Source organism: Haliotis asinina, chromosome 4 (assembly GCF_037392515.1).
Source record: "Haliotis asinina isolate JCU_RB_2024 chromosome 4, JCU_Hal_asi_v2, whole genome shotgun sequence".
Classification (NCBI taxonomy): domain Eukaryota; kingdom Metazoa; phylum Mollusca; class Gastropoda; order Lepetellida; family Haliotidae; genus Haliotis; species Haliotis asinina.
The window spans coordinates 9,773,292-9,845,380 of NC_090283.1; the positions used below are offsets into that span (position 1 = coordinate 9,773,292).

The 72,089-nt window shown below is 39.1% G+C and overlaps 3 protein-coding genes across 3 annotated transcripts; 2 read left to right on the forward strand and 1 right to left on the reverse strand.

Annotated features, from left to right (window-relative positions):
- Nucleotides 1–16,856: 16,856 nt before the first annotated feature.
- Nucleotides 16,857–21,321, forward strand: LOC137282232 (uncharacterized protein 5). The gene is made up of 4 exons (XM_067813966.1): nucleotides 16,857–17,089; nucleotides 18,016–18,218; nucleotides 19,910–20,168; nucleotides 20,944–21,321. Coding segments are annotated over exons 1-4 (570 nt in total). The 5' UTR covers nucleotides 16,857–16,983; the 3' UTR covers nucleotides 20,946–21,321.
- A 6,241-nt stretch (nucleotides 21,322–27,562) lies between these two features.
- LOC137280751 (uncharacterized) lies at nucleotides 27,563–40,323 on the forward strand. The gene is made up of 8 exons (XM_067811970.1): nucleotides 27,563–27,617; nucleotides 29,610–29,734; nucleotides 32,143–32,479; nucleotides 33,619–34,092; nucleotides 37,820–37,933; nucleotides 38,022–38,085; nucleotides 38,443–38,573; nucleotides 39,740–40,323. The coding sequence occupies exons 1-8, from the start codon at nucleotides 27,563–27,565 to the stop codon at nucleotides 40,321–40,323; spliced, it is 1,884 nt and encodes a 627-aa protein (XP_067668071.1).
- A 14,002-nt stretch (nucleotides 40,324–54,325) lies between these two features.
- On the reverse strand, nucleotides 54,326–57,471 carry LOC137280752 (serine/threonine-protein phosphatase 6 regulatory ankyrin repeat subunit A-like). The gene has a single exon (XM_067811971.1). It carries the CDS (start codon nucleotides 57,422–57,424, stop codon nucleotides 54,326–54,328), a length of 3,099 nt encoding a protein of 1,032 aa, XP_067668072.1. The 5' UTR covers nucleotides 57,425–57,471.
- Between the last annotated feature and the right edge of the window lie 14,618 nt (nucleotides 57,472–72,089).

Consider the following 72,089-nt stretch of genomic DNA (forward strand, 5'->3'; position numbering starts at 1 on the left):
ATGCCCACTCGTTCACAATGTCTCTGATGTCTTAACAAATGACATTTCTGTTTGAAACAATTTCTGCAAATTTCACATTGGAAGACAGGACATGTAGTTTGCTCAGACATTTTGTTATTTGTTGTTATTCACCTACTATAAAATTTGAATACGATTCACTATTGCATGTTTTTTTCTGCGCCAACTTCTTTGTTTATCTGACATAATTAAAGTTATGATAAAACGTTTCGAACAATGTTTTAAAAAATGATGCACAAAAAAGGCCGAAGACTAAGTATTCTGATTGTTACTCACTTCTCTGTTGCTTGTACGTTCGCTTGAAGAAGTCGAGTCTTGACTGTCTCTAGTCTTTGACGGACTGTTGAAGTGTGTTTCCGGTCGTGCATAACCTTATCCTTTTTATACCGTGTAAGTGCGCTATGATGCTTGCTATTTCTCATGTCTTGTATCGGAAGAGGGATGCGACTGGGGTCGCCACGTTTTGAAAAAGTGTCACGATTACTTCGCTTCTGTTTTTCAACAGTACAACGTGGTTGCTCGGTACATGCAGGGACGTTGATACAACGTGTTTTGGAAATGATAGAGGGGTGTGTCGCTCATATATACTGCTCACCATCACTCATGATGTTGTCTTGACTGATATTCTTGTATATGCGCGGATTCACATGGACACTCACGCGCGCGCGCACACACACACACACACACACACACACACAGACACACACACACACACACACACACACACACACAAGCCATCGAACCACATGCGCGCACACAGAGTGAGAAGTCGACACTGCTAGACTATGGGTGAAAGTCCAACAAAGAATAAGAACAAGACTTTTCAAAGTAATTATTCGTTTTATTAAATTAAAAATTCCTTTTCATTCCTGACGACCAAACCTCACCCCGCGTTCAGTGTGGTACGTGTCTTATTACAAGGACGTTGTTTGCTGGTGTTGTGGGGAAAGCGTAGGGGACCCGTGCCTGACACTGTGTCACTGCATCAAGAGGATCCCTTGATACCTTCTGACAGCAACAGGAAATGTAGACTAACGCTTAGTTTCTGAATACATATCATTTTGATAGTAACACACAAACACATTCAAATTCAAAAGGAGCATCAGGGAGACCAGAGCTTATAGGGCTTGAGCGCTGCAGCTAGGGCTATGGTGTTTGGGAAATAATATGGTTCGGGGGCTGTGAGACAGACTACAAGGGATCTTATCATCTCGGATGGTACGGATCAAGACAGCCACATCGATTGCGAATACACTCAGCACAATCATACATTCAGCACAATCAGCGACAACGTGGTTGTGCAGACTCGTACCACTTCTGAAATAATAAAATTTGTAAGAAGAACTCATGTGTGTAACGGTTTTTAACAGAATTAATGTTAAGTAACTTTACGGTAGGAGTACTACATCATTACATGAGAAGGGGCGTGATTGGACGAGTGGTAGTGACGTCGCACTGTATGTATATCAGTGTGTTCTAAATCGGATTTGCAAATAATTTGAAAAAAAACCCTTCTTGCTATAATTAGACTTTACACACACAATTATATGAACTGTTTAAGACAAAAAATGTGACTTACTCAAGACAGTAATCTATATAAATTTATTAGACACCGCATTGTGAGAAGCTGGTTTTGGTGAACATATGAGTAAATTCATTCATAACTAACGAAGCCGGAGGAACGTTTCAGATCACTATCACCAGCTCGCCGCTTTAACCGGAATGAACCCGGTTGTCGAGCGAACAATATGATTAAAGTCAGGCCATAGCTACAGGTTTAACCTAACCTATCACCCGTCGTATACCTTCACCGCTTTTCATTCAAGATGATATGCTTACTAGAATGAACTCGCCTCACGCATATATTCAAGACTAACTAAACAAACTCAGTGAGCGGGTAAGCACGTGTTCCCGTTGGTGAGAAACATTGTGCAAGCACCGCCATTCATGTGTCCATTTAGATTGCCTCGCAGAATATCTACCACCCATCATGATACTAACAGCGCAGTGATAATAACGTATTTTAAAACTTGTACTTCTCACATCTTAGTAATAATTTATCCAACACTATGATGTAGGTAAGAACACTTTTTGTGAATTTCAGGTTCTCATAAAATTCGTAGTCGCCTACAATAGGATACAAGGTCATTATCAGTACACCTATCAACATGTATCAGTTTGTGAATACCGTCTTTAATCAAGGCGATCGCACGAACAGAATTATAAACCACTTATCAATCAGATAAAGTAATCACATGACAGTTAATACGTGATTGTGGTAACATAGATGATGATCAAAGTTACAAAGTACCTGCGCGTTAGGTTCTGCAACTTTTCAACAGAACACTAATCACATGGTTTAACATGTAATGTTTGCATCAAAATCTCTCCCACTTTGCTAGTGAATTCACTCTCACGTTTGTGTAAAGTCGAGGTACGTTCTAACGATTCTATCTAACGATCTATCACTTGTTACAGCATGATTATCATAACGAATTTCATTAAGAGTGGAAACATTGAGGATACACATCACATAACAGACATTTTAGATTCGGTAAAGTGTTACAAAGTAATTGAATCAGAAGCGTTAGTACTCTTTATAATTTTAAGTTCGTACTCTGTTCTTTGAGCATTAAATGAAACGCGAACAGGCATTACGTGAAATATTCCAACTAAAGCTGTTGCGAGCGGACGTAATGAAGTTGATGAAGTATGTACAGTCTACTTACAACAGTCCCAGAAGTAGGACTGAAATGATATATTCGTCTCTCTACAAGTGTTTTCATCATTTCACACTCACCGCTGAAGTTGAACAGAACCATGGATGTGTGCGGACGGTTCAATGATGTGCTCGCAGACTGTGTTGAAGCAGAGCGTTACACTGAGGAGTATGGCTATAAGTTTAGTGACAGATTGAAGTCGTTCAACAACTGGCCTGTTCAAATGAAACAGTCGCCAAAAGCCATGGCTGAAGCAGGATTTATTTACACAGGACAGTCTGATAAAGTCTACTGCTTCAAATGTAGGCTTCGTGTACATCAATGGATACCCGATGATGATCCCATGACTGAACACTTCAGACTGTCTCCACACTGTAACTATATACACATGGTGTCTGAACCCATGGATACCAAGAAAGGTTAGACGTGAGCAACTTTGAATAAATATTAATCACCGTAGTTTTTCAAACTGACAACCTTCCATATAACAACCAATTCACGTCACTTCAGCCATAGTACAGTCAGCCCTCGGTCAGAATGTATGCAGTGAAAGAAAGGAATTGTCTGATCAACATTATCGAAAAACACAGAAAGAATGATGCAACATTGAAAGAAACAGCTTCTCGAATGTTGTTTACAGTGTCAGTGTGGGGAGACGATTACGCTGCTTTACAAACAGAACATCACTATGAGTCATGGACTGAAGTCATTAAAGACTTCTTGTGGAATAACAGACTGTGTCCCAACATATTAGATGAAGACATATGGATAGATGGAAGGGTAGACTACGAATGTTTCTGTAGTGAAAACGAGCGAGTGGTTGCTAATAATATTTTTCGAAAGGCTATGTCTTTACAAGATTACGAAGACTCAAATCACAGTACCACTGTGTCTGTTAAGGGTGAAGATTTGTTGGAAAGTTGGCAAAGAGATCCTCCTCATGATTGTAGTCAGTGCAAAGACGATGACAACAAAGAAGATGCGATTTTGGGTTTCTAGATAAATAACACTAACCAAAGATGTGTGTCTTCATTTGAGAGTGGAACAGCTACCCTACAGCATCAACATGAGTGGTCTGCTCCAAAAACATTCAGCTTTTCTTATGATGTTGGAACAAGCTAGTGTCAGGCAAAGAAAGGCTTTGTTAATACATGCCTCACGTGAACAGCTTATGTCAGTGATTACTCTTATATTTAACATTTTGAGAGGAATCATACCCTTACCACACAGTGATAAAATGCGTCTCTCACGCTACAAGAAGTGCATTCGATCTTTAGCCAGCAAGACAGTTAGTAGTCGCGAGAAACGTGAGCTGATTCTGACACATCATTCGGTTCTACCCATTTGCATAAAATCCTTTCAAGTATACCTCTCATCGATTCACAATGAGCAAGCCTATGGTTCTTCTGACAAGAGAGACCTACCAGAGGTTGATGAACAATCAAGAAGAACAGATTCTTCCTCAGACAGCGAATCAGATACTGAATCAGAATCCTCTGACGAGACAAGATCTGAAGATGATGAATCATAATAAGGGTTCTAGTGATGAAACGGTTGCATCTGTCATGGAACATAACATGGACTTTATGCTTCGTGTCCCCGAGCAGATCATTCGAGGGGTTTCGTCTACAAAGACCATTGGGAAGTTAATGAGCTTGTGGATATTTGTGAAAGAAAATATTCTGAATGGTCAAATAGGACTAACAGGAGATCTAAGACTTGTGTTACCTAATGGTGAGGTATTACATGGTTCAAATATAGTGGACTTGCTCCGCTTTCTCATCATGAAAGCAGGTGCTGAGAGTCACCGACCAGTGGGATATAGAGAGTTTTATAAACTTTTGAGACATTTACACGTTCCTAAACATCTCATGAAAAGCAGGCAAAATAAAGACAAAAAGAAGAAGACTGTAAATACTTTATATATAAAACGCAAAGCGTCTCATGGTGTGCCTGGTGTGACAAACGTAAGGAAAACAATCGAACCATTTTAATGTACATCCATTCTTCTATACATATTATGTACAAGGAAATAAAAAAATGGATTACTAAATGACTAGTTGGTCTTGTTGTTTATCGTAAATGCATGTTGAGTTTGGTCAGCATCAGCAGTTTCTCTTTTCCTGTGTTGGAAAGCAAACCAGCGTTCAAACTGTTAATGTTGTCATACCAGTCGGTGTATCTATCATGGAAGTTTAGTCTGAGTTGTGTACGTTGATGACGTGCACTTTCTAACATGTTTTGATGAGATATTCCACTCAGAGCTTCTTCAAAATAGCGCTCCACCTTTTCATCACTATTCAGCATCACACACTGGTGATTGATTTGAAACGGATGACCAATTTCACATCCATAGCAATCGTCTTCACACAATTTGGTGATTTTTGTCTGGAGTTCATTCAGGTAGAGCGTTTTGAGAATAGACTCGAACATTTGACGATGGTGTCTCAAGTCACATGCACGCTCAAGAGACCGCCTTGTGGTGTTAATTTCACGCACTTCCACAGGATATACAGTGTTAGCAGGGATCACACCCTGTTCCATGAGCCGCTGCAGAACCCTCTGTGCTGCTTGATAAGCAGCCATTCGTGTTCTTCTTAAGGTTTGTCCTTCACGCAGCGTTTCACCATTGGCACCGATCAGTCTGTACACATATCTCTGAACATTCATTTTGACGCTGAAAATAAATTAATGATTAGATAAATAGTTAGATAAAAGGAGCAATATATATATAATTAGATAAATTATATATAATGAATGAGTAAAGGAAGCAATATATGGTGAATGAGTAAAGGACTCCATACATGGCAAATGCGTAAAGGAAGCACATACCTGTTGAGCACTGTTTTCTTGTGGAAAGATGTCTTCACATACATAGTGAATGTATACAATTTTTTTTAGATTGGTGAATATCCATATGGAACGCTGTGAACAGCATCATCTAACAGATACCTCTTGTCGTCAACTGGTGTCAATGCCACTTTGTTTTGTCTCTCAGTGTACAAAGTGTTATTGTATGATCGAATCAAGTGAAAGGAACAACTGAACCTCTTCTGTTCAAATAATGATTGTTTATACATATCATGTCTGAGAAATTTCTTGATGACAGATTTCTTAATGCCTTTAGCTGTCTTTTTTTCGATGACGTTTTTAGATTTTTGCATCAGAAAAGAGTACATTTTGCTTTTTAGTCCCACAAACTCTAATATGATGCTCCCGCCTGCTTCATCCTTCATTTTACCAGTTACCTTGCGATTTTCATCCGAGTATAACCCTTTTGGATCATCAGGTGCATAGTTGGAAGTGTCAAACAAATGTTGATTGTATTTCATGAACACATAAGGATCCAAAAGGGGTTCATGTGAAGGTGCATGTACATGCATAAACAAACTGTCCGTGTCCGTCATCAAAAGGTCAAGTCTTTCTGGCCCATACTGCATTTGCATGACATCATAATAGAAAGTGTAAATTTCATATTTGGCTAAATCCAAGATGGTGAAGCCAACAGCAATGGGTTGATCTAAATGTACAGATAATTTCTCCAACTCTACTGCAGTCACGTCTTCTGAAAAACTTTTGACCTGTTTGAAGTTACTTTTAGCTGCACATTTTCGAAGTTTAGATCTCTGTGTTACCAACTGAACTGTTTTATGCTTTCGTTTATTCATGCAGAACCGTCCAAACACACAGTTGTTCATGAGTTTATAACGATCTTTATCACAGTCATCCTTGGCATTTTTGCGGTTACTCAAATTAAGATCGATGTAAGGTTTCAACCATGCTCCTTGTCTAAATTTTAACACTCTGTGTATTTTTGTACATATCAATCCATGTCTCAGGTACAGCTGTAACGTTTTGAAGTGAACCACGTAGTGGGAACGATCTTTTAGAGTAGTGAACAGTTTTTTACCGGATGATTTCTTTGAACCTTTACGCAACGATTTTTTGAGTGGGTTGAAATGAGTTAACAGTTTCTGGTGAGCAGGTGAAAACTCATCATAGGGAATGTCATCATGTGTAGGAGCCATGGGAAAAGCAGCATGAGCTTTGTGTAAGTGTTTGGGATACAACAAATCGACTTCAAGGATGTAACCTGTATCTCCTTCTGTATCGACAGTTGTCCAGTCAATGCTGTCATACTCTTCAGAACTGATGAAGCGATAGTTTCCAATGGGGAGCGGTTGTAGCATGACTGTTGCATATAGAGAGTTAACATCAAAGTAGAGAAGAAAGGAGGTGTCTTTCAGTGGATCAAAACCCGATAGGTGATAATTGTTAGCAACTGCATATTTCTTACTAATCATAGACACCCCACCACGAATGGAATTTTCAATGAAATTGTAAGTGTCGACATCAGTGAACAGATCAAGTTTGGCATCTGTGATTTTCATAGCAGCATCCAGACAAAAACCTGGCATGGAGTAATAATGACAAATGTCAAGACCATAGTCAGTCAAACACCCTGTTCTGAAGGTCTCTATGATGTCGGTTAATAGCAGCACATCAACACTCACATACAACCGGACAAAGTCGCTCATGGTTTCACAGTCAAACTCCTTCCATAATTCATGAACAAATGTATAGTCTTCCTGACTAATATTTTCATCAGACAAAGAACTGAAAAAGGATGCTTGAGAAGGTAAACAGGTCTCATTCAGTTTTCCCCAGTCATCCATGTATTCATAAGGAAAGGGAACTTTCCTTGTTAACATGTTTCCATGATGGGGGAAGTGTTCTTTCAAATAGACAAATGAATCCACGCCTTTGTTCAGTTGGTTTTGTGTCAGTGCATCTAAGGAACTTTGCAGAAATTTGTAACTATCCAAAAAGACCAAATTGTTATCCACTGTAAACGATAGAAACTGTTCTGAGTTGTGAGGGATGACTGTAATGTCTCTGTCACCAAAGTGTTGTGCTACTTCCAGTATCAAGTGAGAATCATAACGTTCAGAGTTATGAAGCATGACAACCACTTTCTTGCGTAACTGAAAATTCAGGTTACATCGATTATGCAAAACTTGTCGAAAACGTCCTGTCAGGTGATCGTGGTCTAACACTCGATCAGTACCTAACAGTTCACTACACAAACCACAATGAGTAGCATTGGCGATGGTTATCTTATCTTGGACAGTGAGCTGCATGGGTTTGATAGAATCCAACAATGTCTGGATGCTGTCATATTCCCTTAAAATACTTTCAATAAAATGCTCAGCTGCCTGTTCTCCTACATAGGTTTGTACAGGTTTCGAATACCGTTCCTCCGTGCACACCACTTTGTAAGCATAAGCACAAGGTACATGTTTATTCAGTCGTGAACTACCCGGGTTGCTTTCTGGAATGAGCAAGGACTCAAAATCAGCCACGATAACAAACTTGGCTCGTTCTGTTTTGCTTTGAGAACGTAATCTAAACTGATACACCGCATCCTCTGGACTAGGCATAACGACTCTTTGTGCTTTGTCATAACAGTAGTCTTTATGCTTATCCAGACATTGTTGTGATGTATAACACCAAAGACATTTGCGACAGATGAACTGAGTGCGGTTATTACGTTGCTTGTTTCTGACTAACCCACTTAAACTGGTAATGAGACAGTAATGTGTATTTGGTTTAACGTCTACGTCCATGCGTTCATGTTCTTCTAACCCTAGGATGCCTTCAAAATCATCCGACTCACTTTCTTGTGAAAGCAACAACAAATCAATCTTCCCGTTTTCATCTGCATCCAGCCTATTACTGATGTACATGGGATACAAAGTATTATCTTCAAACCCATACACGTTGATACTCAACTCATTGGCTTCTTCAAATCGAGGAATTTGTTTTAAAGTCATGGGAAAGGTGAATCCTTCTAAATTCAAACGGTTTAAATAAGGACGATAATTTCCCTCGCGTTCTTTGTTATGAGAAGCCGGAAACAGTTTTGCTAAATTGCTGTAAGCAAAACAAAGATTATCGCCATTTTTTATGTTGATAATACTTTTGGATTTCTTGACAAGAGTTTGTGGTAGTGGAATATAACTACCACCTTTGAAAGGTTCAAACTTTACCACAGTGAGTTTCAAAAGTACAACGGCGGAGATATTCAAACCAGAATGAACCCCCTCATAATCATCCAGCGTCTGAAGCATCTTGTGTACGGCTTCAAGATACTGTTCATTTAAGTCACTACCCTCTGTAGCTATAGTCATGACACTTCTGAAATAAGCCTCATGGTAACTTGTGCTCTCATCTTCCCGACTAGGTTTGGCCATTCTAAAATGGAGACACAACCCCCATTTTACGGCTTTTTTCTCACGAATTTCATCGGATTCCTCAATTGTATCAATAACCTGACTTTGTTCATTAATCATGAAATTCAGTGGGTCCGTGCTATTCCGTCCGTCAAAGTCATAGTCTCTAACATCTCCCTGTAGGGAGTGGCTTGAACATGGACGTGAGGCGATATTGGTGGCGGGAGGGGCGTTAGGTGGGGGAGGAGGAGGGACAGATAGCGTAGCCGTTTTAGCCCTTTGTCTACGTTTACCTCTGCCACCACCCGACATGTCATGGTCAGTTTTATGTGTGTGCATTCTTAATGCTTTAGAGGTTGGGAAAGATTGATGATACGTTTGACAAATATGTTCATCAGGAGCAGATGTTTTACAGTTACATGAATGTCGTTGATAACCGAATTTGCTGTTAAACCTTTCAAAGCAATGTGGACATTGACAACAATAAACAACATTTTCGGAACAACTTTTGACATGACGTTTTAAATTGTCTTCCCGATTAAACGATCGATGGCAATGGTTGCAGGTAAACAATATGCCCACTCGTTCACAATGTCTCTGATGTCTTAACAAATGACATTTCTGTTTGAAACAATGTCTGCAAATTTCACATTGGAAGACAGGACATGTAGTTTGCTCAGACATTTTGTTATTTGTTGTTATTCACCTACTATAAAATTTGAATACGATTCACTATTGCATGTTTTTTTCTGCGCCAACTTCTTTGTTTATCTGACATAATTAAAGTTATGATAAAACGTTTCGAACAATGTTTTAAAAAATGATGCACAAAAAAGGCCGAAGACTAAGTATTCTGATTGTTACTCACTTCTCTGTTGCTTGTACGTTCGCTTGAAGAAGTCGAGTCTTGACTGTCTCTAGTCTTTGACGGACTGTTGAAGTGTGTTTCCGGTCGTGCATAACCTTATCCTTTTTATACCGTGTAAGTGCGCTATGATGCTTGCTATTTCTCATGTCTTGTATCGGAAGAGGGATGCGACTGGGGTCGCCACGTTTTGAAAAAGTGTCACGATTACTTCGCTTCTGTTTTTCAACAGTACAACGTGGTTGCTCGGTACATGCAGGGACGTTGATACAACGTGTTTTGGAAATGATAGAGGGGTGTGTCGCTCATATATACTGCTCACCATCACTCATGATGTTGTCTTGACTGATATTCTTGTATATGCGCGGATTCACATGGACACTCACGCGCGCGCGCACACACACACACACACACACACACAGACACACACACACACACACACACACACAAGCCATCGAACCACATGCGCGCACACAGAGTGAGAAGTCGACACTGCTAGACTATGGGTGAAAGTCCAACAAAGAATAAGAACAAGACTTTTCAAAGTAATTATTCGTTTTATTAAATTAAAAATTCCTTTTCATTCCTGACGACCAAACCTCACCCCGCGTTCAGTGTGGTACGTGTCTTATTACAAGGACGTTGTTTGCTGGTGTTGTGGGGAAAGCGTAGGGGACCCGTGCCTGACACTGTGTCACTGCATCAAGAGGATCCCTTGATACCTTCTGACAGCAACAGGAAATGTAGACTAACACTTAGTTTCTGAATACATATCATTTTGATAGTAACACACAAACACATTCAAATTCAAAAGGAGCATCAGGGAGACCAGAGCTTATAGGGCTTGAGCGCTGCAGCTAGGGCTATGGTGTTTGGGAAATAATATGGTTCGGGGGCTGTGAGACAGACTACAAGGGATCTTATCATCTCGGATGGTACGGATCAAGACAGCCACATCGATTGCGAATACACTCAGCACAATCATACATTCAGCACAATCAGCGACAACGTGGTTGTGCAGACTCGTACCACTTCTGAAATAATAAAATTTGTAAGAAGAACTCATGTGTGTAACGGTTTTTAACAGAATTAATGTTAAGTAACTTTACGGTAGGAGTACTACATCATTACATGAGAAGGGGCGTGATTGGACGAGTGGTAGTGACGTCGCACTGTATGTATATCAGTGTGTTCTAAATCGGATTTGCAAATAATTTGAAAAAAAACCCTTCTTGCTATAATTAGACTTTACACACACAATTATATGAACTGTTTAAGACAAAAAATGTGACTTACTCAAGACAGTAATCTATATAAATTTATTAGACACCGCATTGTGAGAAGCTGGTTTTGGTGAACATATGAGTAAATTCATTCATAACTAACGAAGCCGGAGGAACGTTTCAGATCACTATCACCAGCTCGCCGCTTTAACCGGAATGAACCCGGTTGTCGAGCGAACAATATGATTAAAGTCAGGCCATAGCTACAGGTTTAACCTAACCTATCACCCGTCGTATACCTTCACCGCTTTTCATTCAAGATGATATGCTTACTAGAATGAACTCGCCTCACGCATATATTCAAGACTAACTAAACAAACTCAGTGAGCGGGTAAGCACGTGTTCCCGTTGGTGAGAAACATTGTGCAAGCACCGCCATTCATGTGTCCATTTAGATTGCCTCGCAGAATATCTACCACCCATCATGATACTAACAGCGCAGTGATAATAACGTATTTTAAAACTTGTACTTCTCACATCTTAGTAATAATTTATCCAACACTATGATGTAGGTAAGAACACTTTTTGTGAATTTCAGGTTCTCATAAAATTCGTAGTCGCCTACAATAGGATACAAGGTCATTATCAGTACACCTATCAACATGTATCAGTTTGTGAATACCGTCTTTAATCAAGGCGATCGCACGAACAGAATTATAAACCACTTATCAATCAGATAAAGTAATCACATGACAGTTAATACGTGATTGTGGTAACATAGATGATGATCAAAGTTACAAAGTACCTGCGCGTTAGGTTCTGCAACTTTTCAACAGAACACTAATCACATGGTTTAACATGTAATGTTTGCATCAAAATCTCTCCCACTTTGCTAGTGAATTCACTCTCACGTTTGTGTAAAGTCGAGGTACGTTCTAACGATTCTATCTAACGATCTATCACTTGTTACAGCATGATTATCATAACGAATTTCATTAAGAGTGGAAACATTGAGGATACACATCACATAACAGACATTTTAGATTCGGTAAAGTGTTACAAAGTAATTGAATCAGAAGCGTTAGTACTCTTTATAATTTTAAGTTCGTACTCTGTTCTTTGAGCATTAAATGAAACGCGAACAGGCATTACGTGAAATATTCCAACTAAAGCTGTTGCGAGCGGACGTAAGACGTAAACGAATTAGCAGACTCTTAAATGTGGAAAACGAGCTGTCTGCTGCTAACAATTTTCTTTTCATCACTAATTCTACTGAATTTGAAAACATAGCAGGGAGGGTCTTGCACATCTCAGTTAAATAAACAGTAATTTAAAGCAAACCCATGTTGACCTACAGATCAAACCATCTTGACCTACAAATCAAACCTACTTGTCAGCACTTTTTTACACAATGGGCAATGGCGGAAAAAGTGGTGCATGAGCATGACACAGCGTTTCTCTTGCTGCTGATTAAGTTTCATTACAACGCATGAAATGGGATCGCGATGGGTTAGGGTTTGTATGTGACTTGATTAAAAAACGCTAGATCATAAAGACACTGCCGAGACGTCGCCAAGATAACCAGTCACATGACACCTTTCATGGTTGTTCTATATTACAGAGTACACCGTGCACTGGGTATCAACCGGTCATTCCACCCTGTCGTGACAGTTCTGTATAAACAACTTATTTGAATAGACAGCATTCCAATCGTTTTGTAACAAATAACCATCAACTATAGCGTGAAACATCCATTGATAATTTCTCCTTAAACATCATTAACTTCTTTTCACCATGGTGATATTATGTATCACTAGGCTTAATGAAATTGATATGATTAGATAATGACTGTCACGTGTAGCTATTTTTGGGATGAAATGTGGGCCAAATGAGGGATGAGGGATGAGGGATGAGGGATAAATGAGGGATGGGGGATTTACGGTCACTGGTTTCATTGTCTTTGCTAATTGGAGCACGAAATGAGGGATGAGGGATGAGGGATGTGGGTCATGGGCTATTGTTTTAGCTAATTACCGCATTGTTTTACCATTGTTTTGACATAGTTTCTATTGTCTGTGCTGTAGAATGAAATTTATATCTACTGCCATCGCATGGGCGGATACTGCTGTGCGACGTCAGAGTGAGTGATCAGACGTTTGTTTAACGTCACATCGGCCATGTCTCAACCGAATCGTGACAAAAAACAAATTATGTAAAAAAATGAAAAAAGATTAGGAGTGAAACCTGTAGATGATGGACTGTGAAATAGTAAGTATCACAGATATGAACATGAAACTAGCATGTAAAACTTATTTTGATATTTTAATTAAAGAAGACAATACCATATAGTACACGGGCTATACGGCGTCAGACTCAAATTCCGTGATCGGCAGGTGCTGCCGATAGGGCATAAATAGGTGATTCTTTCCCATACCTTTCACAGCTACACACGTTAAGGAATCTAAGGACAGGTAGCTCTGGCTTTTCTTTCTCGAATCATTATATTTCCTGCTTTCTTTACTCCCAGTGACGGTAGGGTAGTTTAGTGGTTAAAGCGTTCGCTCGTCACACCGCCGACGGGGGATTCAATCTCCATATAGGTACCATGTGTGAAGTCCATTTCTTATGTCCCCTGCTGTGATATTGCTGGAATATTGCTAAAGACGGCACAAAACTACTGTCGGCTCCAGTTGTCTTTTCCAAAATCCAATTGAAAACAAATATCAGTTCCTGGAATGTTATTCCCCATAACTGTATGTTCACTGTGAAGATACTGAAGACTGAAGTTTGAAGATTGACTGAAATAACAAAATAAGGGATGATACCTATCAGTCCACAGCGAACATACACAAAATGGTTGTCATTCAATCACTGCAAGTTATCTTCATAAACAAAACATGGAAACTCAAAATTACCAAATTAACATAAAGCTACCCAAATAAACAGATATGAAAATATGCCATTAACGTGAGTACATACCATTTTGTTTGACTTCCTAAATTCATTCAATCTAGTGTGTGAGACACTCTATCTACACAGCTGCCTCACCCAAGTGCCTCTCAGTCACCCAAGTGCTTTTCAGTCACCAATCCAGTTACCCGACTTGCTTTATCTTGGATTACACCTTATAACCTGAAAAATCTATCTGACAATTTTACACTGTCATAGCCAAATATTCTCATTCTTACTTTTAAACTCACATATACAGAATTTCATGTATATATTAACTCAAACATTAAGAATTTGATATTCGATACTCAAAAACTTACACATTTTGCATACAAACTTGATGAACATATTTTCTGCACTTAATACTCAATCTGTCTCTCCTGCTACCTCTATACATTCTTGACGATTTACATGATTAACAGAATTAAGCTGTTACCTAAACACTGAAACAAAACTCACTCACTCACTCTTTTTTACTCTCGGTAGAATCTGTGTTTACTTATAATGGAGACTGGTCTCCTAGCGTCGACACTATATATACAAAGAGCTGTGGTTTCAACTTGTGGTGATCGCTTCCTCACGCCTAAAACCGAGGTTCGCCTCCCTGCACGATTTCAATATGTGAAGTCCAGTCTTGGCTTGAGTATGGTGTACATGGAACTGAGGATTCCTTCTAAAATTACATGCCTTCCCGGCGAGGGCAGACGACATCTCGATGAGATGCGTGATATGCATTAAGAAGTTGGTAGGGTAATACAAGACACTTAATATGAATGTGCAGCTTTTTTTATTATTTACAGGCGGCGTTTCTGGGCTAATACTCGCCCCTTCATCATGTGAATGGCATCTCTATTCAAGACATAAAATAAATCGGATACTGAAATAGAAACTGAACGGACATGCATTGTTAAGCAGACACGGTGGAAAGTGGTAAACAACCCGCGTCAGTTTAAGACAGTCCTTTTCCTGTGTGGATGAAATAACAGATACGTTACGCTACAGTGTCGTTTGGATAGTAAATATGTCACACGCACTTCAGGCCAAAGAGCACAACACACACGTGACACAAATGAACAAGATGGATTTGCGCAGTTCTGGTTCAAGAATGCGTTTAGTTTCAGCACTGAAGGTAAGGGTTAACACGATCTCAGACAATGTCTATATAATGTATTTTTTCCAAGTGTTAGGTGACACAACCCACAAGACAAAATGGTATGTTATGTTAAGAAATAACGTTAATGTCGAATTGTTACATGTCCGTATACAAATACATTATCTGAACGTGCAACAGACAGTATGTGAATACAACGAACTTTTAAACATAATAAGCCTTATGCCTTGTAAAGCTATTTTCACTCACCCCTAATATTTAAATATTGCAGTGCAAAATAATAAACCAGAACGCAATCACGTAGTACCCAAATGCTCACTACTTCACAATGTTTTGGAAATATTTGGCCAAAATGTCATTTGTTTCCATTCTTCAGTGCAACGATATTTGCTACACCTTCGTTCGTTAGTTAAACTCTTCACCCAGCAATCTATTTTTACTCGCGTAGTGTGGCACATATGGGTACATCATCTGTCTTGTATGGCTTAAAAACATCATTCTGTCAATCAAAGGATAATGTCATAACACGTCATTCCCGTATTGCCTCACAGAGTATAATACACTGGTAACAATAATAAAACATTGTTGACCTGGACGTAGTGCCTCACAGAGTATAATACACTGGTAACAATAATAAAACATTGTTGACCTGGACGTATTGCCTCACATGGTACAATGCACTGGTAACAATAATAAAACATTGTTGACCTGGACGTATTGCCTCACAGAGTATAATACACTGGTAACAATAATAAAACATTGTTGACCTGGACGTAGTGCCTCACAGAGTATAATACACTGGTAACAATAATAAAACATTGTTGACCTGGACGTATTGCCTCACAGAGTATAATACACTGGTAACAATAATAAAACATTGTTGACCTGGACGTAGTGCCTCACAGAGTATAATACACTGGTAACAATAATAAAACATTGTTGACCTGGACGTATTGCCTCACAGAGTATAATGCACTGGTAACAATAATAAAACATTGTTGACCTGGACGTATTGCCTCACAGAGTATAATACACTGGTAACAATAATAAAACATTGTTGACCTGGACGTAGTGCCTCACAGAGTATAATACACTGGTAACAATAATAAAACATTGTTGATGTGGACTACTTGACATAACATCTTCATATTTTGATTAATTTTCCTTCCTAAATGCTTTACTCGACAATTTTCATGATAGGTCGGCGTACGATGACAAGTTACTGATACTGAGCATGACACGTCATCTCACCAGCATGGATTACTAGAACCATCTGCATCCAAGAATCCAAACCTTGGAAGACGAAAATCCGTGCTCGAGCTTGTCTTCATTAACCGATACTTCTGTAAACCGCTAAAAATATGTGGTCAGTTCGTGGAGATGGTTGCCATGGTATTCCAACAGCGTAGATCGATGATGTGAATCACTGGATTGCCTAGTCCATATTCGATTTACATACCACTATCAATTTACAAGAATATTGCTGCGAATGTTACCTTTAAACAAGCGAAAACATCATAACTAAAATGACAAACGTTGCTGTCAACATACGTCACGATTCACCTTCATTACTCTGACATCAGCAACACTTCATCTTAACAGGAAACCATGACAAAGTGTCACCCTTCCGACGAACACACACACTAACGTCACGTGTCAAAACCTCAGCGAACTCTTTGAACCGACTATTAATGACGTAAACAAACAAAAATCCCAAAAGCAATTTACATGCTAGTTAATTCATGTTAATGTATCAGTATTTCAATGGCGTGATTCTTTGTCTCATGACGTACCTGTGCGTGCATGTTAATGACAGGCAGGTCTAAAACACCTCACGTCCTCGTGACGACAATAAAAGTGTCATATGAAGACTGTGCCTGTGCAACAAGTTGTCCCTCCATATCGTGCAGTCATGTGGTACAAAGTGTTAGGAATTGTTTCTCTATGTAGTGTGTATGTAAGCACACAAGGTAAGGATTTTGTCTCAATTGTTCAATACCGTTTGTATCAACATCTTAACATCTGTGGGCGATTTTATCTTAATAATTTAATACCGTTTGACAACTATCTTTTCATTGGTACCGTTACATGTGCACGTCTACTTATTGTTTACGGCCGCATGCAGTAATATATGTGAACAACGGCTGTCTGTAATTATAAATGAAGACCTGAGTTAGAATTGGTCTTTAGTAAGCTAGTAAGTGTCATAATGGGCGACCAACGGGATCGGGTGGTCAGTCTCGCTGACTTGATTGGTTGAAATATCCCAGCTGCGCAGATCGATGCTCAAGATGATGATCACTTGATTGTCTAGTGCAGACTCAATTGTTAACAGACCGCCGACATATATATGTAATATTTCTGAGTGTGGGATTAAACAACTAACCAAATAGCTGTAATAAAAGGAGTTTGGTCCAAGTAATCATGTGATTGATTACGTATGACATTCAAATTGTTTTTAACCGTAGAATATGCAAATTCATTGCCTTATTATCTAAACTTGCTGAAGGAGCTGTGTAAATTCAACATTGTCCCTACAAGTAGCAAATGTACTGTAAGTCCCCATGGTCACTAGTACTGTGATCCACCTTCTGTTGCTGACAATCTCTAGCCTCTTTTATATTGGATTGGCGCATATAGTTACAATGTTTTAGCGTTCGTTTCTAGTTTTCTAGTTATAAATTGGAATCTGTGATTATTTTATTGTCCTTCGTTGACAGAGTTGTATTATGAAATTATACCTTGTATTTAGAAACGATATAATGGAAATATTGCCGTTGTGGCTTAAAATCTTAACTCAACTTAACTTCTGGAGAAGTAGTTTTCAAGGAATCCTGCCCTGAAGCATTCTGCTAATAGTCAATGTACATACGCCATTTATCTCCCTGCCTTTCAGGGTCTAATCTACAATGCAAGATAGCAGGAGGCGGAGAACTTATCCCTATCAGAACACCAGAGTACAGAGCCTGGGTGCCGCTTGGTGAAGTTGGACTTAACGTTAGTGACTCCAAAGTTCTTATTTTCGCCGCCAGATCCTGTTTTGGCGCTCATATTTTACTTCAGAACAATGCGGAGGACTTCAAGAATGCTGTTTATGAGGTAAAATCACTGAACTGACTGATATGAATCTTGTTTTATGCCATGATCAGTGAGAGTATGTGACTGCTGTCTGATTGCTGTTTAACGCCGCATGCAACAATGTTCTATCTAGATGACGGAGGTATGGACATAACCGAGTCTGGACCAAACCATCCAGTGATGAACCTATGCAATTGGGATACGATGATGTGTACGATGAGCTATAAGGCGGCGGTCTGTAAATCGAGTCTGCACCATTGTGGTCCGGCTAGTGACTGTGTTGACACAGGTCATTGTATCCCAACTGAGTAGGCCGACGTTCATGTTATTGATCACTGGATTGTCTGGTGCAGACTCGATTATTTACAGACCGCCGCCTTCTAACTGGATTATTGCTGGGTGTGGATGAGGAATTCCGAACCTCACATCTAGGGAGTAGCATAACAGGGAAATGTTCTGATACGGTATTGACTGAGGAATATCAACACAACCATACGTTATGCGATAAGTCGGTTTTAATTGAGGTTGGTAACATTTGGAAATTGGACCAAATTGAGGAGCGACATGCTTAAACCTTTGGATTTCACAAATATCCAGTTGTATCAATCTGGTCCACCTATAACGGTCCCTGGGCCTTGACTTTTGGAACGCTCTGAGCGCTAAGATAGTCGTACGTGAATATTAATGTATGGCACTTACAGCTATCATTGTGCAAAGAGAGCTTCGAAAATCTATGTCCTGGATCCATTACCTGGCATCAGACAGCACGATAGACTATTCACGCTATGCAGGCACGAAGTGTTTTTGTTGTATGGGATATTTTTCTGCTGTTATCATTTGGGTTTGTTTTTTTATAGTTTTTTAGCTCTTTACTGGTCGCCAAAAAGTAAGCTGACACGACACAGGCATGTAGATAACCCTGCCTAAACAACATTTAAACGGTCGTCCTCGGATTCTCTTCAGAGTTAAAGAGTCCAACCACTCATGTTGAAGGCTTTCTTCATTCAACAGTCTATTGAGGGCCCTATTCTAATCATGACTATCCATGGGCGTGAGTCAAGTGACACACGGTAGTGGTTAAAGCATTCGCTCGCCACGCTGAAGACCCGTGTTGGATTCCACAACATAGATACAATGTGTGAAGCCCATTCCTGGTGTCCTGGGATCTTGCTGGAATATTGCTAAAGCGGCGTAGAACTAAACTCACTCACTCAAGTGACACACCACACACAATCTAATTCATATTACTATCACATATTTACTACCTGTCTCTTATAAATGTAAGAGAAAGAAAGGAACTGTTTCCATAACCAGGTAATTTTTTTCTTAAAGTCCGTCATCTATCGTACCATTACAACCGTATTCTCAGTACACTGCCCCGTCTGTGGTACAGGAACAAATACACGCAGCACCAAATAACATGCTCACTTGAAACATGTGGGACAAATACGAAGAAAGGAAACATTTTAGTCAAAGCAACCTGGAAATGTGCTGTCCTTGTCTGTCATATAATATCTGACATCTACTTTTGGATACAATGAGCCTACTGTTCCACGAAAACAATACATTGATTTCAGAATGTTTTAATGTCCTGACATGATGTTAAGTTTTCGTAAAGGCATTTAGTACTTTGTCTCCAGTCCTGGGTAGCTCTGAAGATCCCTCAGGTCCTGCCCTCGAGATATCCTCAAATTTAACATTTCCATCGTCAGATTGTCATTGGGGGAATGAAGAACACCAGGTCAGGAATACGACAATGTGTTGGGTGTAAGTTCGACGAATGGGTAAAGGACAAGGCTCTTAACTGCCGCTTCTTCAACTACTTTTGGATCTCCTGGTGTGGAGATGAAGTGTGGGTGGGACATGGATACAGACCCCCTCACAATCGCATCCTCAGATACAAATACGAGAACCAACACGTCATCAATGCTGCTAGTGTCAGGAGCGAGAGTGATACGTACTGGGCCCTGTGTAAGTAGCGTATAGAGTGAGAGTGATACGTACTGGACCCTGTGTACGTAGCAGTGAGAGCGACAGGTTGAAACTCATTTTTACCTTGTCTTTCTCATCAAAAGCATGTTTACTTGGAATTTCCTGTATAAAATAAGACATACGTCTTGCAAATGTCGCAATGTTTCAGAAAGGTTCCATTCAATTGGCAACCCATGCTTGCCATAAAAGGTGACTATGCTTGTCTTAAGAGGCGACAAACGGGATCGGGTGGTCAGGCTCGCTGACTTGGTTGGCACATGTCATCGATTCCCAATTGCACTGATCGATGCTCATGTTGTTGATCACTGGATTGTCTGGTCTAGACTCGATTATGAACAGACCGCCGCCTTAGCTGGAATATTGCTGAGTACGGCGTAAAACTATACTCACTCACTCACACACAGAAAGAGAGAGAGAGAGACCATGTACACTCAATGGTCACCAGCACTTAAATGCTTGTCTTATGTTGGAACTAAGGGCATGTGTAGGGTAGGACATCTTTAAATTAATCGTTTACAGTGCGAACACCAATGTCACCTCCGACCATTAGGATAGTGTCCTAGGACTGAGCTTCTATGAGATTAGATCGAGTTATGGAACCGATCCCTCAAGATGTCCATTCTCCTTTTATTGGGATGTGGTTCTATCGGGTAACAACTCGTTCGCCCAACCAGTCACATTTGGTTTATATCTTCTTCATGAGGTTAACTAGAACATGATATACGTTGACATTCCTTTCCATGTTGTGTTCCAGAACCGGTACATGTTGAGTTCTTCAGATGCTGGTACATCTGTCAGAAAGGTTCTACACAGGTTCTGTTGCTGCAGATTTCTCGAAACCACGACACACAATGCACATCTGTGTACATATATGTCATTTGCTGAACAGTAGCTTCATATATCAAGTGAAATCATTTTTAAGAAAAAAATCAATTGCTATTTATGACACAGAAACTTTCAAGAACCAAAACTAATAAATATTTCCAAAGAAGCGGGGCGCTTTCTGAAAGTGTAATCCCAATATTTTGTTGTCAAAACTAACATTGCAAAGGCACAATCATTGCTGAATTCGTTTTTGTCGTATCACCTATGCTGTTGTGTTGATGTGAAATAAACTACATCCAAACAGGTACACATTTCTATTACCTTGTTTGTTACTTAGGAAACGTTTCACACAGGAACATTGATTCAATACATGATTGAGTCATTAAAGTGGGTGGACAGCTAACCATGCAGATGTGAACGATGACATTAACCATTCACTGAGCTTGACCCGTAAAACTACAAGTGTACATACACGTTGGGTCCAGTGACAATCTCAAAATCCCGTCATGTTACCTTCACATGCACGTCTCCTTACATTCACCACCACTTATGGAATGTTACACCATGTGACTTTACATTCATGTACACCTATGTTATGTTACATCTTGTCATGTGACATTCGCGTCCACATCACGTCACGTTTGATTCATGTCACGTATGGAATGTTACGTGATGTCACGTTTGATTCACCACCACTTATGGAATGTTGCATCATGTCACGTTTGATTCATGTCCACATATGGAAAATTACAAGATGCTACGTTATATTCCCATCCATTAATGGAATATTGAGTAATGTCACGTTACATTAACGTCCACGCATGGAATGTTGCACGATGGTCTCTTACACTTGTTTAAAGGAACTGAAAATGTTTTACAATGTCCTGAGAGAGGAATAGTCTGATAAGTGATACCATCGCCGGTATAAAATGAGATATAAAAACAAATATCAAAAAGATATACATGTCTATCACCTTACCTATAGATCAACGTCGACCCATTGATGGCTTAAAGTCTTATCCCTGATAAGATGAAAAGCAGCCAAAACATGTCAAGACTGCGATTCCCGCTATCGGTGTGATATCAATATACACTGCACTGTGTCTAACTCGGACTCTGTCTAACTCGGACTCTGTCTAACTCGGACTCTGTCTATCTCGGATTGCAGTATATACCGGACTGAACATAAGGACTGGACGTAATCCTTCTTTGTTGTCATGATGACAAAAACTGTGTATCTCGGACTCTTATTTCGGATTTCGGACCAAAGTGACGACCCGAAAACATAGTTACACGTAAAAAACATTGCTTTATAATCCGGATTGAGTAGGAAACCTGCTCGGCTAGTAAACCTTGAATAAACAGTCCGTTTAATATTTTGGTATTTTGCCTAGAGGTGAACGCTTATTTACCTGTGTGTTATGAATCAAAGTTTAATGCATCAGCAGCAGTAAAAAACAACAAACGATAAATTTTGATTTTAATTCAGGAATCTTTAATGCAAATCTGCCTCATAACCAAATGCCCCAAAATATTAACTCGTTCTTGAAAAGATGCCATTAATATTTCACCTGCTTAGTTGACTTACTACCTTACGTTACTAGCTATTCATGTGACCACGCTGGTAGATGTAGTTTTATGGCACGCCAAAATCGCACAATTGATCACGTTGAAACGTATTGCCAAGTTTATTTTTAACCAAAACTAGTTCCGTTTTATTTTGTCTATAGAAGGTTATCAACACAAGAAAGACCAGTTACCGGCAAACCATGTGGCTCTATATAATGCTCATATGAATGGACAAGGAATGTTTTCCATACCACGTGCTACTCTACAGGATTAATTAAACGGGAATCTTAATTCCGACGGTGGTTTGCTCTCAGTTACGGTTAAAATCGTTTTTCAGTTATTTAGTATGTTTGCAAAATGATATGTTTGACCCTGTGTTTTGATAACCTTACTATTACAACATCGCAAAAAGAAAGAAGGGATTGAAAACATATGACGTCACGTCCTGCGAAACTTTGAGATTGTTTCAACTGCAATGGCGGACTAACGATTAAAAACAACTTGACATGCATGGTAATGTAACAGTTTATCAAATAAATCATCTTGTTTGAAGGTACGCTGAACGATACTAAAAGAGTGTATTCATTGTAAGATCACAACATATTTTGCCGTTATCCTGTCGAAAACTCATTACCCCAGGATGTATCGCATCCGAAGAATAAAATATTTCAATAAGTTTGAATATCAAGCATTATTTAAAATTCATTGGTATCCACTGCCAGGTACGAGTACATTCAAACTGTGGTCGGAGTTTCAAGCCGAAGAGAGTATTAAGTGGGTATAATTTCAATCACCTTTGCCAAGAGAAGCCTGACATTGGTATTACTGTACGTGCAACGTGAGCCTGAATCGTCTAGATGAAACACAGTGGTCTGGGTGAGTATAGATCGTGTATGTGAGACTGGAATGGCTAGGTGAGACGGGATGGTGTAGGCGAGACTGGAATGACTGGCTGGATGGTTTACGTGAGACTGAATTGTCAAGATAAGACTGGATGGTCTATGTGAGACTGGAATGGCTAGGTGAGACGGGATGGTATAGGCGAGACTGGAATGACTGACTGGATGGTTTACGTGAGACTGAATTGTCAAGATAAGACTGGATGGTCTATGTGAGACTGGAATGGCTAGGTGAGACGGGATGGTGTAGATGAGAGGGGATGGTCCCCTGGGAGACTGAATAACTAGGTGAGACTGGAATGGCTAGGTGAGATGGTCTACGTGAGACTGAATTGTCAAGATAAGACTGGATGGTCTATGTGAGACTGGAATGGCTAGGTGAGACGGGATGGTATAGGCGAGACTGGAATGACTGACTGGATGGTTTACGTGAGACTGAATTGTCAAGATAAGACTGGATGGTCTATGTGAGACTGGAATGGCTAGGTGAGATGAGATGGTCTAGGCGAGACCATAATGACTAAGTGTGATTGGAATGACTAGGTGAGATTGCATTGAATAGATGACACGGGGTGGTCAAGGTGACTATAGAATGGCTAGGTGAGACGGGATAGTGTAGATGAGAGGGGATGGTCCCCTGGGAGACTGAATAACTAGGTGAGACTGGAATGGCTAGGTGAGACGGGATGGTGTAGATGAGAGGGGATGGTCTCCTGGGAGACTGAATAACTAGGTGAGACTGGAATGGCTAGGTGAGACGGGATGGTGTAGATGAGAGGGGATGGTCTCCTGGGAGACTGAATAACTAGGTGAGACTGGAATGGCTAGGTGAGACGGGATGGTGTAGATGAGAAGGGATGGTCTCCTGGAGAAATGTCTAGGTGAGAGGGTTGGTCTAGGTGAGATAGAATGGTCCCTATCGAACTGTATGACCAAGGCAGGTCATCCTGGTGTATCATCTGGACAATGTGAGATCTGTTATCTTTACCATGTGATCGTGAGTGAGCTACGTTTCACGTCGTACTTGGCAATGCTCCAGAATTGATTGACATTGTATGTGTAGTCTGGTGTGGTTTTTAATGTCCTGCCACTGGGCAGCTAGTCACAACAAGTACAGTTCTAGATGAGGGATGAAATTTATTGCAGTGACAAAGTCGGGAGGAAGCCTGAATAGAGAGAACCTCCCTCCTGTAAGAGGTCATGCAGAATCACTTAAGTCAAATAGTTTAAAGTTGTGAAGCAGAGTCAGTCAGAGTTACAGTAGCTGGCAAATATAGACAATGAATGAAATAATATTGTCATTAAATGTGTTTTTACAATTATGAAGCAGTGAGATACCCATTTATTAAATAATGTTTGTTTGCAAAACAATGTATACAGAGATAATAATATTGAAATCTTCCTCACCTGAAAAGAGAGAACCTTAGTGGTGTGCAGGTGTTAGATATATACATTTCAAGATAGTTGTTTCCGCAGCTGATGTGACGGTGTAGATATAGATTTTAAAGGTAGAGTACAGTTGTAGGCGGGACGTTGAAGTCGGTGCAGTGTGACAGATGACTGCAGCTGTTTCACAGTAGGGGGAGGATGGGGACTAGTGCCCCAGTTACTGCAACTCCTGTTTGTATTATTGCGCCTTTTCGCCAGGAATATCTCCCAAATAACTCCAGGCCAGTCAAAACAACGTTTAATTAAGTTTCAATGCAAAACACCATGAAAAGTTTCAGCGTGTTGTTTCTCACTGAAACGTACAGCAACATCACAAAAATGCTTTCAAGAAATACACATCATTTTCCAAATCATGATAGGTGTGATCTAAATGTGATACGAATCATGAAGCTTTTGACACCGACTAAACACGCGCGGCTTTGATCTGCACAAGTTGGTGTGCAACGGATGATGTCGGATTAACGAGACTAAACTGTACAAGCATAGATTTACAACTGAAATACAGTCACCCAGATGTGGCAAGTGGGTGAGCAAGTTAACTTTCACCGTCACAAATTCAGCTGCAATGTCTCCGCCATATCATGACGAACAATTTATACACAAAAGAAGGAAGAATTCTAAATAGTAAAACCTCACAACGACGGACAGTACAATTCCTAGAATACCACAAGAAAATAAAACTAGCACGTGAAATTAGAACATTTTAGTTACAGATACCAAGCAATATATAACATGAGCTGTAGATCGCCAAGTGAATGTTGATCACCATAAGAGGGACCATTCGCCCAGATTTATATAGAATATCCCCTAACATTTTCAAACGTACATATCAGTGAACTGTCAGAAGGCTCCAGAACAGAAACTTATATACACCAAGCCTGAAGTATAAAATTGATGGACAGGCAAACTTTATTTCGATGCGGCATACATAGCCACGTTACGAAGAACCAATGGCTAGGTAAGCTACATCAATAACAAAATCTCTCCAAATTCTAACGTTGTCAGCATCTGATTCACAAAACCACAAGTGACAAATCAGAAGTCGAAATTCACCTTTGTGAGAGTCTTGCAACCCTGCATCCGTTTCGTCTCAAGACACTTTACACAACTACCAAAATTGACAAACATATTTACCTCATACACACACAAGACAAAAACATTTAATGTCGAAAATAGTTAGTGACTTAAATACTGTAGAAAATGCATGACGAATCACAAATAAAGTAAAAGAAGATGTTGTCAGATCCTGATAGCGTCCCCTGAAGTTTAGATCTTCAGAAACTCATGTATGCCACACAATGCGACTATGCTTGTAGTAGGAGGCAACTAGCGGGATCGCTGACTTGCTGTCCCCATTTCCGCAGACCGATGTCCACGCTGTTGATCACTGGATTGTCTGATTCGATGTTTTTACAGTCCGCTGCCATATAGATGGAATATTGCTGAGAGTGGCGTACAATAAATAAATAAATTCACTCACTTATTTGACGTTGTTTTGAGACATAGAGAAGTTCCCCAAAGTAGTTCTGTACGTTTCCGATTGACTATCGGAGTGATCATTCTACGTACAGACGTTCATTAGGAAAGCAAAGACAACTGTGTTAAGAGACAGCATTTTGGAAAATAGGTGAGTGCCTGAGTGAATCAGCGAGTGAGGTGAGTCAGTGAGCCAGTCAGTCAGTAAGGCAGATGCCTTTAATATAGCCAAAATCTTAACAATAAATGCAATTGAATTATGTAAAGCAGTCGACAAAGGTCAGAAAAATAACAAGATTATCACTGTTAGATACATAAAACTAACAAGCATCTTTCAAAATTAGGCAAATGGTATAGACAATACAATTTTAAATTGGGCTGAAAATTACGGGCAGCTGAAGGTAGATCACTATGCCAGGGATCATGGTTACTTACATCACTTTTACAACCAGCATGGACACTAGCTCGAGTTCTGCATCTCGAACAGGTCACTGTCAGTTTTACATAGTTATGCATAAATGTCAACGTTTTTGTTTTGAGGAAAGGATATATACGTTAAATACTTCACGTATTTCATCTGATTAAGGATGTTCCTGGATACACTACGTTCCTCACACTAAAGATAAAATACGACATGCCTCAACTTGGTGATTGAAACTTCGAGGCAGACCGCTTGCAGAGAACACATTTGTCCGCACAACTAAAACTGTGGCACGAGGTGTCACCGACCTGGTTTCAATCACAAGTTGTACCTGGATATTCGTAAAGAGTGCACCAAGGGACATAACTCTGTGGAGTTCGCTTGCAATGATTTACGGCCGGTGTATAGCGAGAAAGTCCATTTAATGCAACGTTGCATGATGAATTCATTCGAACTTTAATTTTATATTGTAATCTAAAAATTCTTTTAAAGTTTTATTCTGCAATAAACCACATGACAGTTTCTCTGAGGACGCATGGCATCACTAAGAGAAATGCATTATTATTTTTAGAGAAGTGTGGCGTGACCTTGTGCCTTTAACATCCATACCTTCTGCCCCATATATATATTCACAGATGCGTCAGATCGACATTCGACTGTCAGATCAGGGCACCACAGACACATCTGGTGCATTTTCCTGCCTGTTACAACAGTCTGGCGACTGACGCGCGAACATGTCATCCATGACGAGAGTGTTGCTGTTCGGATTCACGTATGTCTTTTTCAGACGTGAGTATTCAAAGAAGTGGGATAGACAGGTAGACGTTGTCAAACTGCATGAAACTATGCGACCTATCTCTTTCATTTTTATCTTGCATTGATAACGCATAAATAATTCAAATCAGAAGTAAATGTTATTCCCAAAACAAACTTCAAATTCATTTCTTGCCATTCTGTATTCAAACCCTGACAGAGAATATACGAACTACACTTGCTTTAGAGTCAGCCCAGACTGTGTTAGTTTATCTATACTTCTTCTGCATCCTAACGTGAACCAAAAATATTAAAAATATTAAAGGTGCCAACAGCAGTGTATAAAGTTTCATGTAAGCCATCTAAAGAGTGTTCAGTATCGTCGGCATATTGCACTAAGTTATATTCTTTGTTATTATCAATGCCCTAAATACTAGAATTTTGTCAAATCATGCATCCAATTATTTCACAAACAAAAAGGAAAAGGTACGGTGATATTTGGTCCCCTTGCATACAGCCCCGCTCAATAGGAGAGAAATCAGAGATGCCTATTTAACACTTGAGGTAGTTTCATGAGTGAACATATTGATCCAGCGTATAGTTTGTGGACCAACTCCAAATTTAGATAAAACATAATAATTAAATGCCTTTGAAACTGTGTCACATGAGAATTAACTAACGCTGCATATCTCTTCTCTCAGACCTGATATCACATAACAGTCTTGTGTTTTCATTTAATATTCTACTTGGTATAAATCCACAGTGACATTCTACGTATGAAAGAATTTTGAGGGTAGTTTTTAACCGACTACAGATACATGTACAAACCATTGTAAATATATTTACAGTGTTCAGTAAAGTAACTGGTCTCCAGTTCTTAAGGTTTCTATTTTTATGCATATGCGAACTAAGATTCATCTGAAAATATGTATACTTAAAACAGTATCATCCAAGCTCAAATAAATTGGTTTTGAAAACATTTGATCTGCCAAGCACTTGCTCACAATACACATTTCTCAATGTTATTTTAACAAGTAGGTCTTCTTTTGGCACCATCTCAGAATATGTATATTGTACTAAAGTAGCACCCAAGCTCAAATAAAGTGGTTTTATAAACATTTGGTCTTAAAATTTCATCAAGTTTATATTTTATCAAAGTGAGTATTGCACAAAGTAAACACTTCATGTGGTATGGTGGGAATTATAGTGAAAATAACAGGGTGGGAATTGTCCTAGGTGGGAATTGTCCTTGGTGGGAATTGTCCTTGGTGGAAAATGTCCTTAGTGGGAATAGTCCAGGTGGCATTTGTCCGGGTGGGAATTGTCCGGGTGGGAATTGTCCGGGTGGGAATTGTCCTGGGTGGGAATTGTCCTAGGTGGGAATTGTCCAGGTGGGAAGTGTCAGGGTGGAAATTGTGCGGGTGGAAATTGTCCTGCTCCCTATGCGAACACCTCTTTTCACAGTAAGAGGCAACATACTTGCTTTTGAAACTTCTTTTATATATCTGACAATCTAAACTTTAAGTCCTTTCCAGATATATTTGAAACAATCCATTGGAAATCTGTCTACTCCATGGCATTTGCTATTTTTTATGTCCTCAACTGCTAAAGTTATGCCATTCATGTCTGTTTCTGTTTCCGATTTTTCCTCAGGTGGTTACTCATAGTTGGTAAATAATTAATAATGTTTAGTAAGTAATTATCATTTTCATGTTTCTTTTCAGAAGAATAAAGTTTTCTATAAAATTCTCATAATTCATTTTAGTGTCAGTAATTTCCTCATTTTATATGTAAAACAAAACTCACTCACTCACAACATAGCTGTTATATCGTCTGAGATTGGCGTTATGCAGCAAACAAAGAAAGGTTTACATTTACAACGAAGTTGTTGCTAAGGCTGAAGTTACATGAATGACTTCGTTTTTTGGAAGAAGATGTCGGCGAAACTATCAATCACTGATTTTTTGGCTTGTCTCATTCCCACAGATGACTGCAAAAGTGCAAAAATATTTTTGGTTTCTTTCTCAGACTGTCAAGGCTGGTCACCGACGAGGCACTATGTGGAGCTAGCGACAGACACACAGTACAACTACCAGTCCTTACAAGAGGTTGACGTACCGCTAACACCAGGGACAGCATCCTTCAAATTTAGAGTAAAGTCTTTCCTTCCCTGACAATCGCCTTCCATTTTAGTGTCAGGAGTGAGTGAGTAAGCGAGTTTAGTTTTACGCCGCTCTCAGGAATATCTCAGTTATATGGTGGCGGTCTGTAATTAATCGAGTCTGGACCAGACAATCTGCGCAATCGGGAACAGATGATAAGTGTCAACCAAGTCAGCAAGCCTGATCCCTTGATCCCGTTAGTCGCCTCTTACGACAAACATAGTCGCCTTTTCTGGCAAGCATGAGTTGCTGAAGACCTATTCGCAGGCAAACTGTAACGCAAGTGCGGTAGCGCATCATAGAGAATATGAAAAGTCTTCCTATATGCGAGCAACGTACTTCCCTCGCTTCGGGTCGAAAAATATTTTTCATGTCAACATACACTTCCATTTCCTCACTTGGATCTGCTCTCAGATTTCCTACCCCATGTTTAATGAATACCCACGTGAAATATGTTTTATTCAACATTTTAAGCGTCACTCGTGGTATTCAGATCGTTCTTCGCCTCCATTACCCCTGCCAGCTTCCGGTTGAACGGAGTGACGGAACAAGCAAGAATAAGCAGAAATTAAAAAGAAATACCATATTGCCTATTTGTATCATGAACTTGTTGGAGTTTACTTGTCTTATCTGTTGTCGCTATTGTTAGAATTTTATTCTACATAAAAACACTTCTGGCGTAATGTGCGAATGAAGCAGGGGAGCTTCCGGTTGAACGGAGTGACACGAATACGAATAAGCAGAAATGAAGCAGGGGAGGTAACTGTAAGTATTCCATATAGAATAACCTCCTGTTACATCACTCCGTTGAACCAGAAACCCAAAGGGGGAATTGAGGCGAAGAACGGTCTGATATACGATGCGCTTAAAATGTTGAATAAAAAATATTTCACGTGAGTAATTGTTCAACATGGGGTTGGAAATGTAAGAGCTCAACCCAGTGAAGAAATGAGTGTATACCCTTGATGGTGGCAATATTTCATTTTGACATGAAACGTATTTTTTTAACCGAAGCGAGGGAAGTACTTCAGTGTAAGGATAGCTCCTGATAATAATGTTTGGTGAAAGTCTGTATAGAAGGAGGTTTGGGTGGCATTCGTAACCCAAGTTCAAAATAGTTCAAATCTTTCATCTCCGAACGTAAACGTTTTCCTCACCAAGTGCAACTAGGATATGTGCATTATATGCAAAGTGGGTGTACACAAACATGGTAGAAATAGCAGTTAAAGTAGATTTGTAATGATGAAGGGCACAAAAAAACAAAACCGAATTAAACACAATATCTGTGGTCCAAAGTTGTGATAAAGTTCTAGAAGAGTAATCATGTTATAGATTACTGGAAAACATTTGTGACTTAAAATGCCATAAATAAATAACATTAACTCAATCTGTAACTTATCGTCTACAATTTGTTTGCAGAGAAAACGCACCAATGAATTTCACTTTAAACAAAAACGTGAATCACATATAGTGAAATTTAGACTGCGAATCTTCCTAATTTTACCTGGCCAATTAGGTTGAATATTTAAACCTTAGAATTCTATTCAGCTTAGGATGAAGGTTGTTTAACAAACAATCATTGTTTTAAATCGCATTATTTGTTTGTATTACAAAGGGATATGCACATTAAATGAAACACCGAGAACATGTACGGTTTGTCGAACTTAGCGCGTGCCAGATGTACATTTGTGTCACTGTTCCAACTACTGTTCTTTTTATGCAGAGGAATAATAACACCAACGGCCCAGACTGAAGGGTAATGCAAAAAAACTTCAAGATGTGTCAACTAATAAAAGCAAACAAGTTGATCCATGAACATACTAAATATTGTTTGACTCAAAATACAACACTGACACTTGGGCTAACACTCAAACAATCCAAACCTTCACAATGAGAACATTTGATATCTCATGTTAATTTATAAGACCATGAATGATATTTTGAATTTTGCTTTAATTTAACATCTTGTTTGATTACACATACTATAATAGATCCATGGTGATGAAATCAAACATTTTAAAGGAAACCTATAAAGACGTATTAACATCTTCTCCTGGATTTGATAAGTGTTTCTATTGTTGTATTAGCAATTGTACCGTCGTGGCGCTTTGCTGTTAATATCACTAGACTGCATGTTCTAAAGTCGAATATCTACTGGCAGTCAGCATATTGCTCAAATATTACTGAGTGTATGCATACATAATACAACATCTGGAGGTGATGTGCAAAACATGAGAGAAATTAGAAGGAACCTTTTGGAGTAAATATATGCCCATCTGAAATTTTGTGCTACTCAGAGACGTTAGTCAGATGAAGAATGTGACTTTACTCTGAAATGTTGCATCCCTAACGGTAAAGAATTTAACATCCACACATCTTACATAAAAACCCCTTTGCAGGTCCAGGCTTCAAACGACGTCCACGTGGCTTTGCTCACCTATGATGGCGAAACTGGACAGAATATATATGAGATCGTTATCGGCGGGTGGGGCAACACACGATCTACGATAAGAACCGCCATGCAGGGAACAAACAGGGTCGAAGCATTTCATTCCCCTCTCAGTCCCACGGAATTTCGCCAGTTCTGGATCAGTTGGGAAAGTGGTGAGATATCTGTGGGTACAGGGTCGAATGTTAGCACGGGGCTGTTCATGACGTTTACGGATTCATCACCCCATGATGTCAACTATCCTGCTGTCACAACAGGGTACGGCTCTACTGGGTCCTGGCAGTTTGGTAAGCAGTAGTGAATAGATGCACACCTTTGATTTATACCACAAATTGCAGCTGTACTGAAGACCTAGTTGAACAGAATTTCCAAGAAACGCATGGAAACATTTCGAAGGAATTATTTAGACAAATGCTCATAACAAACAAAGAAAGCAAACAAGTACTACTGCTAGACACATATTAGATGATCCTGCGCACTAAACACATTTGTGACAAGAGAGACGGTACAACGAATTGGGCGAGTACACTTCGCTGCTACACGTAGCTTGACGATTATGCACGTGCAATACATGCTAACCGTGACATGAAATCAACACCGCATGTTCCTTCGAATGATAAGACAGCAATTTCAGGCATACGATACTGATATTCCACGCTAACCTTTAGTTAAGACGAAGACAAATAGATGATTGGGGCATTGACAAGCATTTTAGATATTCAAAAAGTTTGTTAAAAAAACCCAGGAAAATGTCATTTGCTTCGTGAAATGGATCGGTGGTCCTAAGCATATTTGCTCAGTATATTGTGTTGATTGAATTCGTTGGGATTGTACCTGTTCCCAAATCGAGTGTGCTATTATAACAATTCATGCGTGAAACGCACGGGGAAAATGAACTTCTCGATATTTATCAGACAACCTGTCTCCCTCTTGTTTTAAGTGGATCGTTCTGTGGGGCGTTCCCAAGTATGCAAGTATGGGGTCATTTGTCAGGTCGTGGATCATCTTATATCTGTTTACCAGTACATTTATCATTACTGATTAATGGATTACCCTGGTAATGTTTATATATACATATTTGTACATATACAAAGAGTAGAACCTTTCACCATCTTCTACGCTGTGGGCGGGTATCACGCATATGCCATCCGTCTTAATTTCACCGCGGTAGGGTAGCAATGTATGCAATGACAACTGTCTTTGAACTGAGGTATATGTTGTTTGTTTATCGAGTTGTAAGTGGGAGGGGAATTTAAAATTGTGTCTGTTATGATGATCCAGCCCACTTCCTGTACACATTCCGCATGACTGACGTATGACTTCTTTCTGTCGCCATGGAGCTGAAATATTACCGATGCAAGATGAAATGTTTGACACACACAATATGTTTTTAAATTTGTACTTTGCTTGCATTTCTTGCATACAGAGTCAGATGGATGCTGTCCATTTGGACCACCAATAGCAGGAGTTGTGACAGGCAATGTCTACCAGTACAAATCGCTTACCTCTCGTGGGGTGCGTTTGACCAACGGACGTAACTGTGTTCTCTCCCTCGTATTCTGGATACGGGCAGCCAACGATGCTCATATTGCTTTGGTCGCCAACGACGGCAACACTGACAACAACATCTATGAGGTCGTTATTGGCGGATTTCGCAACGGAAAGTCTGTCATCCGTGAAAGTAAACAGGGTGCAAACGAGGCGGTGGCCCTTCACAAGCATCTTTCTCCGGATCAGCATTTGCCATTCTGGATAAGCTACGACAGTGGCCGAATAGCTGTAGGATATGGCGTCACTGTCGGGCGACGGGAGTTCATGTCGTGGACGGACACAACACCCAACAACGTCAAATTTGTCAGCATCTCAACAGGATTTGGTTCTGATGGGCACTGGCTTTTCTGTAAGTATTTGAAAATAAAAACTGATAAATGGCAAGATAGCAGAGGGTGGTTAAACCAATTTGCTTTCAGGCGGATGTAATGACACATCTCGGGGAAGGTTGCGCCTACTCATAGTTACGGATGCAGATTAGAAAATAACGCTACAATTCACAATCGTAAGGCTAATGAAGGCTTCATAAAACAAATACAAATGTTGTGCTAGTCCTTTCTGTCAGCAGTGTTTAAGCATGACATATTCCACCATTAGGTATTCTGTTATGGTTCATTTTGCCAACTGCCTAAAAGTTACTACATATTATATAAATTTTGAATTCGAAAATTTGACAGAAGTGGTCAGGGATGAACTACGGAATTGCTTAGTTGGCACCTGATTTCTTTATGCTTATATTTTTGTGTTTTGTATGTTTAAGTTAGTACTTGTGTTATTTATTTGTTGTGTTTTGGTTTTGTGGGTGGAATGCATCTGTATCACTTATCATGATATCACACTGTCGTGTCATTATCATGATATCACACTGTCGTGTCAGATCATATTAAAGTCACATCGTTCTTGTCCACTCTGTTGCCCACTGTTCCCAAACACTATGTGAGTGGGATGCTGAGTTCGTTCACTCCAGGACAGTCATGGTGTCAGGCCTAGCAGCAAGCCCTGGTCAACAGCTGCATAGCATAACACAGTGGATAACTCTCTTTACTTAAAGGTCACATGCAACCAAAAAATCAAACATAATTAAAACACATTTATCACTTATTCATGACATATAATATACATTGCTGCTTTTAAAAAAACAAATAAACACAACTATAAGCGTACAATCGCGATTCAAAAGTGCAATATTTTGTACTTGGGCTTACTTCCCCCGAAACGAAGCCCTCGGGAGACCGAACCCAGTGGATATGCACTCAAGTGTAACGACGGCTTCCGATTGGCTGTTTCATTTGCTGATATGCCGAGGGTTCATTGTGTGTACAGAAAGATGATCTGTTTGATGGGCATTTTAGAAGTATAGCCAGTCACAAGAAAGTAAGATTCTTCATGGATAACAACTTCTTTTTGTGTACTTGATGCGTCGTTTCAGTATGGATTCATATACTGTTGTCAAACAAAATCATATACACTAAGAGAAGTCGTTATCCATGAAGAATGTATATAGAGATGTTGGGTTTGGAAAATATCTGTTCTCTGAATTTGCGCTCGATCCGATCAAAAATCATGTCAGTAAAGATGGTAATCTGTCATTCGTCCAAGTACAAAGCAGGACTTAAAACTGACAAGAGTTTGCACCAGTTTCCGTCAGATCCAGTCATCCGAAAACAAATGAATGTAGTATGTTTGCAACCCACAGACATAAAAACATGTCATGTGTATCACACGTGCCTAATTACATAATGTGGCAGACACGGGACTCGGGTGCACGAGTCATAAATCAACATATTTTCTTTATATGTCGTATAGTCTGATAGGTGTTAAGTTCAAATTTCACGTGGTCAGTGATTGAAGCTGTGTATTGCATGTTGTCTTTAGCAGACAGGCAGGTGTGAATAAACCAGACAGTGAGCTTTCTCTGTGACAGAGACTGCTTACCACAATCAACAAGTTTTTTTCGTAACAAGTAGATTATTTACTTGTTTGTGTACACAACCAAGACTAGACTACTACTCACGACCTCAGACGCTGGGCATGCATATTGTTTCAAGCTCCGCGAACCTATTCACTGCGCATGCGTTATGGACGCAGCGCAGCGCAGCTTTTGAAACCAGTTTTACCCCCAGGGCTGGGGGGAATTTAGTGAAACGTTTGAACTCCGATTTCGCGGGCTTTTTTTTCATCGCGTATTTGACTTTTAGGTTGAATTGGCATTTTTTATGATTTGTTTCGGTAAGTGCACACCGAAAGGTACCAGAATCTGCAAAGTTGTGTTTTACGTTGCATGTGACCTTTAATCAACAGGGTGTCTCCCGTCCACTAAATTCATGAATTAACTGGTCTCTGGTCGAGAGTGGATTTGATCGATACTGAAATTGTCATCAAAACGAAAGATCCCAAGGAACCAACTTCATATTTTACGTGCAGAATGTAGGGCGGGCGCGCGCGCGCGTGTGTGTGTGTGTGGCCATTTCAGAATAAGTGACGTCACGGGCAGAGTTAACAGTTATTGTTCAGTTCTACCTTATGAACAAGCCCTGAAAAGAAAGATGTAACCCAGGAAAATCTCTGTGTTTACCTATATGGTGTGTTTGTGCTATATGACATGTCAACTCTTACCACACATTACTGACTTCATGAAAGCATTTCTGGAATTTACAGATGCCAAGATTTTGGTGTTGCTAAACTAACTTTTGTTACTGTATATACATCAATAGCTATTTACCTGTGAAGGTCCGGGGTAGAATAGGCCTTCATGCTTGCCATAAAAGGCGACTATACTTGTCGTAAGAGGCGACTAACGGGATGGGGTGGTAAGGCTCGCTGACTTGGTTGACACGTGCCATCGGTTCAGTGCTTATGTTGTCGATCACTGGATTGTCTGGTGCAGACTCGATTATTTACAGACCGCCGCCATATAGCTGGCATATTGCTGAGTGCGGCGTAAAACTAAACTCATTCACTCACTCACTCAAAAGCTATTTATGCAGTATAAATCAAACATAGTTTGCCACGACCACAAACGTAGCGGATGAAGTGGCCTACTTTCATTTTACCAAGACTTCACTTTTTGTGAACCATATGTTATCGATTTTACTCTTTTGATTACTTTGTTACAGATACCCGTGGTGAGGCAGACTTCGATCACGTTTTTGCAAATATCTGTTACCATGGCTGTTTCACATGAAGTCATGTGTCAGTAAAACATACAATTACAAGTTGATTTTACAACCGCTTACAATAATCCAGATGTAATCTTACAATATTTTCTGTCTTCATGAGAGAGATTCCCATGCTTCAAAACATGAGTCATCCTGTGCACACAAAATCCTAATGTTGACTGTATAATTACTCCCGAGATGGGAAAACGTCAAATGAATTTTGATTATGTTACGAGAGTGTTGTTTCCATGATTTGTGTTGATATTAATTATTAATGCCATAGTTGTAATTGGGTCACAATATTTAAAGTTTTAGTGTTAGTTATTATTGGTCACATTTCCTACAGAGAATTATTTAAGCGGCACGCCTCTAAGGCAGTAATTTAGAGTTATCTCCCTTTGAAAAAATAAACACGACTTTTTGAGCTTTCTACGGTGTTGGTAATGGTCGTAAGTGCTCGAACTTTCGGGAAATGACTGCATATGTATATAAATGCTAGTGTTGATGGAAGATCTCAAGCAGAGTGTTCATGCTGTTCTTAAGGCTTATTTGGATGAACAAAAGGTTGATGACTTACATGAGGCAGGAATGTTAGCAGATGATTATTTCTTGACACACAAGAGTTCTTTTAAGTCTCCAGGTAATGCAAAGTTTTCTCCAAAGGGCTTTTCCCCGGTAAGACTTCAGGACATGCAGGTTACAATGGTGTTAGGACAGGTTAAAATTTTAGTGGCAAGCAGTCACATATTTTTCAGTCTAAGCCTAAGACTACCAGTGGTTCTGATCTTGTTTGTGCATATAGTAAGAAGCCAGGTCATTTGATTTCTGCATGTTACAAACTCCAGTTTAGAGATCAGGCTACAGGTTCCTCAATTGCATTTGTGTCCATCGCACCTAATTATAAGCCTTTCTTTCCAGGTGGTTCTGAGGAGAGTTTTGGTTGTTTAAGATTAAGATATCTGGAGATTAAGTCCCCAGATTCTGTAGTTCGGATGGAGATTTTGCCCTTTGTTTATAAGGGTTCTGTGTCACGTATGGGAGATAATTCTACCCCACGGCCCGTTATTATTTTGAGGGATACTGGAGCTCTTCAATCTCTAACTCAGATGTTTTGATTCAGGGTATGGGTGGCAATTCTTCTTCTACTTTCCATTTTGTGAATTTGACTTCAGATCTGATTTCAGGTGAGGGGAAAGTTGGTGTTCTTGACTCTCTCCTAGTTCCGGATGTCGATTTGTTGATCGGTAATAATCTTATATATGGGACTGATGCAATTGTCACTGTTTTTCTGGAGAGTTCAATTAGTACAGAAAAGTTGGGGGATGAATTTCCAAGTATTTTGTCCTTCTTGTGCAGTGACTCGTTTAATGTCGAAAGGCATTTCTTCCATGACTTCTCTGCATTTATGATTTATCATGTACATCCATGGATCATTCTTTGTGTGAGGTGGAGACGGGTGACTTATCTTCAAAGAGCAGCAGCTCTTCAACACTTCTTGATAAGTCAGATAGTTTGTCAGGTGCTGAACATATTCTTTCCAGAGAGCAGCTTATTAGCGCACAGGGTGAGGATGTTGAAGTGCAGAAGTTGGCTAGTAAGGCTGTTTCTTTTGAGGAGGTTCACAAGGTTCCAGTTTGTTATTACTACAAGGATGGTGTTGTGATGAGGAAAAGTAGGTCGCCAGATGTTCCTAAGGAGGATGAATGGAAATTGTACCATCAAATTGTGGTAACGAAATTATTTCGGAAACATGTACTTTCACTGGCACATGAAAGTCCCATGACAGGTCATCTGGGCGCATACAAAACGTGTGAGAAAATTTTGGCACATTTCTTTTAGCCCAGTTTCAGACAAGATGTGGCTGAATTTTGTAAGACCTCTTATGCATGCCAACTTGTTGGAAAACCAAATCAGAAAATTCGTTCTGCTCCCTTCAAACCAATACCGGCTTTTGAGGAACCTTTTAGTAGAGTTATTATTGATTGTGTTGGTCCACTACCTAAGACTAAATCTGGTAATCAGTATTTACTCACAGTCATGTGTGCTTCTACCAGATTACCCGAAGCAATTCCGCTTCGTAGGACTATTGCTTCAGTGATTGTCAAGGCTTTGATCAAGTTTTTCATCTTAGTTGGTTTGCCAGATGTTGTGCTTATCAGGGCTCAAACTCTATGTGTAAGGTGTTTCAACAAGCTATGTACAAATTAGGTATTAAGCAAGTTAAGTCTAGTGCTTATCATCCAGAGACACAGGGAACTTTACAGAGGTTTCATCAAACTTTGAAAAATATGATTATTGTTTTGAAACACATAAAGATTGGGATGAGGGTGTGCATTCGTTGCTGTTTGCTGTCAGAGAGTCAGTTCAGGAAAGTTTAGGGTTTAGCCCCTTTGAACTTGTATTTGGTCTCAGTGAGCGTGGTCCACTAAAACACTTAACAGAACAATGGCTCAATGACAGACCTGAGATCAATCTCTTAGACAATGTGTCTACATTTAGGGACAGACTATCAAAGGCAAGTAAATTGGCCAGAAAAAAACTTGAAAGTTTCACAAGAAAAAATGAAACAGAACTATGACAGAAAGTCAAAAGAGAGAAATTTCACTTGTGGTGCGAAAGTGTTAGTTTTGCTTCCCATACCTGGTCAGCCACTGAGAGCAAGATATCAAGGTCCAGATGTTGTTGACAAAAAGGTTAGCAACACAGACTATGTCGTCCTGACACCTGGTCATCATCAACAGAAGAGATTGTGTCATGTCAACATTATTAAGAAATATCATGACAGGTCAGAAACCAAATATAATGTTTCACCAAAGTTGAGAAATTCTTATGTGTTAGCTCACCTTGAAGAGAAACTATCACATTTATCCCCTGAGCAGCAAGTTCAGATGTCCGATTTGATTCATGAGTTCTCTTACATATTTCCTGATGTGCCTGGTCGAACTGGTGTTGTTAGTCATGATATAGATATAGGTGATGCAGTGCCTGTAAAAGAACACCCATATCGGATGAATCCAGTGAAGCATGAAATTCTGCAGAAAGAGCTGAAATGCATGCTGGACAATGACATTATTGAACCCAGTGAGAGTCCGTGGAGTTCACCATGTGTTAGTGTGCCGAACAGTGGAGGTGGTTGGCCCTGCTGTGCTGACATGAAAGCTGTCAATGCGCTCCCAGGAACTGATTTGTATCCTATTCTGAGAGTGGACGATTGCATTGATCACATTGGTCAAGCTAGGTATATAAGTATGTTTGACTTACTGAAGGGCTTCTGGCAGATTCCTCTCACAGACCATGCAAAGACAATATTGGCATTCGCTGCACCAGATGGACTGTATCAATACAAAGTGATGTCATTTGGTCTGAAAGAACGCACCAGCGACGTTCCAGAGACTCGTCAACAATGTCACAGCAGGCCTTGATTGTGTCGAGGCTTACACGGATGATGTCATTGATTATGACATGGAGTGGGATGACCATCTGAAAAGGGCTTGTGCTTTCTTCGAAAGACTATCTGAGGTGAACTTGACTGTGAATCTCACCAAGTGTGAATTCGGGAATGCACAAGTTGAATTTTTAGGGCATGTTGTTGGGCACAGCCAGGTACAACCAGTTCATGCTAAAGTTGAAGCATTTGTACATTTTCCAGTTCAGTTGTACAGTTGTTCAATTGTACAGTTTCACAGCTTACAATCTCACTTACTGTTTTTCATCAGATGTTTTACAGTAACACCTTACCATGAATTAGCTTTAGGCCATAAGTTTAACACAATCAACAAACACCGTAAAACACACTATTCGTACCTTAAAATTTTCAATGTAAGTTGAAATTGTTCATTGTATTGTAATGTAAACACCCAAATAACTGCGCATCGACTGATTTGTTTAGACATTATATTTGCGGAGCAGCTGGCAGTGTAGTTAAAGGATCAGCCAAAAGAAAACTACCATTCGGTTTTAATTTTAGCAGTCAATGCTCAAGTTCTCCATCTCTAGGCGACGATGCAGGGTCGTCTGAGACACGACTCCGAGCTCGCGTGTAGGCCTAATATTCTATTCCTGTGGTACGGCAATTGTTAAAACCCTCTCTCTTCTGTGCTTTCTCCTGCAGTAACTCTGTCCATTAATTAAACGCTGCTCTTCCATGACGGCCATGGAGCATACACAAAATGACCGAAGCCGTCATAAAGAAATTAATTAAGATCCGGTAAAAACCTTTCAGCGGCAACAACACAACGTCAAAACATGTAGAAACAAAAGTAAATGACAAATAATATGCATAACAACTTCTTGTGTATTGAAATTCACAACGTTTCTGGGCTATTCCTTGCGCCAACGTAAGATGAAAGGAACAAGATACATCAATGAATATACATACTAATTTTAAGGAGCCAGTGTTGCATGTGTAATGATAAATAAGATGAGAGAGCAACATGTACTTTCCAAGTACAAAAAATCTCACTACAATCAATCAGTTTTTTTAATCAATATTCAGTACTCAAACGCCATAGGCCTCTAGTACAACGTCCGTCTACAGAAAAGTGTCGAGACGTTATATACAATATAATGTGCTTGATGGCATGTTCTTACACCTGCCACAACTAACGTGACACGTGTCCCTAGTGTTTTGATGGATAAGTAGCGAATTAACTCAGCATGTGACAGTTTTTATACATGCACGTGATAGCGATAATATGTTTACCAACAATTGTGAGGTTCAGACGATGATGTATGCTTATTCCTTTCTATGTTTCATAGCGTATGTAAATACAGTAACATTCTGTATCATGGTTACATATCATGGTTTTTACTCCTAAAAAGACGTCTAAAAATTGTCTGTAGATGGATGGACATAATAATGTTCATAAATATATTTTCTACGTGCTGATAGATGATAATACAGATGTATGCTTTAAAATATGAATAATAATCACATTTTGTAGAAATGAAAAGTTTTTCAAGCCGGTTTTGTATATATCTCTTAACCTCTGTTTAAATAAACTAAAAACGTTGAGGGAAACTCAAAATTTTGCTCATACCACACGTGATTCGAACCTGTTGTATATGGAAGATTATTAAACATTTTACATTCGTTACCCAATTCATGTGCCCATTTCTGTTACATACTACAATCACCAGCGGCTGGAGGGATGATTTGAATCCAGGTAGGGTCCATGAAGGCAGCAAGGGTGTTGTTCTCATGGTCCCTAGTATGGTGATCTGCCTTTATTTTGGTTTTATATATATACCGGGCTATAAATATATGTATTTGAATCTCTAACTGTGATGTTCGTATTGTTTTACTGTTCTTTGCTAATACATTTTATAACACAACTTTCCTAATTATTTAAGATTAATCAGTTTTAGTCACGGAATGACTGTATTATTGCCAAAGTGGCTTTGAATTTTAACTCACTCACTTACTATCGATTTTGATAGCACGAAACAAGCAAGTCAGATTATTAGCGCCCTGACATGAAGGCGCGTGGTAGAAAATACAGCTACAATTCTGGGTCTTCCCTCAACCGATCATATCTGGTAGACATACTGGGATTACATTTTATTAAGGCTTGTCACGACACAACTCTGTCTACGTCTGACTGATAACCAGTTGTCTTGTGAATCATGTCAGCGGTCCAGGTAAGACATTTCGCAGTTAGCTCAAAAGAGCAACTGACGCTGACATAATCTCAAAGGCAATGTTGATTTTGCTGAAGATTTCGTATGACTGTGCAGTACAAAGAAGAGTGTTAGCTAGGTAAATTGCCTCATCAAACTGACACTGCCTCAGACTTTTTCAAGGAATACTCACTGACTACTGCTGCACTGGGGTTATGCGCAGCGTGTTGGGAAGAGTAGCGTTGCCAGACTTTGGCAACGTCTGCTGGCCTGAAAAGTGAAAGAGTGGGCTGTTCAGGTCCTGTTACTCCCCAGTCTTACGTTTAATGTATGATTTTGTAAATATGAACATTCACGATTTACCTATTGAACGTTTGACTGTGCCTTTTTCTGCTCTGCTTACACCTACTGAACTGTGCCATCCCTTCACACAGAGACAAGCGCGGAATACTATAAGTAATATATAAACTGGGAACGCATCAGTGAATCCATCGTGCAGAATATTTTGCAGGAGAGACAAAATAAACACCTAGCATGTTCTTTGGTACTCTGATAGTGTCATATCTGTAATATACAAAAACATGAAACTATAAAATTACGGGTTTTACATGAAATTCAATTCTTACTCTGCGGAAAAATAGTAGAAGCATTATATAAACCTTTCAACGCAACTCCCAATAACTCCCATTTCTTCACACTGCATTTAATGGACTAATTCAAGTCTTCATTCTTTTTCAGATCGAAGATACTGATACAAGATCGAAGAATCTGTAATTGGGAAAAGGGACGATTCGGAAGAAGAAAGATGTCATATCGACAGTAGTTTCAACGTTTTGGGTTTTTTTTTTTTCGTTTTTTTTTTTTTCGTTTTTTTTTCATTGACGGTCTGATTTCTTTTTTATTCTTTACTGTAGACAAACTAAATGAGCGTTTTGTTAATGAAAAGACAAATGTAATGATATGGGATATTCGCAAATGTATGTTTGCCCTTTGTTTCAATGTAAATAAATTTTTGTACTTCGGACGGTGTTTGAGGCGCGACGCCTTGTGACATCAAAAGAAACTTTTCTCAAGCATTTTCAGAAGTCATCCTCATTCTTTCATTATGTCACCCGTGAAGGTCCGGGGTAGAACAGACCTTCAGCAAACTATACTTGCCATAAAAGGACTACGCTTGTCGTAAGAGGCGACTAACGGGATCGGGTGGTCAGGCTCACTGATTCGGTTGACACATATCATCGGTTCCCAGTTGCGCAGATTGATGCGCGTGTGGATAATCACTAGAGTGTCTGGTCCAGACTTGATTATTTACAGACCGCCACTGTGTGGCTGGAATTTTGCTGAGTGCGACGTAAAACTGAACTCACTCGCTTACTGTCTGATTTTACAAAAACGTTAGGATACTTGACGGATGCTAACGTCTTTATCATATCATGATGTGCCGTTATCGGTACTGAAACTTCAGACAATCCACAGAACAGACCTCAGTAAAGTATAGTTACGATCTTGAATGGAGACTGTCCTTACGATGTGATGTCTGGCACATAACATTCTCTTGTGAGAAAAGTTGGTTTGAGCCAGTGCCTGACTGAATGTGTTTTTTACATATGGCTTGTGCTTATTTACTAGACTGGAGCTGGTGGCTTGTTGATTCAACGGCTACCCATGTGTAGTGATCGCGGTGAGACAAACGCCTCATCATTATACAGTGAGCTATCAGCTGCGATCTGCTGATATCAGATTTCTTGGCATCAATCTAGAATATTTTGTTTCACAGACAATTTTAGTACAGTCGAGAGGGATGGGATGGTCCAGGCAGAGTGAGACTGATTATGGTGACCATCAGGTCAGGTGTCTTTAGTACACGACGTTGTGTTGTGAAAGGGGCTTCTCTCAAGAGACAGAACATTCAAAAGCATTTGCTTGATCAAACCGTAAAAGTATTTGGGCCTATTCCAAAGAAGTTTAACAACAGCATTTGAACGTGTGTAGGAGCGCATCATGGGTGGACCTCAGTGTTATCCCGAATAAAGGAACAGTGTTGGTAAAGGAACAGTGTCATTCAAAATGTGAGGTTTTGCGAAGGAAGGACATCTTGTGACATCTTGGTGTTCAATAGTTTCAGGCAATTCGTGACGTAGTGGACACTTCTCCCCTAAGAATCTCATTTTAACGATTCAGAGTGGGAAATGACATTAGTAGCTCAAAAGAAAGCCATGTTTATTTTTAATGCCGAGGAGAACGAGATTGGAGGGTTTTTTTTGTCAGATATGATCCTTTTTGTAAGTCAGTCAACAGTCAGAATGTCTTGCTTTGTCCAACTATGCCAAAGGAATACGACACTATTGCAAAAGTAACCTTAAATCTCTTGATTCTATTCATCATCAAGGTCTATGACTTTGTCTTGGATCTTTCAGAACATCTCCCATTGACAAGACGAGGCTGTTGAGCCATCTATAAGACTTCGCTGTATCACATTATCGTTACAATATGTTAAAAGGCCATATTCTTATCAGTCCAACTTTGCACACAACTGTGTTTTCAATCCTCTTCCTTGCCTTCAAGCTATCCAAAAAAGTGTCTTCGCAACTCCACTATTGATTATTATTAATAATAATTAATAATTATTGAAATAAATAATTCTTGGTAAGTGTCAATAAATTACATCAAATGAAACCAACTATCAGTTGCACCTACTTGGGTTCTCAGTTCAGATTTGAATAGATCATTATGGAACGATGTCACATTCAAGATATACTCTCGAATACCTATTGAACAGTGAGGATCCTCCCTTCGTATCCGTTACGATGAAAGAATTGACTGTATTGATTTTTCCACCACATGGGATTGACATGTCACAGTTTCATTCTTAATGGATCTGATTAATGTAAGTCTAGGTTTTAAATCTTTAAAAGAAAGTGAATTCATTCATATATTTTTTAATGTATTGGAATAAGTCAGTAACCTTTGATTAGAATGATGGTTGAATAACCACGTTTGTAAGTGTCTGTGCCTTCGAAAGGGGAAAAGTAGCGTAAAATAAATGTCCCCTTAGACGGTAGATAGGTCCCAGTTCATTCTAAGTATTCTCTGAATTGTAATAGTATCCCATTCTGTCAGTGTGTGCTTAGTTTGCTGAAGAAAAGAAGGCAAGATGTAACGCCCCATGGGCCCAAGTATGGAGATCAACCTTCAATTACTGGAGTTCCACAGGCCGCGATTACATTGTATTGTTCTCTTTATTAATATCGTGTGAAAATTGCCTGACAGTTTTACCTTCTCTATGATACACTAGCGAATTTTAATGTCTTAGGGTTGCTGTAATATGTTTAATAGTGTTTGTTTTTGTTTCTAATTTATCTATGTTAAGTATGATAAATCATTATACTTGTTACGATATGTCTGAAATATTGTCGATGTGACGATAAATATTATCTGACTCACTCACTCAATTCAATTCATACTGGCGTCACCTTTGGCAAGGAACTCGGTGTCATTCATGTAAAGGAGATGAATAGGCTTTGTTGGGGATATGTGCAGTGAATTTGTAGACTAACAAAAAGCAAATGTTTAAATTAATTCTCCTGGAATTTGTCCTTCCTGCTTCTGTCCTTGCGAATACATCTGAAATTGAGACTCATACAAGGCTTGCGTAAATGAAGTAGTCATGGAAAGTTCTTAATCCACTCATAGGGGAGACGTATGCCTTTTTGGGTCAATCAAGCACATGGAGAGGTTATGATGGTGTATTTTGCCTGTTCCGAAATGATTGTGCGCACATGAAATTGATCCTAGCTTCCCCAACAACCCTTCCTCGCTTACTTTTGTTCTTTATAGTATATTGTTGGAAGAGTGGTAAGATAACACAAGGATTGGCAACACCTTGGAAAAATTTTAAAGTGCATAGTTTCTCTACTGAGTGGAGTATAATGGAGAATTAAAATGCAAGAATGTAGATAATGTTATGTAATCTTTTTTATTTCATGTCGTTATTTTGCATGGTAAATTGTTATGTCAGCATATTATTTCACACATACTATACTCTTCAAAAAGGTAGGGGAACCTGAACTTTGAAGTCTGGTAGAAAGAAACGTTGAGGAACGTTACAATGACATCTTGTGTATGCAGCATCATTTCTCATTATCACCACAAGCAAACACAATGCATAGAAAGCACGTGCACAGCGTTGGCGCTTCCTACACGCGCATGGGGTGTCATTATGAATCTTGACGTTTTTCAGGCAGGTCGATAAATCACTGCAGACCACAGGTTTCTTGCCTCTGTGCATCACACACGTCTTCATGGTCAAATCACACACTACCAACTGAAAATTGTAAACCTGAAATTTTCATGTCATACTACAGTCACCTAACAAGGGGGATCAGCGAACAACTTTGCTTTGAATGGAATCCATGTGGTGATGCATTCTCAAAACATCTGTTATTATTGTATCAACATTGATTCAATCCCATATATATCCCAATTGCGACAATCGTACACTGAAAGTACGGTTTTCCTACTTTTTGAAGAGTATATTTACATGTAATGTGATGGCAAATATATTTCGATGAGATTGTACAAGGTTTTACATGGCACGTGATGTGGGTGTCTTTGACTAAACAATTTGGGACCCAAACTAATTTCATACGGGTCATAGCTGATGCAATGGTCATTTCAAGCAAGTGTATATTGAATCCAAAAAAGTCTAGAAAACCCTAACCCTCTCAAATAATGACAGCATCACAAAAAGACTTTAACAGCCCTTGTTTCATTAAGAATTAGTATTCATTAGTATGAATAATTTTCTTGACACTTCTGTCGATCCTATTTCTCATAGTCAACGTAAAACCCTGTATGTGCTGGTACCCATCTAACTGATTTAAATAAGGAAACACGTTAACAGTTTTGGTAATATTCTGCCTTCAGCATACAATTTAAAAGATATATACAATATGTCATGAAACAATAAATGAAGGTCACATAGGGCCAAGTACCAAGGCACAATGCAAACTTACATAACATACAAATTCAAATGCAAGACATCAGAGAAAGAAAAGTCGACATACACTGTCAGGGAATAGGCAGTGTTACATATAACAAGACAAATACAGTTTGAAAAAATTGCAAAAAATGGTCTTGCCATATGGAGTACATCAGATGGTGGAAATAGTGCAAGGGCACGATAAATATTGAAACAACAAGATGAATTGTTTTCTCAGTGCCCTGACGGCATACCTAAAGGTATACAGGCGCTACTCATGATGGTGTATTTAATTACAACGCGATGGATTCGACCAATTCAAATGATTCAAAACTTCTTTACGCTCAGTTGGAACTCTAAATCTCACAGCTAAACATGTTTGCATATTTGACAAAGTTACATCTAAAATGAAACACCTGGGGCCATCGTAAGTCCAATGATTCCATACAGATCCCTTTGTCGTTGGTATGGTCGACCACGGTACTATAATCTGTATCAACACGTCACATGAAAAGAAGTTTTCTGTCCAAGTTTGTCAACGTTGAGTAAACTTCAGATTTGAGTTTTGAGTGCACATTGTGGGGAATCGAACCTGGGTTTTCAGCTTGAGAAGCGGATCGTTTAACATCTGGACCTCCCCGACCCCGACGAGACTTGTTATCTATATAGATGGTATGTCCCTTTGACTTAAATATTTGCAGCTACAGAGCAACTGTAACAATGGTGATCAATATCCTAACACTTGTAACATATATATGATAATAATTAAATGCGTTGTCACGTCAAAGAACGACAAACCACTCTTGCTCAGACGCTGCTTGATCAAGGCATTCAAGGCCTCAGGTTCAGCAAGGTGTTCAAGGCCTCAGGTTCATCAAGGCGTTCAAGGCCTCAGGTTCAGCAAGGCGTTCAAGGCCTCAGGCTCAGCAAGGCGTTCAAGGCCTCAGGTTCATCAAGGTGTTCAAGGCCTCAGGTTCATCAAGGCGTTCAAGGCCTCAGGTTCATCAAGGCGTTCAAGGTCTCAGGTTCATCAAGGCGTTCAAGGCCTCAGGTTCATCAAGGCGTTCAAGGCCTCAGGTTCACTAAGGCCTCAAGGTCTCAGGTTCATCAAGGCATTCAAGGCCTCAGGTTCATCAAGGCGTTCATTTCCTCAGGTTCATCGTAGACATTTTCAAATTTGATGCTTTAGTTACAAAAACGATGTCCGAAATAATTCTGTTTTGACTTATACGATGGGCTCCCAAATTATTTTTGATAAACAGCTGACTAGACTTCGCTAACACCTTACATCATCACTATTTCATAGTGATTCATAAACACGCTCTGTTATCGTTTCACATGGTGACAATCGCTACATTGTAAAAACATCGAATTTGGGCCAATCAATATCATACAACTGTAATGCTGCTGAAACAAATATATACTTCTGATATAGTCATAACTGTACAATGGACTATTACCACAGATTTCCTATGAACGTGGAAACCATCTTCTTGCTTGTGCTGAAGACTAATACTAACTCAGATATTCACAGACATTATTCCTCCAAACCCTGCACATACACATATATTTTCAGATCAATACATTGTCATGACTACTACAAAATATAACTTGACATAGCAGTGAGTAAACGCAGTAAACAGACCACAAACAGAAATTCGATTCCCACTGTCAATATTTTTGCGTGCAGGAGTACAAACATCAGGTACCATTGCCCCACCGATCAGTCCCCAGCTATGTTGATGTTTTCACAAATGTTTCCACGAATATTTCCAGTCAGTGCCATTGTAAAATGTCGCAGACTGCCAAGCATATGATATGAAGACACATGCTCACAGAGGCATCCTTGTCGATACCACCATTTCCTCACATTAACATACAGAACAGAACAGAAGAAAGATAATATTCTTTTACCTTTTCAGGAATGTGTGTTACATCAAGAACTACTGACACGTCAGAGAGATAAAATTTATGCATAATATATTTACATGAAATCATGAATTTATGTAGTTTCACATTTAGTTATCGAGGGGTTGGCAACAGACGTGGTAATGCTGAGCCTGTTTATGAGCAAGTTGATCTTCTGGCATCATGGGATCAAGATCCGACAACGCTTCCCTGATGGTTCTCTTTTCACGTTGTAAGAATGAGAGAAACGTTTCGGATGTGTCAGGACCTCGACAGATGATAGGCGCCTTCGTTTCCCCATTGCATTGGACGACCAGAACCCGCAAGCTTCGTTTTCATGCATTCTGTATATGAAACTTTTTCCAAGGACGGAGCGATGGTGTCGTCGTTTTTTATGAGGCCTCCGATATCCGAATAGACGGTGTAAGGCACGGTCGTTTGCTTGTGATGGATGAATGCCAAGATGCTTCGATGTTCTCGAGGCATGTCAATTAGGATCGCCATCTCCCCAAAGGCTCGGCAATTCTCCCGGTGTGTTTCCAGCAGGTCGGCCCATGTGAAACCATGCAGGCGCCATTCATAGAATTGTTTCTGTTCTTTGTGCATCGACTGATCGTGCAACGACCCGATGAAGCATTTAATTGCTGCATAATGATACTGGTCATGATACGCTTTTGATCAAAATAAATTGATTCTTCCAGACCTGACGCTGATTTGGTGCACAATGATTTTGTTGCCTTCGTGACCGAACATGTTGACATCCGCCATTGTTTTTAGTTTTTTTAATCACGTCCAGTTGGAGATGGGTGTGAGGTGCTCTACACCCATTAAGTTAAACCAGATGCCCCGATTGATGGATAGCTGGAACGCCTGCACAGATTACCCAACGTTTGTGCATAGTAGCTGTGACCACCACCGTGCCGTAATGATCACCTTTGGTTTGGGTTAACACGGGCCTTTTTATCCCAGAAATTCTCGGGCACGGGGGAACCAGGATCCACCTTAAGCGATTGGTAATTCGTTTTGTCGAGACAAATGGTGTCAATGGTGTCCACCACCCATCCCAAGCCCCCGTGTGTATATTTCTCCAAAGATTCTTGCATTCTTTGTAACAACGCGTCAATGGAGGATGCAATCGATAAGGCATCATGGACCTGTTGCTGCATCAGTCTGCATTTTTCAAGCGTGATTTTCATCATCAGTTGGTATTTGGCGCTTTTCAAATTGTCCAACTCTTCGCGAAGTTCACTATTGATTAAGAGCTTGACTTTATCAGACTCAATATTGGAATCGATCGCCACTTTCCAGCCTCTCAGATACTTACTCACTGCGTGGTGGATGACTCTCAACTCAACTGGCTCAACTCAACTGTCAAGCCAATTCCAGATTCATCACCTTGTTTAACTCCAACGACATATTGTCGATGGTGTAGCTGCCACCATCACCACTCATCTCTCACCAAGAATAACGCAGTGATATTACTGGAGCCTTCCACTCACCATATACCACGCTGCTTTATTACTGGACCTTTCCTCCACAATTTCCTGTCACCATATGTCACACTGCGGTGATACTGGAGCTTTGACATAATTAACGGTAAAGGTACTAAATCTAGTGTCCATCATCCTAAACATGGAGATCAATTACTTACCGATAAATCAGATATTGCGAATACATAAATAAATAAGTAGGCCACTAGCCCATGTACAATATTCATGCATTTGTTTACAAATATGAGAACAAATTACAGAGCACACCTGTTAATGATATACGATATTGTACATATAGATTTTTGTCAGTATAATATATTATTGTAATATAAGCATATATGCACCTTTGTAAATGTTTCAAATGGACAAATCTGTGCTTTGAAGAAAAATTATTGGAGTTTGATTGCTCTGCTTGCTCTGTCCTTTGTACTTTGTTATACATATATTCCCTTTCAATAACATATGAGTTCTTGTCAATTTGTGGCCGACGTGACGTTAAATATCAACTCACTCATGTAATATCTGTAATGCAAACGATACTGGCTTGTTTCTTTGAACCACTTTGACCCAAGAAAGTACGAAATATATGCATAACAGGTTTTTTTTCCATAGAAGTCAGAAAATATGACCAATAGTTTGCAAAGTAATAATCTCATTTTAAGCAATGCCATCACAAATGATAGCCAGTAACGCACGAGGGTAGCATTGTTAATTAACTGGTTAAATGTATGCACATACAGTTCATTCTTGCAACCAAGCGATATGTATATTTGACCACTTTATCTTTCATATTTGTTTTAAATCTGTACAGTATGATGCGAAGTTGCAGCTCTAATGTCGCAGGACGCGGCCGGAGTGTAAGTATAGTTCAGGTCAGTCTGCCAAGGAAGGACATCCAGTGGTTTATTCTGGTAGTGGCCCGTGCCACTGTTTTCACGCCTTGTTAACGATCGTTTCCAGAGTGGCCGCCGAACACATACGTGATTACACACTGGCCCCTCTTAATCCAGTCCAGTGCCATTACGTCATCGACATTTGACATTCCCCTACGAATCCCATATTAACGGTTCCGAATGGCATGTGACTGGCCCTTGGTATTTCTAGGGAAAGCTGTTTATGTCACTCCAATCCAAGAGGAACAAGGGTGGTGGGTTCTTTTAGCCGCTACGAGCCTTCTAGTGAACTAGTAAAAAATGTTTTGCTTTGTCCAACTACACCAAACTAATATGGAAGAACTAGCACAGCTGAGGTTTGTGGTTTTGATATCGTTTCTCTCACTCCAGTACGATTACACGTCATGAATATGGACATTCAGAAGCTTGTCTTGACCCTCCATTCCAAGATAGATGCCGTATTTGTCTCCAAGTACCATACCTATATGATTTGAGTGACAGACCTTTCTTTAAAGGTATTTGACAAGGAGCTTTAAAATGCCGTCCGTGTAAAGGAAAGGAGACGTTGTTGGTGTTCTGTAAAGAGGATGTCCACGGTTTTGATAGTAACAAACAAACACATGGAACGGAGAAGGAGCCCCAAGGAGGCCAGAGATTCCTGGGAAATCTAGACTTGCATCATTTAGGGCTTTTGCAGAGAGAGGTGGGCAGTTGGGAAAGTAATGTGGTTCGGGGACTGCAAGACAGACTAGTAACCCGCCTATCTGTTGAGCAGAAAACGTCATGGATGTGTAGACAAATTAAACGACTGAATTAATCCACCTGGAATACCCCCGTCCTGTTTTTGTCCATCACACTGAGAATTACGTAACTGAAGTAGTCTTTAAGCCAGTTGAATACACACACATTCTTCCGAATCCATTCATGAGTCGTATGCTTTTTGTGGTCAATCCAGCGCATGGAGATGCTACGGTTGTATGTTTTGGCCTCTTCTAAAATGTTTTTGTGTACATGAAATTAATGTTCCCGTCCCCAACATCCGCTCCAAGCTGCTTCTGCTCTTTATGAAGTATATGGATGGAAAGAGAAGTGAGAAGACACAAGGTTTGCCAACACCCTGTGAAAAGTGTGGAGAGCCACAGCAGTTTCTCTGCTGAACAGACTTTAGTGAAGAATGAACATACCAGAAGGTAAATAATGTAAGGTAAATTTTATCTCACGTAGTTATTTTGCACGGTACACTGTTATTCCAGCATTTTACACATACTATTTACATGTAAAGTTATGACGCATGACACGTGATCTGGTTGTACTTGACTCAACAATTTTGGACCCAAACTAATTTCTTACGAGTCGCAGATGATGCAATATTTATTTCAAGTAGGGGTATAGTGAATCTCAGAAAAAAACAGTAAATACAGTAACGATGCACTGTATCAGACGACTTACAAATGATTACACAGAATCACAAAATAGACAGATATTTCTTGATTTACAATTAGTATGGCATCATTTTCTTGACAAAATATTTTCATGATTCAAACACTTTGAATTAGTAGGAGTCATTTTCTATTTCTAAACGTCAATGTAAAACCCTGCATCTACACAATGCTAGTACCCATATAACACATTTATATAAGAACACGCTTTATCAAGTTTTGGTAATATTCTGTCTTTAGTATACAAATTAAAAAGATATATACAAATGTCGTGAAACAGTAAATGAAGGTCTTACACAGCCAAGTAACAAGGTCCAGTGCAAACGCAACATACAAGTCGAAATACAAGACATAACATTGTACATTCACTGTCAGAGAATAGTCATTGATAACATAAGAGGACAAAAACAGTTTGCAAACACTCGCAAAAATACCTTGCCATATATAGTACCTATTGTGCTGGAAATACTGCAACGACACGGTAAATATTGAAATGACAGGATGAATTTATTGCCATGGTGACATGCCTATGGTATACACATACTACTTACCATGGTTTAATTGATGTAAAGTGCGATGGATTCGAACAATTCAAATGATTATAAAACGTTTTATGCGCTCCATGGGAACTTTAAATCTCCCAGCTAATGGACGCTCATTTGACAAAGTTACATGTGAATTATCTCCCTTGGTGCCCTCTGGCACCCATCAGCAGTATCGTCTAAACAGCTGGAACCATCATGAGTCGAGGGTTTCCATGCAGATCCCTTTACCTTTCGACCACGGTATTAGAATCTGTATAAACACGCCACAATAAAGAAGTAATTATCTAAGAAGTTTGTCTATATTGAGTGAGTGTAGCTTTGCACTGTTTTAGCAATATTACAGTAATATTGCGGCGGTTGACCCCAGAGATGGGCTTCACACACTGTAGTCATGTGTGGAATCGAACCCATGTCGTTTGCGTGACGGACGAACGTTTTGAGTATTAGGCCACACGGACGCCCCTGTAATAACAGCCCGTTGTTAAGCAAGTAGACGGAACAAGTGTTGAAACCTTAACAGACAGTTGTCAGCATACCTCTTAACCTTCCCTAAGAGTAATTCGATGGCTGATGATAGCCCTTGTTCACTAGGAAATCCAAAACCTTCTTCTCAGTCGTCTGTGCTGCATACATCACTGGTGTTTTCCCACAGCTGTCTCTGCTTCCCATGTCAGCTATTCCACGGGAGAGAAGATCCTCAACCATGCCTACATTGTCACCACAGCATGCTTCATGTAGAATGTTTCTACCTAGATCATCCACTACCGAGAGGTTGCATCCTTTGCTCACCAGCAGATCAACAACTTTCTTATTACCCTTAGTTGCTGCATACATCACTGGTGTTCTCCCCATCCTGTCTTTGCTGTCTATGTCAGCTATCCCATGCGAAAGAAGATCAACAACGATACTTACATTGCCACTCAAACACGCAGCGTGTATAATGCTTCTGCCTAGATGTTCCAATGCTGACAAGTTGCATCCTTTGCTCACCAGCAGATCAACAACTTTCTTATTGCCCTGCTCGGCTGCATACATCACTGGTGTTGTCCCCTTTTTATCTTTGCTGTCTATGTCAGCTACCCCACGCGAGAGAAGACTTTCGGCAATGTCTGCATTGTCATTCAAACATGCGACATGTAAAATGTTTCTACCTAGATCATCCACAACCGTCAAGTTGCATCCTTTGCTCACCAGAAGATCAACACCTTTCTTGTTGCCCTTCTCCACTGCATGCATCACCGGTGTTCTCCCTATCCTGTCTCTGCTCTCAATATCAGTTATCGAAAGCAAATCAAGATCCTCAGCAATGTCCACATTGTCACTCGAGAATGCAACATGTAACATGTTTCTACCTAGATCATCCACTATCGACAAATTGCATCCTTTGCTCACCAGCAGATCAACAACTTTCCTATTGCCCTTCTCAGCTGCATACATCACTGGTGTTCTCCCAACACTGTCTCCACTCTCTATGTCAGCTATCCCATGTGAAAGGAGATCCTCAACGATGTCAATATTGTCACTCAAACATGCTGCATGTAGAATGTTTCTGCCTAGATCATCCACTACCGACAAGTTGCATCCTTTGCTCACCAGCAGATCAAGAACTTTCTTATTGCCCTGCTCCGCTGCATACATCACTGGCGTTGCCCCCATCCTGTCTCTGCTCTCTGTGTCAACTATCTCACGTGAAAGAAGATTCTCAACGATGTCTACATTGTCACTAAGACATGCAACATGTAAAATGTTTCTACCTAGATCATCCACTATCGACAAGTTGCATCCTTTGCTCACCAGCAAATTAACAACTTTCTTATTGCCCTGCTCTGCTGCATACATCACGGGTGTATCGCCACCCTCTCCTCTGCTTTCTATGTCAGCTATCCCAAGCGAAAGAAGATAATCAACTATATCTACATTGTCACTCAGACATGCAGCATGTAGAATGTTTCTACCCTGGTCGTCCACTACTGACAGGTTGCACCCTCTGCTCACCAGCAGATCAAGAACTTTCTTATTGCCCTGCTCGGCTGCATACATCACTGGTGTTCGCCCCATCCGGTCTTTACTCTCTATCTCAACTATCCCATGTGAAAGAAGATCCTGAACAATGTCTACACTTTCAGCCAAACATGCAGCATGTATAATGTTTCTCCCTAGATCATCCACTGCCGACAAGTTGCATCCTTTGCTCACCAGCAGATCAACAACTTTGCCGTTGCCCTCAGCTGCTGCATACATCACTGGTGTTCTCCCCATCCCGTCTGTGCTTTCTGTGTCAGCTATCCCACGGCAGAGAAGATCCTCAACAATATCTGTATTGTCACTCAAACATACAGTGTGAATTATGTTTCTACCTCGATCATCCGGTACCGATAAGTTGCACCCTTTGCTCACTAGCAGATCAACAACTTTCCTGTTGCCCTTCTGTGCTGCATACATCACTGGTGTTCTCGCCATCCTGTCTTTGCTTTCTATGTCAGTTATCCCACGCGAGAGAAGATCATCAACAATGTCTGTATTGTCACTCAAACATGCAGCATGTAGAATGTTTCTACCTCGATCATCCACAACCATCAGGTTGCATCCTCTGCTCACCAGCAGATCAAGAACTTTCTCATTGCCCTGCTCTGCTGCATACATCACTGGTGTTCTCCCCATCCTGTCTTTGCTTTCTATGTCAGTTATCCCACGCGAGAGAAGATCATCAACAATGTCTGGATTGTCACTCAAACATGCTGCATGTAGAATGTTTCTACCTAGATCATCCACAACCATCAGGTTACATCCTTTGCTCACCAGCAGATCAACAACTTTCCTGTTGCCCTGCTCTGCTGCATACATCACTGGTGTATTGCCATCCTCACCTCTGCTTTCCATGTCAGCTATCCCACGTGAAAGAAGATACTCGACAATATCTACATTGTCACTCAAACATGCAGCATGTAGAATGTTTCTACCCTGGTCGTCCACTACTGACAGGTTACACCCTTTGCTCACTAACAAATCAAAAACTTTCTTATTGCCTTTCTCTGCAGCATACATCACCGGTGTTCTCTCCATTCTGTCTCTGCCATCTATTTCAGCTATCCCACGCGAGAGAAGATTTTCAACAATATCTACATTGTCACTCAAACATGCAGCATGCAGAATGTTTCTACCTAGGTCATTAACTACTGACAAGTTGCACCCGTGCCTGACCAGCAGATCAACAACTTTCTTATTGCCATGCTGTACAGCATACATCACAGGAGTTTTTCCCGTCTTGTCTCTGCTTTCAATGTCACCAACCTCACGCGAGAGAAGATTTTCAACAATATCTACATTGTCACTATGACATGCAGCATGTAAGATGTTTCTACCTTGATCATCCACTACCGACAAGTCGCATCCTTTGCTCACCAGCAGATCAACAACTTTCTTATTGCCATGCTGTACAGCATACATCACAGGAGTTTTTCCCGTCTTGTCTCTGCTTTCAATGTCACCAACCTCACGCGAGAGAAGATTTTCAACAATATCTACATTGTCACTATGACATGCAGCATGTAAGATGTTTCTACCTTGATCATCCACTACCGACAAGTCGCATCCTTTGCTCACCAGCAGATCAACAACTTTCTTATTGCCATGCTCGGCTGCATACATCACTGGAGTTTTTCCCGTCTTGTCTCTGCTTTCAGTGTCGAACCCACACGAAAGAAGATACTCAACAACATTTACATTGGGACTCGAACATGCGATATGTATGATATTTTTACCGTCATCTAACGTAACAGAGAGATCGCATTTCTCCTTGACCAAAATGGTTAATAAATCAATATTTCCCTTGAAAGCGGCAATTAACACAGGTGTCCACCCAGCATTTGTTCTGGTATCAATATCAACGGAACAGCTTAATAAGAGTTGTTTCACTAACACTATCTTTTCATCCAAACAAGCTTGAATGAGCATGGATTTACGGTTATAAGAGATGAGCTTCATGTTCCCGTCCTGGATTTCCCATCCTGGCGTTATTTGAGGCAGGTGACCTTCAAATATGAAGTGTTTTATTCATTTTATCTTAATCTGTATCTCATGTTTCTCTTAACGGTGTCCAATATGAACCATTTTAGGAGAATCAAATACCATTGTAGAAACATTTGTCAAAGTTCAAAGAATAGTTAATGTTACTTGGATGGTGCGTGTGGCAAACTAAAAGCTGTTTATCTGCATGTATGTCAAATGCCAGAAATCATAGTTGCTATTAATAAGAACGTGATATCTGTAAACATGTAGACACAATACTTCTGTTATATCAATTATAAGAGTATACTCTAAAAGTGAAGACAATTAAGGACTATGGACAATATACCTTTCTGTCCTCTCTCTACCTGTTCATCATGTACGTCTGATGCTGCACCACCCTCAGCTGAATCTGCAAATAATATAGTCTGGAATCATGATTCTTACCTGACAGGGAAAACAAAAAGTGTTTACATATTTGGTTACCAAAGCAGAAGCATACACTCACAACTGGGTAGATATATGCATATATAACATACCGCCGATAAGACGTTAATTCATTGTTAGCTGAGACATCTTTTAGGACGCTTGTTTTCGCAAATATTCCGCATATGCATTTGTTTGTTTTTAGTCCTTGCTGAGGCAGCAATGAGAGATGATGAAAATGTTCAAAATTATATGTAAAGTTCAGACAATAACAAGTTCAAAGTGATATTATATATTGCTATAGCAATTACAGTTCTGCTACATTTTTTTATCAAACCTGAAACAACGAGATCAAGTTCGTGACGAGTCATTTAATGAAAGCGCAAATGAACAAGAAGACAGGAATCGATGACAGTAACTATTATGCCTAACGTTGGCATCAATGACGTTGGTGTCTAAGAGAGAAGAATGCCCCTCTCATCAGATCCTGGGTTGTCAGTTGCCATAAATGTTGTCTGGCTGGGGTTCCAATGCAATTTTCCCAACACTTTCATCCCAGATGTGTTCAGTGGGTGCTAAATTTTGGGAAAGTGGAGAGAAATCTAGTAAAGTGATATTCTATCGAGTCAAAAGGTGTGCCTCGTGGTGTGCAGTCAGGCATTTGTCTGTGTAGATGTGAATGGGCACGTCTTCTGAAAACATGTAGAGGTCTTTTGAATGTACACTGATGCCTTCCCAAACCATCCCACCCTTCGACCTGTCATCAACTCGCATAACGTTCACCATAACGTCCATTATATACAACATCGAATGACCCTTTCTCTGTACATTACCTTAGTCAAATGTGTCAAACAACTTAGGAGCAGAAGGTGGTGGGCATCCTAAAGAAGATTGAAGCTCAGATATATGTGCTGCAGTAGCCAAAGCTGCTGGGTAAAAGTTTGAAACGTTACGTGTTTGAAGTCCTTCTCCTCCACAGGCTTATAGTCACTAGATACAAGATGCCGAAGGACAACAGAACGTTCCCAAGCCAGAGGCCTGAACTTTCTAAAGTGACCTGTACGAGCATGGGAGATACTTGAGCTCAGGAACAGTGGAGACCTTCACTAGTAGCAGAGTCCAAAACCGACTTGATGGCAATCCGAAACGTGGCGAGAGAAATACCCTTTAGTTTCTTCATAGCGCTGAAGGAACTCTGCGAACTCTGCAAGAGCAGAAGTAGGAGATGGAACACCCCTAGTGGTAAGTCCAAGAGAGTAACTCTTAGCTACGAGAAACTTCTGGAGATGCGCCAAACATGTAGATTTACCATCTGCGAGGATTGGGATGGCGTAGAGTAGCCTCGGTTAGGTAGAGGTACCGGGTTTGGGCTTAGATGTACAAATCAAACTCACTGGCCAGTAGTTCATGACCAAAACCAGAGATATCTCTTTGGCAGTCGACAGTTTCTGGATTACCACTTCAGAAGATTCGCTAAACCCGTTGAGTCATGATGGCTGACATACCAAACCATTGTTGAGTTGTCTGATTGAATCATTAGATTGGTGTTGGCCCCATTTCCGATGGCTAGAATGAGAGCCTTGAATCATTGCTGTTCAGGACCTAATTGGCGAACGACCACTGCCAGGCTACATGAAAATCTAGGCATCAATGAACAGATGATGCGTCTGTTCGAAGGGCATCAAACAGACCCCAGAGTAAATGTTCTACGTATTGCAGCCCAAGGCAAGGAACGGCTGCAGAGGCACGGAAACACGTATGAACACCTTCGGGTTGTTGACCTGGAGATACAGACGAAGGAACTTCTGAATGAATCGAAATTGGTATTGCTCTGTAGGTCAGAGCCTGAGTCGAGGTGTGAAAAATACACCGAATCTTAAGCCACTTGTTTTGAGACACAAATATCATCACCAGACAGAAGTTAAAAACAGCTACGATGAAGCCTTTGGACGGGTATTAATTCTGATTTCTTCGCGTTTATCAGCCACCTTAACTGCCAAAGCAGCTTCATGGTGAACTGAAGATGACGTAGAAGCACGACCAGATCTTGATGAGTCTGGATGCAATCATCAATGCAATGTAGCACTCGAACGTTATCACCTGATATTGGAGGAAATGTACGATGGCCTTTGTTCTCCGAGGAAAAAGCCATACGGCCATGGTCGTTCCATATGGAAGGTTTGATAGTGAATTTCTTCAAAGATGAATAAGACATATGAATCAGATATTCCGGGTGGATTGGAATGGATGAAGAAAGGCATCCTGAAGGTCGAGGCTGGTTGAATAATTCTCTTTCCTCAGGATGGTCCGCAGCAGATTTATTGAGATCATCCTGAAATGAGGTGGTGGTTGCAGGTCCTGGGCGTTGAACAGCTACAAGTTAAAAATAAGACTACGCTGGTTGGAGCCTTTCTTGGGTGCAAGAAATATCGGGGAGCAGAAGCCCGGAGTAATGCACGCTGGACAAGAGGTTCACAGAATCGCCACTTAGTTTAGAATGGTCAGAGGTGGCGATCCGGTGACCATCATCTCGTAGTGTTGAGTCATAATTTCTTTGAGAATTGTCCAACTGGAGCCGAGGAGGCCCAGTCTTCTGTCTACAGGTGTATCCAAGATGGGGCATATGGTACCAGTCGTGCGACGAGTTTAGCCAGTCACTGATGCCTTAAGCCGGTCCCGTCACCAGAGTCGGATCTGGAAGGATGCTAGAGGCGCTGCCACAGCTTTATTTCCACCCTCTGTCTCGTCCAGAGTTGCCCGAAAAATATCTTTAAGTTCAGGAATTGATGGAGTGAACTGTGCTGAACGCCTTCGTTTCTCTCTTGCCATGGGAATTTGAAACTTGAATCTGAGTCTCACGGTGACTTTCACGGAAACATCGTGTGTCTGACTATTAAATAGACAGTCATGACAGACATGACCATGGCTGAAGACACAGATGAGCCTACCCTCTTGTAAGCTGTGAACGCTTCATCATTTCGGTGCTGCGCCATTCCCAGGTGCGAAACCCTACGCAATCCACACATGCAGTTGAAAATGTCTTTTCCTCTTCTTGAAGGATTGTCACTTTCCCCTATGTTCAATGAAATTGAATAGAATTCAGAAAAAAGAGCACGCCCACACACTAATGCCACAAGAAAGAGAATGCCAAAGGAGAGGTGGTTATGTGAGCAGGTAGTGGATGCTTCCCAGGAGCAGGTACTGGGTGTTTCCCATCAGTTGCCGAAAGACATCCATGTAAAGGGGTAAACGGTTGCATGGTCAAGAGAGGCCTTTTTGAGGGTGTGTTAAATCAACCATCCGCCCACGACTAACGTGGCATCTTTGAGCAGTTGTCTGTTGATGAGAGACAATAGGTGCTTATCAGCAACAAAATCAATTGATGTTCTAGGTTATCGAGCAGGTGCATTCAACATTAGATTATGGACTGTACATCATTTCCTTTAGTAGTAGCACGCGCATATCGAAAATCAATGTATGTCTGTCAAAATAATCACACAAACAAACATATTTTTTAATGAAACTGTGTGATTGTGGGAGTTAAAACCAACGGTATTGTAATTTGTTCCTCCTTGTTTATAGTTTTCAAACAAGCTTGTAGCATTTCATAGAATCATTTTGTACATCTACTCACAGTATCCGCATGTTTCAGTCAATGGAGGAGATCCTGATTTCATGCACAGGACCAGTCGGGTTTCTGGAAACAAAACTCTAGATTTCTTAATTTTATCTCAAATAAATTCTCCTTTACGGTTTCAATGCTTCGGTTTTCACGGGTGCAACAGTTGTCTTAGGTGGCACAATTATCGTTGCATATAGGTGTATCATATGGGCACGTGAAACAATGACTGTAGGCTTCCCACCCACTTTGACCTCTCACCACATACCACAATTTATTACCCTTGAGATAAATTTGTGGAATTCTGATTGATCAATAGCCAAAGCATACTAAACCATGTAGGCGAATGTGCAAGGGGGTATGAAACGTAAATCTATCACATGACACTCTACATTGCTTGTACAAATGACCTTGAACTGAGATGGCATGTCGGTGCCAAAGGGCTGATCGGAGTTTGCGCATACAGTTATGAGCAAAAGCAGAGTTATAAAATTATTGCTATAATATCTTATTTGTTTGTGTCAATAAAAGTATATATAAAAAACACGTTTCTGCATTTTACTTGTTTAACAAAACTTTAAATTCAATCTTTATCATAAGCTAAGCCACCCTCAGTTATTTCCCTTTATGACCGATCAGTATAAATCGTGATAAATGGTGAAACGTCTTATCTAGCCAAGGCTGAACGCTGGTTGTTAAAGTAAAACAACAACCTGTTACCGCACACCATGCTGTGATATTTCTTGAATACTACAGCATTTAATCAAATATTGTCACTAAGCCATTCACTTAATGCAGATAGTAAGTTAAAAGTGCCGAATGTATTATATAGAATGACTACCTGCAAGCTGGGATCTGTCACAATCTTTGATTTGTTTGTCCTTTTTACCAAGCTCGATGCTTAAAGCTCTTATTTGCTGTCGCAATCCACGCACAATGTCTTGGCACTGAAAATGAGAACGGCGTGATATACGCGTTTGGTATATATGAAGGAGTTTTATTTGGTTTCACTCGAAAAGCAGCCATTACTACCTGACCAAGCATTTGTTATTTTGAAGACTATAGTAACAGAATTTTGCTCTAACAAAGAATGTCATTGAGATGAATACTGGCAACTTAGCAAATTATTCTTTTAAATTGACCGATCGTATGCACATGAAATGTGCACAACAACTTGCCTCTGAAGCTAACCGTTGCAGAGACAACTTATTGTTAAATCATGTACGAAAACTTTGTGCAGTGCATCAAATCAAATGATGGCCAGTTTTCTCCGTAATATGAATATAGTGTCCTTATGGCAACATGCGTATGAAGTGAAAGTGATACTTAAATGGCTCAAATGAGTGAGTTAAGAGTCACATCGTCAGTTTTTGTGCCATACAGTGACTATGAAGTGACCAGAGATTGTGTACATATGTTACTATACAACCAAGACTCATATGATACTATACAACCAAGACTCATATGTTACTATACAACCAAGACTCATATGTTACTATACAACCAAGACTCATATGTTACTATACAACAAGACTCATATGTTACTATACAACCAAGACTCATATGTTACTATACAACAAGACCCATATGTTACTATACAACAAGACTCATATGTCACTATACAACAAGACTCATATGTTACTATACAACAAGACCCATATGTTACTATACAACCAAGATCCATATGTTGCTATACAACCAAGACTCATATGTTACTATACAACCAAGACTCATATGTTACTATACAACCAAGACTCAAATGTTACTATACAACCAAGACTCATATGTTACTATACAACCAAGACTCATATGTTACTATACAACCAAGACTCATATGTTACTATACAACCAAGATCCATATGTTACTATACAACCAAGACTCATATGTTACTATACAACCAAGACTCATATGTTACTATACAACCAAGATCCATATGTTGCTATACAACCAAGACTCATTTGTTACTATACAACCAAGACTCATATGTTACTATACAACCAAGACTCATATGTTACTATACAACCAAGATCCATATGTTACTATACAACCAAGACTCATATGTTACTATACAACCAAGACTCATATGTTACTATACAACCAAGATCCATATGTTACTATACAACCAAGATCCATATGTTACTATACAACCAAGATCCATATGTTGCTATACAACCAAGACTCATATGTTACTATACAACCAAGATCCATATGTTACTATACAACCAAGACTCATATGTTACTATACAACCAAGACTCATATGTTACTATACAACCAAGACTCATATGTTACTATACAACCAAGACTCATATGTTACTATACAACCAAGATCCATATGTTACTATACAACCAAGACTCATATGTTACTATACAACCAAGACTCATATGTTACTATACAACCAAGACTCATATGTTACTATACAACCAAGACTCATATGATACTATACAACCAAGACTCACATGTTACTATACAACCAAGACTCATATGTTACTATACAACCAAGACTCATATGTTACTATACAACCAAGACTCATATGTTACTCTACAACCAAGATCCATATGTTACTATACAACCAAGACTCATATGTTACTCTACAACCAAGACTCATATGTTACTATACAACCAAGACTCATATGTTACTATACAACAAGACTCATATGTTGCTATACAACCAAGACTCATATGTTACTATACAACAAGACTCATATGTTACTATACAACCAAGACTCATATGTTGCTATACAACCAAGACTCATATGTTACTATACAACCAAGACTCATATGTTGCTATACAACCAAGACTCATATGTTGCTATACAACCAAGACTCATATGATACTATACAACCAAGACTCATATGTTACTATACAACCAAGACTCATATGTTACTATACAACCAAGACTCATATGTTACTATACAACCAAGACTCATATGTTACTATACAACCAAGACTCATATGTTACTATACAACCAAGATCCATATGTTACTATACAACCAAGACTCATATGTTACTATACAACCAAGACTCATATGTTACTATACAACCAAGATCCATATGTTGCTATACAACCAAGACTCATTTGTTACTATACAACCAAGACTCATATGTTACTATACAACCAAGACTCATATGTTACTATACAACCAAGATCCATATGTTACTATACAACCAAGACTCATATGTTACTATACAACCAAGACTCATATGTTACTATACAACCAAGATCCATATGTTACTATACAACCAAGATCCATATGTTACTATACAACCAAGATCCATATGTTGCTATACAACCAAGACTCATATGTTACTATACAACCAAGATCCATATGTTACTATACAACCAAGACTCATATGTTACTATACAACCAAGACTCATATGTTACTATACAACCAAGACTCATATGTTACTATACAACCAAGACTCATATGTTACTATACAACCAAGATCCATATGTTACTATACAACCAAGACTCATATGTTACTATACAACCAAGACTCATATGTTACTATACAACCAAGACTCATATGTTACTATACAACCAAGACTCATATGATACTATACAACCAAGACTCACATGTTACTATACAACCAAGACTCATATGTTACTATACAACCAAGACTCATATGTTACTATACAACCAAGACTCATATGTTACTCTACAACCAAGATCCATATGTTACTATACAACCAAGACTCATATGTTACTCTACAACCAAGACTCATATGTTACTATACAACCAAGACTCATATGTTACTATACAACAAGACTCATATGTTGCTATACAACCAAGACTCATATGTTACTATACAACCAAGACTCATATGTTGCTATACAACCAAGACTCATATGTTACTATACAACCAAGACTCATATGATACTATACAACCAAGACTCATATGTTACTATACAACCAAGACTCATATGTTACTATACAACCAAGACTCATATGTTACTATACAACAAGACTCATATGTTGCTATACAACCAAGACTCATATGTTACTATACAACCAAGACTCATATGTTGCTATACAACCAAGACTCATATGTTACTATACAACCAAGACTCATATGATACTATACAACCAAGACTCATATGTTACTATACAACCAAGACTCATATGTTACTATACAACCAAGACTCATATGTTACTATACAACCAAGACTCATATGTTACTATACAACCAAGACTCATATGTTACTATACAACCAAGATCCATATGTTACTATACAACCAAGATCCATATGTTACTATACAACCAAGACTCATATGTTACTATACAACAAAACCCATATGTTACTACACAACCAAGACTCATATGTTACTATACAACCAAGACTCATATGATACTATACAACCAAGACTCATATGTTACTATACAACCAAGATCCATATGTTACTATACAACCAAGACTCATATGTTACTATACAACCAAGACTCATATGTTACTATACAACCAAGACTCATATGTTACTATACAACCAAGACTCAAATGATACTATACAACCAAGACTCATATGTTACTATACAACCAAGACTCATATGTTACTATACAACCAAGACTCATATGTTACTATACAACCAAGACTCATATGTTACTATACAACCAAGACTCATGTTACTATACAACCAAGACTCATATGTTACTATACAACAAGACCCATATGTTACTATACAACAAGACTCATATGTTACTATACAACCAAGACTCATATGTTACTATACAACAAGACTCATATGTTACTATACAAGCAAGACTCATATGTTACTATACAACCAAGACTCATATGTTACTATACAACCAAGATCCATATGTTACTATACAACCAAGATCCATATGTTACTATACAACCAAGACTCATATGTTACTATACAACCAAGACTCATGTTACTATACAACCAAGACTCATATGTTACTATACAACCAAGACTCATATGTTACTATACAACCAAGATCCATATGTTACTATACAACCAAGACTCATATGTTACTATACAACCAAGATCCATATGTTACTATACAACCAAGATCCATATGTTACTATACAACCAAGACTCATATGTTTCTATACAACAAGACCCATATGTTACTATACAACCAAGACTCATATGTTACTATACAACCAAGAGTCATATGTTACTATACAACCAAGATCCATATGTTCCTATACAACAAGACTCATATGTTACTATACAACCAAGACTCATATGTTACTATACAACAAGACCCATATGTTACTATACAACCAAGACTCATGTTACTATACAACCAAGACTCATGTTACTATACAACAAGACCAATATGTTGCTATACAACCAAGACTCATATGTTACTATACAACCAAGATTCATATGTTACTATACAACCAAGACTCATGTTACTATACAACCAAAACTCATATGTTGCTATACAACAAGACCCATATGTTACTATACAACAAGACTCACATGTTACTATACAACCAAGACTCTTATGTTACTATACAACCAAGACTCATATGTTACTATACAACAAGACCCATATGTTACTATACAACCAAGACTCATATGTTTCTATACGACCAAGACTCATATGTTACTATACAACCAAGACTCATATGTTTCTATACGACCAAGACTCATATGTTACTATACAACCAAGACTCATATGTTACTATACAACCAAGACTCATATGTTACTATACAACCAAGACTCATATGTTACTATACAACAAGACTCAAATGTTGCTATACAACCAAGACTCATATGTTACTATACAACCAAGACTCATGTTACTATACAACCAAGACTCATATGTTACTATACAACAAGACCCATATGTTACTATACAACAAGACTCATATGTTACTATACAACCAAGACTCATATGTTACTATACAAGCAAGACTCATATGTTACTATACAACCAAGACTCATATGTTACTATACAACCAAGATCCATATGTTACTATACAACCAAGATCCATATGTTGCTATACAACCAAGACTCATATGTTACTATACAACCAAGACTCATGTTACTATACAACCAAGACTCATATGTTACTATACAACAAGACCCATATGTTACTATACAACAAGACTCATATGTTACTATACAACCAAGACTCATATGTTACTATACAAGCAAGACTCATATGTTACTATACAACCAAGACTCATATGTTACTATACAACCAAGATCCATATGTTACTATACAACCAAGATCCATATGTTGCTATACAACCAAGACTCATATGTTACTATACAACCAAGACTCATGTTACTATACAACCAAGACTCATATGTTACTATACAACAAGACCCATATGTTACTATACAACAAGACTCATATGTTACTATACAACCAAGACTCATATGTTACTATACAACAAGACTCATATGTTGCTATACAACAAGACCCATATGTTACTATACAACAACACCCACATGTTACTATACAACCAAGACTCTTATGTTACTATACAACCAAGACTCATATGTTACTATACAACAAGACCCATATGTTACTATACAACCAAGACTCATATGTTTCTATACGACCAAGACTCATATGTTACTATACAACCAAGACTCATATGTTACTATACAACCAAGACTCATATGTTACTATACAACCAAGACTCATATGTCACTATACAACAAGACTCATATGTTGCTATACAACCAAGACTCATATGTTACTATACAACCAAGACTCATGTTACTATACAACCAAGACTCATATGTTACTATACAACAAGACCCATATGTTACTATACAACAAGACTCATATGTTACTATACAACCAAGACTCATATTTTACTATACAACAAGACTCATATGTTACTATACAACCAAGACTCATATGTTGCTATACAACAAGACTCATATCTTACTATACAACAAGACTCATATGTTACTATACAACCAAGACTCATATGTTACTCTACAACCAAGACTCATATGTTCCTCTACAACCAAGACTCATATGTTACTATACAACAAGACTCATATGTTACTATACAACCAAGACTCATATCTTACTATACAACAAGACTCATATGTTACTATACAACCAAGACTCATATGTTACTCTACAACCAAGACTCATATGTTACTATACAACAAGACTCATATGTTACTATACAACCAAGACCCATATGTTGCTATACAACAAGACCCATATGTTGCTATACAACCAAGACTCATATGTTACTATACAACCAAGACTCATATGATACTATACAACCAAGACTCATATGTTACTATACAACCAAGACTCATGTTACTATACAACCAAGACTCATATGTTACTATACAACCAAGACTCATGTTGCTATACAACAAGACCCATATGTTACTATACAACCAAGACTCATATGTTACTATACAACCAAGACTCATATGTTACTATACAACCAAGAATCATATGTTACTATACAACCAAGACTCATATGTTACTATACAACAAGACTCATATGTTGATATACAACCAAGACTCATATGTTACTATACAACCAAGACTCATGTTACTATACAACCAAGACTCATATGTTACTATACAACAAGACCCATATGTTACTATACAACAAGACTCATATGTTACTATACAACCAAGACTCATATCTTACTATACAACAAGACTCATGTTACTATACAACCAAGACTCATATGTTACTATACAACCAAGACTCATATGTTACTATACAACCAAGATCCATATGTTACTATACAACCAAGACTCATATGTTACTATACAACCAAGATCCATATGTTACTATACAACCAAGATCCATATGTTACTATACAACCAAGACTCATATGTTTCTATACAACAAGACCCATATGTTACTATACAACCAAGACTCATATGTTACTATACAACCAAGAGTCATATGTTACTATACAACCAAGATCCATATGTTCCTATACAACAAGACTCATATGTTACTATACAACCAAGACTCATATGTTACTATACAACAAGACCCATATGTTACTATACAACCAAGACTCATGTTACTATACAACCAAGACTCATGTTGCTATACAACAAGACCAATATGTTGCTATACAACCAAGACTCATATGTTACTATACAACCAAGATTCATATGTTACTATACAACCAAGACTCATGTTACTATACAACCAAAACTCATATGTTGCTATACAACAAGACCCATATGTTACTATACAACAAGACTCACATGTTACTATACAACCAAGACTCTCATGTTACTATACAACCAAGACTCATATGTTACTATACAACAAGACCCATATGTTACTATACAACCAAGACTCATATGTTTCTATACGACCAAGACTCATATGTTACTATACAACCAAGACTCATATGTTTCTATACGACCAAGACTCATATGTTACTATACAACCAAGACTCATATGTTACTATACAACCAAGACTCATATGTTACTATACAACCAAGACTCATATGTTACTATACAACAAGACTCATATGTTGCTATACAACCAAGACTCATATGTTACTATACAACCAAGACTCATGTTACTATACAACCAAGACTCATATGTTACTATACAACAAGACCCATATGTTACTATACAACAAGACTCATATGTTACTATACAACCAAGACTCATATGTTACTATACAACCAAGACTCATATGTTACTATACAAGCAAGACTCATATGTTACTATACAACCAAGACTCATATGTTACTATACAACCAAGATCCATATGTTACTATACAACCAAGATCCATATGTTGCTATACAACCAAGACTCATATGTTACTATACAACCAAGACTCATGTTACTATACAACCAAGACTCATATGTTACTATACAACAAGACCCATATGTTACTATACAACAAGACTCATATGTTACTATACAACCAAGACTCATATGTTACTATACAACAAGACTCATATGTTGCTATACAACAAGACCCATATGTTACTATACAACAAGACCCACATGTTACTATACAACCAAGACTCTTATGTTACTATACAACCAAGACTCATATGTTACTATACAACAAGACCCATATGTTACTACACAACCAAGACTCATATGTTTCTATACGACCAAGACTCATATGTTACTATACAACCAAGACTCATATGTTACTATACAACCAAGACTCATATGTTACTATACAACCAAGACTCATATGTCACTATACAACAAGACTCATATGTTGCTATACAACCAAGACTCATATGTTACTATACAACCAAGACTCATGTTACTATACAACCAAGACTCATATGTTACTATACAACAAGACCCAAATGTTACTATACAACAAGACTCATATGTTACTATACAACCAAGACTCATATGTTACTATACAACAAGACTCATATGTTACTATACAACCAAGACTCATATGTTGCTATACAACAAGACTCATATCTTACTATACAACAAGACTCATATGTTACTATACAACCAAGACTCATATGTTACTCTACAACCAAGACTCATATGTTCCTCTACAACCAAGACTCATATGTTACTATACAACAAGACTCATATGTTACTATACAACCAAGACTCATATCTTACTATACAACAAGACTCATATGTTACTATACAACCAAGACTCATATGTTACTCTACAACCAAGACTCATATGTTACTATACAACAAGACTCATATGTTACTATACAACCAAGACCCATATGTTGCTATACAACAAGACCCATATGTTGCTATACAACCAAGACTCATATGTTACTATACAACCAAGACTCATATGATACTATACAACCAAGACTCATATGTTACTATACAACCAAGACTCATGTTACTATACAACCAAGACTCATATGTTACTATACAACCAAGACTCATGTTGCTATACAACAAGACCCATATGTTACTATACAACCAAGACTCATATGTTACTATACAACCAAGACTCATATGTTACTATACAACCAAGACTCATATGTTACTATACAACCAAGACTCATATGTTACTATACAACAAGACTCATATGTTGATATACAACCAAGACTCATATGTTACTATACAACCAAGACTCATGTTACTATACAACCAAGACTCATATGTTACTATACAACAAGACCCATATGTTACTATACAACAAGACTCATATGTTACTATACAACCAGGACTCATATCTTACTATACAACAAGACTCATATGTTACTATACAACCAAGACTCATATGTTACTCTACAACCAAGACTCATATGTTACTATACAACAAGACCCATATGTTACTATACAACCAAGAC

Coding starts and splice junctions, on each gene's coding strand:
- LOC137282232 (XM_067813966.1), top strand. CDS start 16,984: ATGAAGACTGTGCCTGTGCAACAAGTTGTCCCTCCATATCGTGCAGTC. Junction 17,090..18,015: donor TGTGTATGTAAGCACACAAG/GTAAGGATTTTG, acceptor CCTGCCTTTCAG/GGTCTAATCTACAATGCAAG. Junction 18,219..19,909: donor TCAAGAATGCTGTTTATGAG/GTAAAATCACTG, acceptor TTCCATCGTCAG/ATTGTCATTGGGGGAATGAA.
- LOC137280751 (XM_067811970.1), top strand. CDS start 27,563: ATGTCATCCATGACGAGAGTGTTGCTGTTCGGATTCACGTATGTCTTT. Junction 34,093..37,819: donor TGATGGGCACTGGCTTTTCT/GTAAGTATTTGA, acceptor CTTTCTTTCCAG/GTGGTTCTGAGGAGAGTTTT. Junction 37,934..38,021: donor TTATAAGGGTTCTGTGTCAC/GTATGGGAGATA, acceptor GTTTTGATTCAG/GGTATGGGTGGCAATTCTTC.
- LOC137280752 (XM_067811971.1), bottom strand. CDS start 57,424: ATGTATGCAGCCGAGCATGGCAATAAGAAAGTTGTTGATCTGCTGGTG.